Source organism: Marmota flaviventris, chromosome 13 (assembly GCF_047511675.1).
Source record: "Marmota flaviventris isolate mMarFla1 chromosome 13, mMarFla1.hap1, whole genome shotgun sequence".
NCBI lineage: Eukaryota > Metazoa > Chordata > Mammalia > Rodentia > Sciuridae > Marmota > Marmota flaviventris.
In genome coordinates this window covers 45,177,478-45,249,566 of record NC_092510.1, presented here as the reverse complement: position 1 = coordinate 45,249,566, position 72,089 = coordinate 45,177,478, and positions in this window count along the sequence as shown.

The window sequence follows — 72,089 nt, the reverse complement described above, 5'->3', positions numbered from 1 at the left end:
AGTTAATAACGAGAAGAGTATCTTGACTAAAGTTTGCATGTTGGGCATAAAAAGAATGAATCATTCTGATGATCATTTTATTTGGGCCTAAAACAGTGATTCTATTGTTATGAAGTAATTGTTGTCTTAGATCTACTTTGTAAGAACAGCTCTTCTAGTCAAAATTTCAGAAGGTTTTATAGGTCCTATGATATTGGGGTGCATACTTGACCTTTTCCAAATTTGCTCTAAATATAGACCTCTCTTTTAAGTCACAGTAATAGCAAACAAAACTTCTTCAGCCTTCTTCTGTCTCTGTGTCCTAACCTCTTCTTTTAAGGGCTCTAGTCACATGGATTAGGATGTACACTAGTGCCATCATTTTAACTTAATTATCTTTTAAAAGATCTTATTTCCAAATATTGCCTGACCTCCTTTCTCTCTTTCTTTCCTGAATTCACTGCTTTTAGCTATATAAATTTATCTGGAATTAGTTAACTATTTTAAGGAATTAATTTTCCCACAGATATTTGATCTTAGCACAGACCTTTAGAGACAATCAGCAAATAGAACATGGCCTGCCTGTTTTTTTGAGATTGTAAATCCCATTAAATCAATATTAAGAAAGCATTCATATTTCATAGGTTAAATGCTCTTGCATTATAATAGTGTGAAGTTTTCAAATGAGCACAATGTGAACAGTGCAGAACTACACTTGAGGTTACATGAAGTGATAACCACTATACTTACTGTATTTAAGGATTAATTTTAGTTCAAGTCACGGTACATATTTTACCTTTATATAAATTCCCATGGAAATATATCTTAGTTTTGCTTATAGTAGTTGTCACTTTGTTGCAAATTTAAAACAAAACAATAAGATTAAATCATTTTTTAATTTAAAAAGGTTTTTGGTTGTTACCTATTGAATTATGATGTAAAGTAAAATTTCTTATAATGATAAGGCAAATAACCTGTCACTTCATCTTCAAATAGGATAATGTCAGTCTTTGAATTTAGGGATTCTTAAAAAGAATAAAGCTAATATCATATAATCTAATATCTTCTGATGAGGTACAACATTTGAGTAAAAGAACAGAAATTAAGTTGTCTGTCAGATTCAGACTGGCCTAGGGTAAAAGAGTGGTGACTGGTAACTGTACAGCTTGTGTTTAATCCTGACTATAGTAGTAGCTGGTTAATGTTTAGGTAGGTTACTAGCAACTAGAATATCCTCTTGTTAGGATTCTTCCCAGAGGTTAATCCCCTTTCTCCTGGAAGATTCAATCTAAGCAGATGATATGATCCCATAATTTTGGAGGATTTGTGAAGAGTTGAGAAAGAGAGAGGACTCCATGTCCCCTGAAAAATCCGACAGGCATTTTTAAGCACAATGCACTATGGACATTTGGCCCTGCATAACCCTCTATTTTGAGGGGCTGTCCTGTACATTAGAAGATGATTTGCAAGGTCCCTGGCACCTGTCATTCGATGCCAGTAACGCCTCACCTGCAGTTACAAAAAGCCAAAATGTGTCCAGAAACTGTTAAATGTGCATGGTGGTGGGAGGGAGCAGCCAGAAGGCACCCTGGTTGGGAACCACTGAGAAAAACCATGATATGATGTGGGCACTGTCTGCACCCCCATCATCAGGTACCTAGGAGCTTCTAGTCACAGAGTAGTTAACAAGTATTGTCCACCTTTCAGGCTTGACATTTACAACTTTTTCTTCTGAGGGTACAGTTATTTTTTTTCTTTATTTCCTTTGTTTTTACTTCGTTCATTTTTGTTCATTCTTCGGTCTCTTTTCTTCTTAAGTTTAGCCTACATTCAGTTGAACTAAACCAATCTTCAAAAAATAAGGGTGTCTCCTCCTTCCTTTCTATAAAAATATTTGCATGATAGGGTTTATGTGTCTATCAGAAAAATCATACCAAGCAACTTTAATCCAAATTATAATGCACCAACTATTTCTCATGGCCAGAGAAATGTAGATATTCTAAGTTGGTTTACCCATTTCCTCTCTGTTCAGCTGTGGCCTTGTAATGCCATGTGTTTCCATGATGAATTTATTTTAGCCTGGCAGTGATGCTGACTCTCTAGAGTTTTATAGAACCCTTTGCTTCGTACTTGTATCCCCATGGATATTAAACAGTTGGATTCTTGCTTGACCTGTGGAAAACATTAAGTGTTTCCTTGTCATTTGAGGATATTTTCTGTTCCTCTAGTCATGCCAGACCACAAGTAAACCCAGAACATAAAATTACAGCTATTAGGAATCATATTAAATGCCTTATTCCAATAAAATAAAAAGCATTTTTATTTCAATTTCTCTGATGCAAAATTCGTGAATAAAGTTTGTCATCCATACTTGAGTTTCTCAATTATTTTACACATAACCATAATTTAAAAAAAACTTTTTCAACTGACAGATGAATAGCAGTTTAGAAATATCAGTTATGAATAAGGTATATAAATGAATCTAAATCATTTAATGTTTTTGAAGAACTATTTTTACGTTTCAACATTTTGTAGTTTTTAATAGCTGGCATCTTTTGGCCACTTACTATGTTTTGGAAAGTGTTCTAAGCAACTCATTTGTAGAAACCCATTTAACATTCACAACAACTTAATTGGAAGTGAAAATCTGGCTCTCAAGTTTATGTCAATGACTCAAAGTCTGGGCTGGCATAGTCCAAGGAACCAAGGTTCAAATCCAGGACACATGAAATTCTAGTTTTGTCCATAAAACAAAAACATTGGCCTAGACTGTATTTTTTTCTTTATCTGTATACACATATATTTGTGTGTGTACAGAGTTCCTTTTAAGCAATTTGGCTGAACACCATGGACGTGTGTACACGCCCATCCTTCTGGACCACCACCACCTCTATCTAGGACACTTGGTATCTTGATGTCTTAAAAGTGCTTCATTCCATGTAACAATGGAAACCCCTCAGGTGATATTTTGCATTCTATTTACTTGATTATCCACTCAGATACCATCTACAACTAAAATTCTTTGAGGTTTTTAAATGTAAATTGTGGAAGAAAAATAATTTTTTTTTTAAATTTTTGCTTTATAGATTTTACCATTCACCATCAAATTTTACTTGAAAGTACTAATAAAGATCACAAAAAGGAAGTTGACATTTTCTGGTTTGTTTCCCAACATCTGGATATTTTAGGTAGATAAAATGTCAAAAAATATGAACAAAATGAGTGAGATTTCGTTCAACATTTATTTGAAGTTCTTGTGATTAGCGTTACCATTTGCAATGTGAATCTTCAGATCTAGATCTGTGCCTTTACAGAGGTGGTTCTCTGAACACACTTAAAAATTAGGAATCTAATAGAATAATAAAATGGAAATGATGAAAATATTGGGCTTTAGTTCAGCAACTCGTGATTCTATTTCCTTTTGATTTCTAAATTACCCAAGTTCATTTGAACACATTTAAATCTATTATCTGCACTTTCCCTCTAGATTCATTGCCTCCAAGTTTGAAATGTTATTACTGTGCAAATGATTCTCTGTTCATTTTAATTGGTGCTCCACTGCCACTTTTTGATGAGCAAATATTATAAAGCTTTTATTATTGTAAAATCTGTTTAACCTGATTCTTCATCTTCTTATAGCATAATTCATGTAGCATGTTTGAAAAGAGATAATTCTGAGTTTTTGCGTTACACTGACATTTGAGTATCAGAAACAAAATCTGCTTCTATGCTTCTTCCTAGGAATAAAGTTTCTTTTAAGACATAAAAATATAGAGGTGTTTTAGGGGTTCAAATCAAGAAGCATTACAGAATATTTATATCCTGTTCTTTTTGTTAATGAACTTCAGTTAGAAAGATCAAAAATAGGATGTCTTTTTAACGTTCATATGTGGATATACATTATGATCAATGGTTGAGCTTTAAACCATGTTTTAGTTTTATGTACTGGTATTTCCCAGTATTTTTATTACATTAGGTATATTTATAAGAATATATATATTTTTTTCCATTAGGTTCCTGTCCTGAGACCATAGCAGGATGTGCCTTGGACAAAGGTATGTATTTAATATGTTTCAGATTTTCTATGTGAATAAAGTATAAAATTTTATAATAATTATATTACTGTTGCATGCTTAGCTATATGGTATTGTGTTTCATGTTACTGTACAGTATATAATATGTACTCTTACATCAGACAAAAATATTCTAGTGAGAAAATATCAGAATCAGAAATCTAATTATCAAATATATATCATTGCCTGGGTACATAAAGCCTCAATCCTCACAAACTGTGTTCTAAGAACTGTCATCATTAATTCCCTCTCAATTAAAACTATGGGATTATTCCAACTTTGATGGAAGGTGTTTAGCAGTATTTAATGACCATCATGATTTAATTACTGAAATAAGATTATATGTGCCTAGAATTATCAGGAAAGAATTATTTATAAGTGTCTGGATTTTGGGTGAACAAATAGAGAAATCAAGTCAGAATTATAAATCTATTTGGAAAAGGAAATATTATGAAAATAATTAGACCAACAGCTCAGTAAGAAGTATATAAATGTACTACAAGAAAGATACAAGAGTTGTTCAAGGTCAGTACAGGATACCTGTTATTTCAAACTAGAATGTTATTGCCAAAAAAAAAAAAATGGAGGTCAAGAATCATTAAAAAGATATATAAGGAGAACCTATGAGGAAAGAGCAAGGGAATTAAGACTCTGAAGAACAATAGTAGACAGGGATGGAAACTGAAAAATGAATCTCACATGTAGGAGCTATTAATTGCCAATCTTTTTCTAAGAGGAAGTATCAAGAGAGTAATTTCTCAAACTAGAGCATAAAAGATGTAAGTGAGCTCCAGGATAAGGAAGGAAGAGAAGTTTTGGTTTTGTTTTTTTTTTTTCCTAGAGACATTATAAATCAAATATATTCACAATGGCTGATGATAGTTTCTCAAAAGTTTTTCTAGATCATCAACCTAGTTCAGGTTCATTCCAACTTCACAGATGAGCTAGTGAGACAGTGTGCTTTATTTTTCTGTGTGTAGAAGTAAATTTATAGTTAAAATAATTGGGGGCATTGGTTTGGGGTTATGAGACAAATATGGGGAGGGGTGTGCATGTGTGTATACACTATCATTACAAGTAATTGATGCCTATTCTATTTCATACAAACATAATAATTGGGGAAATACACTCATATATCCATCTCTAATTTTATTTGACTCAAACATACGGTTTATGTATTCTACCACATTGCTCTTATATGAAAAAGCACTCTTTAAATGTATATGTAGATAATTTTCTGAGATTTTAAAATCGAAACACACTCCCAGATTTTTCTTGACCCTGTTTTTCACATAATTTTCTTCTGAGTGATTGAGTCCCTGTTCAGAGACTGATGTGACTTTAGAATATCCAAGGAAAATATGCAGCTAATGTGCATTGCCAGACAGAGAATGAATGGCTCCAGGCACAAATCTCCATTGTGTCAGGCTTTGGCATGACTTTTGGCAGAAAACTAAATCGAACTGCACAAGGCAAGTAATCTTGATTTCCCATGGATGTGTGGCCTCAACCTCAAGCCTGCTGTTAATCATTACTATTCTTTTTTTCTGATGTACCAGGGAATGACATTGCTGGTAGTGAATTGAAAACTAGGGTATTTTCTAAGTCTTCTAGAATTGGGAGAGTCTTGGCTCTGAAACTGGACCATCCTGGGTTGGGGTTTGACTGTCACTTACTGGCTGTGGAAATCCTGGGCAAGTTACGTCAGATAGAAAATGAATTTACTTATCATTATCTCTGGGGTTGCATAGGGACTAAAGTGACATAATGGTCCTTAGGTGGTACTTGTATCTGTTACAAAGTAGGCATTTAATAAATGCTATCTTACTGCTTTCCATTTCTGTAATGCATTAGATTTTGTTTTAAACTTTATAATAATCATCTCAATCATTCTATAAATAGAATAAGAATGATTCTAATATATCATAGTAAGTTTTAAGTTACATAAACATGTACAATAATATTTATCTTTGGTTGGTCACCATTTTTGTGTGGGAGAGTTATTGCAAGTTCAATTTTTATTGACATTCCATTTTTTTAAGAGTTACATATAAGGCTAAGTGTGTTTATATTGAATGAGGTTTGTTTCTTTTTCTGGGGGGCTAGTATCTTGATTTAATTTTAGGTTTTGTTAATGCAGTCAAGGAAGGAAATCACATTTTAAAATGTATATGGCTAAGAAAAATTATGCATTCATAGCATACATTTTTTAACTTAGCTTAACAGTTTACTTTAGCTCCTTTATTAAGAAAATACTTTGCATCATATATTGCATTAGGTGCTAAAAATACAAAGATGAGATAGATGCTCTTTACCCTCAAGGGAGTTATAATCTTATATGGAAAGAAACACATAAATACATAATTTTAGTACAATGTGTTACATTGGAGAGGTCCTACTAGAGGGGGGAAACGTAGAAAAGATATCTTAATCAATCTGGTTTCTTGGAAGGTTAAGTTACCCTAGGCATCAATGTAATGATTACTTGGCCATATAACTGTAAAATGTAAAACAAGAGGATGGGCAAATGTCAAAAGTAAAGGCAGAGAAATTACTAGGAATCTATTCTGAGAACTGAAACAATGACTGTACAACATTGGGAAGCTAAATCCTCCCCATTTTTTCCTCTAAGTTATAGATTTAAGATGCATTTAGAGTATTATTTTACAGGTCTAATATTTATGTATAAGGGTGTTTGTCACGGTCTCATAACATAATGGGAAACAAGTATTAAGTAATGAGACTATGCATATTTTAGTATATGTAACAAGATATTTTACAGTTACTAAAATTCAAGATTTTCAAGATCATTTGAGGAAGCGTGTTCTTAAAAACAGGAAAAACTACGAAATTATAGTACCCAACCTCTTTTATACGTATGCTTACATATTTTATATATCAGAAGATATAATCAAACAGATACACATATAATGTACTTTTGTTAGGGGATATAGTTCTAAGAGAACACTTAGAAAAAGACTGGAAAAGCACACCTGGCTGATCATTAAGAGTGATTTTCTCTGTGGTGGGTAGGTGAATTACTTCTATTTTTTCCCAAAATTTTAACATATGGTTTATATTTTACATGAATGTGGTGAATACACTCTCCTATGGCTCCCATGGTTCCTTCCCAAGGTCACACCTCTGGGTAATCCCCTCCTCTTAAGTATGGGCAGGACTTCTGACTTGCTTCTTACCAACAGGCTATGGCTAAGGCGAAAACGCCTCATGCCTGTGATGTTACTATATGTTAAAAGTGATACAATGGCAAACCTATTAGTTTGTTAAATCATACAAGACTACACCTTGTTAGTGTATTCCTTCTTTCACCTTTCATGGACATTAAGAAACAACATGTGGGCTGCGGTTGTGGCTCAGTGGTAGAGTGCTTGCCTCACATGTGTGAAGCACTGGGTTCAATTCTCAGCACCACATATAAATAAATGAATAAAATAAAGGTCCATCAACAACTAAAAAAAATTTAAAAAAAAAAGAAGTAACATGCTCTGTTGCTGGAGGCCGTAGACAGGGCCACATGGAAAGGAATTAAGGCAGTCTTGAGGAACTCAGGTGGTCTCCAGATACTGAGAACGGTCTCTGGCCAACAACCAGCAAAAAATAAAGATCCTTAGTCCTACAGTCAAAAGGAAATAATTTCTGCCAACCACCTGTGTCAAATTGAAAGTAGATTTATTCCTGGATGACTCTCTCCTCAAGAACTCAATCTAGCCATTGTCTTGATGTAGGCTTGCACAGGACTATGCATAGACTTACCCAGGAAAACTATGAGATAATAAATGTGAGTTATTTTAAGACACTAAATTTGTAGTAATCTATTATGCATCAGGGGGAAATGATTTCTATGGACTGAATTGTGTCTTCTTAAAATGTATATGTTAAAACCATAAGTTTCAAGGTGATTATATTTTAAGAAAGAGCTTTTAGGAGACAATTAGGTTAAGTAAATTCATAAAGATGGGATCCTAATCTGATAGGATCCTATTGCAAGGAAGAGAGCAGAGATCTCCTTTTCTCCACTGTCTGTCTACACACACGCACGCGCGCGCACACACACACACACACACACACACACAAAGAGATCATGTAAACATGAAGCAAAATGGCAGCCACTACCAAGCCAAGAGAAGAGCCACAGAATTAGATCCAGTTTTTTGGAAGCTTCCTTTTGGACTTCTGTTCTCCAAAACCATGAGAAACACACTTCTGATGTTTAAACCATCAGGTCTATGGTATTTTGTTATGGTAGCCTGAGCTCTGAGAGAGATTGATACCAAGAAAAGAGGTGCTGCTATGACTGCTACCTAAAAATGTAGAAGTGGCTTTGGAACTTGATAGTGGATAGAGGCTGAAGAAGGTCTGAGGTGCATGCTAGAAATACATGAAATTCTGGTAAAATCTCAGATGGAAAAGAGGAACATGTTATTGGAAACTGGAGGAAAGGGTATTTATATTACAAAGTAGGAAAACACTTGGCTTAATTGTTTGCTAATGTTTTGTGGAAGGTAGAATTTGTGAGTAATGACACTGGATATTTAGATGAGGAGATTTCCAAGCAAAGTTTTGAAAGAGTGCTGGCTACTTATAGTAAAATGTCAGAGGAGAGAGATGATTTGAAGAAGAAATTTTAACACAAAAGAACCAGAATTTAAAGATTTGGGAAAATTTAAGTATATTACAAAGATGAGAAAGACTACTTTAAAGATACCAAGACTTTGTCTACACTTCAGGGAGAATTTATTAAGTTATATAAATAAACTGACAGTTTGAACTGAAGGGGAAAAAAATAAGACAAAATATCTTCAAGGCTGTTGGATTTCTTGGATTTAACAGGATGAGGCAATAGAGCTATTTGGCCGCAAACATGCTAATCTTCCAAAATAAAACAAACACCAGAGTTTATTCAGAAGTCATCCAGGTCAATGTCTGTTTCAACAGACCAAATGGCCTCTGCTCAGAGTCCCTGGGCAGGACTTCTCTGCAGAGCTATTGAGGGCAGAGCCTCTTGGAACCTTGGGTTTGGAACCTTGGCTGATATCTGCAGGAACAATGTGTCTTGGACTTCCAGCCTCCAGAACTATGAGAAAATAAATTTGGTTTTCAGTGCACTCAGTCTGTGTTTGAGCAGATCAATATGCCAATGAAATGAATATAAAAATACTGTTTAGAAAACACAAGTGATCAATATAAAGTCAGAGAAGAGCAGAAGAGTGTGGAATTATTCCAGGTTTAGATTTAGGAAATTAGAAGTAATTGTTAGTTTCTGTAGAAATAAATGATTTTTTTTAAAAAGCAATTTAAGGGAGCAGTAATAGATAATTTTTATATTTTAATGTAATTGAAATTTTTATTGAGATAATTGTATATTAATGTGCAGCTGTGAATTATAAATCAGGGTTCTTGTATTCTATGCCCAGTGTTCCCTAATAGTAACATTTTGCAAAACTCATATCACCACCAGGATATTTAAATTAAGATAAACCACTAATGTTGCTTACTGCTATTTGTAATAACTTAAGTTTTATACAATTTTATCACCTGTGTAGGCTCATGTATCTACCCTCACAGTTAAGATCCTGAAGAGTTCCAACAGTACAAAGATCTTTCATGTTGTCTTTTTATAACCATACTCTGTCCCTTTTATTTCCCCATTTCCACTCTATGCCTGATCTCCATCAGCTACTACTTTGCCCTCTATTTTAAAACATGGTATATAAATGGGATCCTTTAGGAACTGGCTTTGTTGCACAGCATAATTTTCTGGAGACCCACCCAATTTGTTGCATGCGTCATTATTTATTTTTATTATTGAGCAGTATTCAATTATATGTTTGTGCTACAATTTGTTTATCTAATAGAAGATATGTGAGCTGGTTCCAGTTTTTGGCAGTTACTAGTAATGCTGCTATGAATTATTTCCTGTACTTGAAATCTTACATTAGGTCTTATCACTTGTAACTCAGCTTTTTACTTTTCTTTTAAGATATATTAGTTTTCCAGTGGGGAAAAAAAACATAAAAATATATTCTGGCATGTGGCTTTGACACAGGGAAACAGTATAAGCATAGTGGGGCTATAGTCTAGAACTCAGACTACTCATGGAAACAGGGTAGACACTTTGTAGAGAGATACTTCTCAAAACACTAATAAATAAAGTTCAGTTCAGAGTTGGGGATTTAGCTCAATTGGTAGAGTGCTTGCATTCCATGTACAAGGCCATGGGTTCAATCCCCCTCACAGGGTGGACTTAATATTCTAGTTGCTCTAGGTCTATGTGTGTGGAGTGACAGGGTGAAGTATAGAGGCAGACCAAGATGAGGGAAGGAAAGGGAGAGATGCCGAAGTTCTCTGCTTTCTTTTTGGGGGAAGTTGCGATGGGGGTACCAGGGATTGGACTCAGGGGCAGTAGACCACTGAACCACATCCACAGCCATATTTTGTATTTTATTTAGAGACAGGGTCTCACTGAGTTGCTTAGTGTCTCACCATTGCTGATGCTGGCTTTGAACTCGCGATTTTCCTGTCTCAGCCTCCAAGGCTGCTGGGATAATAGGCTTGTGCCACCATGCCTGGCATGCTCTGCTTTCCTACATCCCTTCTTCCCTCCCTGCTGTGATTTGTCTAGGTTTGTACTATGCAGGGGGGAAAGACACCATATTTCCACATGTAACTTTCCATGGCAAATGTCTATCTACCCAGGAGAGTGCTTGGTTGTCACCACTGCTCTGTCTCTTGCCTTCTGTGCTTTCTACAAACCTGGAACCCACATGCTCCAAGGTGGCCTTTCTCACAGTCATCTTTGGCTGCCTTTTCAGATCACCTGTTGAGGTCTAATTCTATATGGTCACCTGGTATGTCAGATGTGGACAAGGTTTACCCTCCTTCTGTTCATCCCACCTCTCAACAGTTTCCATCTCTGGGGAACACAGGTCAGATTTCAAAAAAGAGAAGATGTGTAGTTCTTCAATACAGAGCCTATATTGAATTATGCCCATTTTCTTATGAGGAAAGAAATGAGGCTTTTTATTATGTAAGACACATTAAGTATAATGAGGGAGAGTGTAATTTTCCTCTTTTTTTGTTTTACCACTTTTGCTATTAGGGTAAGAGCTGTGTAGTTAAAATATAGACTAAGGGCCTTAGGTTATATTTACAGTGCATCCAGTTGGGATTTTGTGGGAACATTTACCCAGCAATGCTGGAGGTTCACCAGCAGAAATGGTAGTGAGGATTATCCAAATGCAAGCAATGCCAAATTTTTAATAACCATAAGTTAGAGATCAGAGATTGGAGGGAATGGCTCTGAATGGACTGCAGACTGCATAGAGGGAATTGGAGTCAAATAAGACAGCAAACTGGAGGAAAATAGGAAAGTCAGAATTCTTAGTTCTCATGAGCAGGAAATTGAAATGTTTAAGCCTAGTTTTGGAAGGATTGTTTAGCATGTATATGTTAAGTTCTCCCTGAAAATTCAGATATATCCATATTAAGATAAGGAAATTGAGTCATGAGAATATACGTAAATAGGACTTGTAAACTCAGTTTTAAATTCTAAAACATTTTTTTCTATGATATTATAGTGACTAATTTAGAAAAAGGGAATAGGATTGTGTTATAAACTGGTTTTGATCATGGAGAAAATTATTTTGTACTAGATTATTGCTCTGAATTTTCAACTTCTTTAACTTTCCTTTTCTGAAATCATCTTCCCTACAGAGAAAAATAAGTGAGCAAAAACTGAAACAACAAAATTTACATAAAGCATCAATTATTTTTCAAATTTAGAAAGTTTGTTCTTTCAGTTGCTTATGAAAGACTTGTTTAAATCCAGAAGCTCCTATACTAAAATTGCAGATGCCAAATGTACACTGTCCTACATCTTTGTTTTATTATAAAATTTAAATAGTTTCATGTGTACATAGCAGAACTGCTATTTGCATGAAACTTAACTAAAGAGTAAATACTAATTTTTTTTCAAGTGGAGAATAAAAGATGAAATTATTTAGTTTTCCTTTGTGCTTTTACTCTGTTAAGAACAATTGCTAAGGAAATGATCATAAATTACCCAGTTTTTATTGTAGTGCTTGAATTTTCTGTGAAGCTTTGTTGACATAATTATTAAAATAATTCTTTAGAAAGGGGTCTTTTTGTTGCTTTGTAGAAAAGTGATTCCTTCAATGTATTTTATGGGCATATTCATCTGGAAATTATCCAGATAAAATTATCCCTATAGAAAAAGTGACTTAAGGAACACTACTCACCACTCCCCTATATACCACATCACCCTGTGGAAGATTTAGCATGTTTATCAGTATGACAAAGACACTTGGGATTTCCCTAGTCAAAATTTATTAATGTTATTTAATTTGGAAAAATATAGAGTCAGTATAGCCATGTGTGAAACAGTGTTGTGTAATGGTTAAGTGTGGTCTCTGAAATCAGATTAGATTTAATTCCTTATCCCACTAATTATTTTTATTGAGGTATACTTCCCTTATTATAAAATTAATGGTCTTAAAGTACTAATTCAGCAGCATTTATGCATCAAGATATATTCACAACCTCAATTTCGGAAATACTTTGACTATTTCAAAAAGAAACTGTATCCATTAAAGAGTTCCTCCCCTTTTCCCCACTTCTACTTGCTCCACTATGAATAAATTGTATGGGCATTCTATTTAACCTCCTTGAGATGTAGGCTCCCTCAGCATTTCTATGTAAACAGGAATGACTCTGACCTTATATGGTGGTTGCAAGAATTCAGTAAAGAAATACATATTATATACTTAGAACATTGTGAGCATTCAAATAAATCTTGACTATGATTTAGCACTCATTTGCACTCAAAGGAACTAGTGTTTTGGAAATTACTCTCCAGGAAATGCAGATAGAAGTCATCAAAAAGCAGAAAAGAGAGAAACCACAGGCTGCAGGTTACTTAGATGCTAAGGAGTCTTAAATGACTATTGCACCAGAAAACCCTCAAAACCCTTGTTTATTTGTTAGTCCCTATAATATGTTTGGCTAAAGTGGTTTGAGGTAGAATTTAGAGTTGGGGGTGAAGGAAGGAGGTTCCCAGGTGTCCCTGATTAAAATATGAAATATAGAGGCTTCCTAAGGGGGATACATTTCTTCAAGACAAGTGAAGGAGACAAAACAGCCAACAACAGCTCTAAGCTGGGTCTAATTATTTTCCAGTTGCTAACACAGGTATTTATAATCATAAGAATTTTAAAAGCATCATTGATATGGAAAAACAAATGATAAAACAACATGTAAAATATAATATAAAATTGTGTGTAAGCATATTTTTATATTTATTTATGTAAATATATGTAAATTTAATTATAGTATAATTTTAAATAAATGCAATCACATTCTGTGGTAAGTGTATAGCTCTAGAAAAATATTCACCAAAATGAGAGCAGTAATTGCTATGCTGTATCAGAACTTCAGGTGTTTTGCATTTGTCTCTGTATTCTTTTTTAAAATTGTTGGATTTCTGCATGACTGTGTACTAACTTACAGAAGCAAAACAATAAAGCTGTATAGCTTAATGATAGAGGAGCATTATAACAGTAGTTTGTTTTATATTTTCCCCAGTTTTTCTTGATAGTGACAGGAAGGACAAACCCACAGAAAAATATGGAAATGATCCTGAACCTGAAGCAGATTGGTTCTGGGTAACACAGAGGAAAGAATGAAGGAGCCCTGCCTTCCCTGTAAACAGATTACTTTTGAACCTTGATTGCAAACTAGAAAAGCTGGCAATTCCTATTTTTTGTCCAATTTGCTTCAATTTTCCCAGAATATCTTTTCCCTCACAAAAATCAGGATTAATTTCTTTCACAAACTGTATCAAAACAAAAACAATAGTATGGTGGTTTCTAGAGAAGAAATTTAATCAGCCCTTGCTACGAAAGGAAGTTCTGTTTCCTGCTGTTGATCTTGTAGCCTGTGTGCACTCTCCATTTGCCTCCTGAGCAAGCTCTTATGACAGTTCTCAAACCTGGGTGTCATAGTGGGAATCATCTAAATATGTTGTCTCACACACAATGTTCCTTGTTTTTTAAAAATGTCTCCCCCAAATTTCTTACTCCTTAAATTCAGAACGAATATGTTACTCTACATTTATAATACTCCAAATTATACTGAAGCAGATGATTCATGGATGATTATGGAAAAAAAAATCCTCTAATCATTTTGTTCTAAAAGGATCTGTTATTCTATTTAGCACCTTTTCTTGAAAATGTGTTTGGAAATTCATGTAGAACACAACAGCTTCTCCATCATGATAATCACATGGACCACCCTGAAATTCCAGATGCAAAAACAATTGAACAACCTACTTTTCATTTCCTTTCTTTTTGGAATGGATATTTCCAAGTGTTCATGACAAGTAGAAGTACTAAATCTTCCATTTATATTTTGTGGTTAGGTTAAAATAATTTCAACAAAATAACCTTCTTAGCAATAAGTTTTTATTTAGGATACAGCATGCAATAATAGTATAATATTTAATTGTACAGAACATATGTAGTTCAGCTTTTTCTCTTTAAAATATGTCAGACATGCTAAGACTTTTGCCCCCATATATCTCTGTGAAGTAGGCATGAACAGCTACTATTTATCTCCATTTGCAGAGAGATTGAATCACTGAGCTCTTAAGTAACTTGAAGAGGGTCACAGAGTCAGTAACTAAGTCAGAACAAACACTCCATCTCCTAGCTCTGTGATCAGTAATTTTCTCAACTATATCAAAAGAGAGATTTCCTGTTGCATATATCTGTTCTTGTGAAAGTTTACAAGTCATCAAATTTTCTGAAAGATTCTTCATTATGGGGCATATAAGAATATGTACCCTCTGGAAGATTGAAAACTAGAGAGTGGGAAATCATAGTACAGATATTCTTTATTTTTAAAAAGCTGCTCTTTTGTTTGAGTGTTTTTGTCACTAATCCTATTTCATAGATCATGTATTCCACTCTGTCATTCATTCATGCAACCAATGCTTGTTGAGCATGTATAATATGTCTAGCATTTCGCTAATGAATAGGAGGACTTAGTCCTTAGCCTCAATTGGCACAGCCTACTAAAGAAACACAAAGACAAATGGCATACTATTATTGCTCCCTTGCTATATGAGAGCTAGGTGTTAGATGTTAAATGAACTTAAGAGAAGACTCCCTGAATCTGTTTGGAGGAGTCTGGAAAGTCTTAGAAAATGGGAAAGTTGAGCTAGGTTTTGCAGGAAGAGCAAGAACTTACATGGATTCAGAGTAAGGCTAAGGGCACTGTGAAGGGAAGACAAAGGCAAATCCTAATAATGCACCTAAAAATACATGAAATTTCGGGACATAAAAGTCAGAGTTCTAATAATTACACATGTAATTTTAGAGGACATTGGTAGCCCATTGAAACATTGTTGGTTCACCTTGGAGATTACAAATCTTCAAAATGTGGATTCCACCAGCACTTGTGACCTTTAATACCATGCGCTCACCTCACTAAATCCACCATCTTTCCGGCAGCACCTTGATTTGGAAACCTAAACCTTTATTTTAAAACATGTACAAGCAAACACAAAAGAGAGCAGCTGTTTTTAAAAAGTAAAACTAAACAAAGGAGACAGTCCTTCCTAGATTGGCCTCCCATGCTTCAGCCTGAAGGGTATTTTTGCAGCCAAGTAAGAAACCCTCAAAATATAATGGAAACACTGACAGACACTTAACTATACCAGCTCTGGTGGGTAAAGCCATAATTCACATCATAATACAAATTGATAGGTTGTCCAGAGAGTCCCTGCCCTGGCGTTATTCAGTATCTTTTGAAAAGTTCTGGTTCTGGGCTATGAAGCTGGAAAATGGAATGGAATGATTCTTTCTGGAATAGATTCTAAACTGGATCCTCAATTACAGTAGTGATGTCCTTAGGGAAAGCAACATGGAAATGCCCTATAAAGACTGGAAATATAAAATAATAAACCGAAGTGAATAAAGAAAATGCAATGAAACAAAGTTTGTTCTATTAAAAGCCTAGTATGTCTTCCCACCAGGCCTACTCAAAAGCTGAGCACGACAGAGGTGAAAGGGGATGGCTCGCTTGAATTTAAGTGGGGTTAGTTGTGAAGCAGAGGATGAGTACACTCTGTTTGCAAAAATCATCTAGGGACCAAAGTGCAGCCATCCCAGCGATCCTGCTGGCCACAGTGCCCTGTTTTTTGTTTTTATAATATAATGCAAATGACTTCAATCTGAGGTTGTTGCATTTCCAGACACCATTTAGGGCTTTGATGACTTGTCCTAGAAAGGTCTTGTCAGGTCACATTTAATGGATCTTATAAACAATGTAAAAAGATTTCTCTAAATGTGTTATACAGCTAATAATTTCAGTGTAAAAATAATTGCCCTCTGCCCCACTGCTCTCCCCTTCCCCAAATGCAACTTTTGAGACTTCTTTTTTGAAAATGTTAAACAATGTCACTTTCTTCTCTCTGAACCTAAAACCCCTCAACCTTAGCCTTAAGATTCTATGAGCAGGACTGGGGTTGTGGCTCAGTGGTAGAGCACTTGCCTAGCATGTGTGAGGCACTGGGTTTGATTTTCAGCACCGCATATAAAAAAATAAAGGTCCATTGACAACTAAAAAATATTAAAACAAACAAACAAAAAAATTATGGGCAGCATTGGGGTTGTGATAATAGCAAAAGCTCCACAGAATTCCAAAAGTTATCATTTACAGAATCCTGAAAGGCACACTCAATTATTTTTTTTTTAACAGAAAATTAGGAGACTAGAATTCTAATGTCAGCTTTTCCAATGTAAACTATATGACCTTGAGTTCAATATAACCTCTATGGGCCTCAATTTACTCATCTCTAAAATGAAGGTCAGGACTATCTTTTATGTTATTTAAAGTTTTTCCATGGTACCATTTAAGCCTGCTAATGAGTTACTTAAATATTGAAGTCCACATTAAGCCTTATGGAAAAGCATAACTGGCAAGATTTTCCTCTCAATTACTTGTGCTAATAGGGGCCAAAATGGCATGGATACTTTAAATTCATAGATAATCCCCAAACTTCAATTTAGCTAAGTGTTCCAACCTCCTCTCCTGCCAAACCATTTACAGGGGATTCAAATGATTAGCACACACTGACTGGTATGAGATTTATCTCCTTTATAATTCATGTCTCCACTAATGCCTCACCACCATGATATTTTGGTATCTGAATATCAAAGAAACAGAAATGAGAAATCAATCTAGTGTAGTTGTTACATACTCCATCAACTGTTTGTTTCAAAATGTTCTACCAGTGTTGTTAATAATTTGTTAAGGTTTATGCTATGTCAGGTGTTTCACAAATCATTTTATTTAAACCACACTATTGACTTGTTGGGTGGTGTATTAGTTTCCTAAGGTAAGCATAATAAAGTACCACAAACTGAGTGGCTTAAACAACATAAGTCTCACACTTCTGTAGGTTTGACATTGAAAAATCACGGTCTTGACAGGGCCAGTTCCTTATGAGGCCTGTGAGGATACACCAGTTCTGTGCCTCTTGTCTAGCTTCTGTGTTCTACTAGAAATTTTAGGCATCTTTAAATAGTAGATGCATAGTTCCAGTGTCTGCCTTCATCAACACATGGCATATTGCCCACACATCTGTTCTTCACATGGTGTTCTTTTTCAGTTTTATTGGATCAGAAGCCCATTGTACTTTAATATGACCTCACTTCAACTTGATTACCTCTGTGAAAGTTCCCATTTCCAAATAAGGTCACTTTTAAAGTTACTGGTGGTTAGAACCTCAGACATGTCATTTTGGGGAGAGGGATGTGACACAAATTATTCCATAGTTAGTGGTCCTTATTTCTATTTTATAGATGTGTTAACTAAGGTTGTGATGTTGAATTAATTCACTAAGATCAAAAAGAGTGTCAGGGATGAAACTGAGATTCACATCCACATGTGATGACTTCATGTGTTATTTCACAGATAACCTTGAATCTCAAAAATAAAGTAAGCTCTATCAGCCAACTGGGACTAAGAATATTGAGCATAATCTTTTTTGTGACTTCAGTGGTGGAGTGGATTAGGCAACACTGAACAGCATCCAAGTTTCACTGAAGGTAGCAGAGCTGACTCTGAAGTTGTCAGAATTAATTCTTCAAGTTCTCCCAGCCTTGGCATGGATAAAAAGTTTTCGTGTTTTAAAAAAAGTAAAATCTGGACCCCAAGTCATCTTGGAGGGAACCTGCGTACATAAGATTTACACAAAGTCCAAAAATGGGGTGTTCTTGTATTCAGGATTTTAAATGTTCATTATTTAGTTAATCCAGATTTTAAAAGGAGGACCTATAAGCATTTTTGTTTGTATGGATATGAATGTGTATGTTTTATATTTTCATTCAAAGACTAGTTTATTGTAACAGGAAAGGGGCCAAAACCATTCTGAAATTATATAAGGAGTTGTACTGGAAGATCAAAATTAACCAGTATTTTATTGCTGAGGCTTTTTTCCCTAGTGGTGCTTTAATGTCCTGTAACATCTTTTAAAGCTTGGTGAAAGTAGAGCTAACAGGCTGCTCATCCATCAGGCTGTGCTGTAAGCACCTTTACTTAATCTCCCACATGGAAATGGAAATAGAATAAGTCAAAACTTTAGAACTTTGCAGGAAGCAGATGGGCTTTAGGAACTAGGGGAGGGAATACAAAAGTTTAAAAACAGGTCAATAGGGGCTGGGGTTGTGGCTCAGTGGCAGAGCGCTTGCCTGGAACGTGTGAGGCACTGGGTTCGATCCTCAGCACTACATAAAAATAAAGATACTGTGTTCATCTACATAAGAAATATTAAAAAAAATTTCCAATAGGAAAGTTTCCATGAATCCCTGAGTTCCCAGAGTTCTTACATTTCTCCAACAAATAATCCCTACTTTCCCAATTATTTACCTCCCCTCAAGATTTCTTGTCCTTGGCTGGGAATGTATTATGTACTCAGGATTCCTGATATTTTGTTAAACAGCAATGTACTTAGATTAATAAAGTTTGAAAAAATGCAAGCCTTCGTGTTAAGTTATGAGCATCAACACACTGTTTTATGCGAATCTCTTGTTTTGTTTTGAGATTGCTCACTATGAAACAAATGGAAGCAGGATGCAATACAGGGTATAAGGAAATAGGAAGAATTCTGGGGCTGCGTTTTCTTAACAGAGGTAATTTTTGATTGAGGCATCCTTGATCTGTATATGTTTAAGCTGGGGGAGTATATTAATTTCCCTCTAATAGTATTGTAGACTGGAAGTGTAATCTCTATTTGTAGCTATATTTTTGGTTTACTTGATAATTGAAAAACAGATTTTTTCTTTTGTTTTTCCCTGTGATTATTACATTATTTATTTTGAGCATTTCCATAATAAAGACATGGAGTACATGGTTGTTAGAATAAAATTAAACATCTAAATAATCATCACCTCTGACTGCACTCAGGAAATGAATCGGGGAGAGGAATAAATCAGTTGACATATTGGCAAAAACTTGGAATTTGTATTAATAATGTTTAGTGTACCAATGATAATGTTAAGTAAAACAGATTTGTATTGAATCATATAAAACGTGATTTTTTTTTAGTTATCAATTTAAATCCTCATCTCCAAAATCCCAGAGGTATTTCTTATGAAGAGGTATACAAGGAGTTCCACATATATTAGTTAATATGGGCACCCTTCTTTATTTCACATAGGTAGTGAAAAAGGATGACTGGTTATTTGAAGTGACTTTAGCTGATTGTAATTCCAAATGAATGCAAATTCTTCAAGTTTTTTCCTCCTCCTCTTTCTCCTCCCCCTCTTCATGGATGAAAGGGAATAGAGACAGCATTGCTAAACTGAGAGCTGTTCAAATAATTCTACTCTTAACTTTTGCCTTATGAGGTTTCTAACAAGCTGCCAGATTTTTAATATAAATCTCTTCCTGAGGCCTTTCTTCCTTAAAAAACTGTAGAACACATACAAGTGATTTACTATTAAAAATTTATACCTTTTCCACTGACCCTGGTCTGTGTACATTCTGAATTCTATACAGAATATTGCCTTATTATGGAGTCATGAGAGGAATCAAAACTATTAAACACTGTTTGATCTGATGGTAATAAATACCTGATAATGCCATCCAGTACTTCATTTTTTTTTAATAGACATAAATGGAAAGATTTATTTCTTTCAGATAGCATTATAAAGTCTCAGGTATAAGTATATAAGACTGTAGCCATGCATGATACAAAATAAATAATCCTTCCAAAAATGCTTTGAAATCTTATCACAGCCCAGAACCAGTACTTCATTATAGTCACTGCTTTTAGGGTTTAGAGGATCAATAAGTAATATTCTGTTCTTTTCCTCCTAAACTGGAATCAACACAGAATTAGGACTTAGGATCTAAACAAATGGAGGTCAAATAGCCAGTTTTATCACAAAGATGATTGGAAAAAACGGTTTCAAAGGCATGGGCAAAAAGGCTTAATACCCCACAATTGAATGAAGCAGAGTTTCCTAACTAATCCTTGGTGCATCTGAAAACCCAAGGCTTTGCACCCTTGGGAATCTGGAGGACAGAGTCAGCCTCTCCAGATTTATCAAGTTACATCAGAGGCATTGACAGAGATGTGAGGACTGGAAGCCACTGGCAGAGGCAGAGCCAGAGGGGGCTGAGCTGGATGTGCTAGTATCTTGTGCCAAACCTTGAGATCAGAGCAGAGGAGCAGGGAGAAGGCCAGCTATATTGCTCTTACAGACACTCTTAGGAGAATAAGAGAGAAGGGCAATTATACTCAACCACCTCCACCTAGTACAATGCTTCAGATGTTGAGAGTCCCACATATACACAGTATAATCCATTCATTATCAAATTCCCAGAGGTGGATCAAAATCCCCAAATTAATTCACCTTGCTATGTAAAAATTCATACAAATCAAAGTAAACACTCTCAAGTACCAAGGAAATCAAAGTTTTTTTTTTTTTTTTTTTGATTGGCTTTTCCCCAGCCAGCCAGGTAACTGTTCTGCCACATGAGTAGGGGAGGTAACTTTAGCAGTTGTCATTAAAATCATTTGTGATTTCTTCAGCACCTCCAAAGTGTTTCTTTCTACTGAGGTGATTACATCATAACATTCTCTGTGATTTTTTTAATTACTTAAAATGTATCCCTTGTAATATTCATCTTTCTCTCTCCTTCCTCCATTTCTTAGTTAGAAATTTTATATTTTTAATTATTTTTAAATATACATGACATTAGAGTATATTTTGACATATTATTCATATATGGAGTATAGCTTACCCTAATTAGGTTCCCATTCTTATGGTTATACATGATGCCGAGTTTTACTGGTTCTGTATTCATATATGAAAATAGGAAAGCTATGTCCGATTCATTCTGTCTTTCCTAATCCCATTTCCCCTTCTTTCCCTTCATTCCCCTGATATAATACAATTAACTTCTATTCTTTCCCATCCCCCCCTTATTGTGTGTTAGCATCCACATACCAGAACATTCACCTTTGATTTTGGGGGTACTGGCTTATTGCGCTTAGAATGATAGTCTTCAGTTCTATCTATTTACCTCCAAATGCCCTAATTACATTATTCTTTATGGCTGAGTAATATTCTGTTGTGCATATATACCACATTTTCTTTATCCATTCATTTTCTGAAGGGCACCTAGGTTGGTTCCACAGCTTATCTATTGTGAATTCAGCTGCCATAAACACTGATGTGACTATGTCACTGTAGTATGCTGATTTTCAGTCCTTTGGGTACATACCAAGGACAAGGATAGATAGATCAAATGGTAGTTTCATTCCAAGTTTTCTAAGGAATTTCTATCCTGCTTTCCAGAATGTTTGCACCAATTTGCAGTCCTATCAGCAATGTATGAGTGTACCTTTTTCCCCACACCCTTACCAACACTTATTGTTACTTATATTCTTGATAATTGCCATTCTGACTAGAGTGAAATGGAATCTCAGTATAGTTTTAATTTGCATTTCTCTAATTGCTAGAGATGTTCAACATTTTTTCATATATCTATTAACTGTTCATATTTCTTCTGTGAAGTTCCTGTTCAGTTCAGCTTTGTTACTTTATGAAATAAATTATGCTTCACATGATCATCATTTCTTCCCAGTACTAAGGAATTGAAACCAGGGATACTTTACCATTGAATTACATGCTCAGCCCCAGTTTTCTCTCTCTCTCTCTTTTTAATTTTGAGAACGGTACTTGCTAATTTGCTGAGCCTGGTTTTGAATTTGGGATTCTCCTGCCTCATCCTCCCGAATGGCTAGGTTTATAGGCATGTGCCACTATGTCTGGCTATATATACATGATCTTATGTTCTACTTCTCTTCCTTGTCTTATTTCTTATATTTTTGGTTCTAAAGTATCTATGTTCATGTCTATAGCTATAGTTCACTGATAGAATATGGCACTATTTAACATTTCTAGATCATTGTCCTTTGAAAATCATTCTTGTTAAGAACTGGGGATTTGAGCATTCATGCAAATATGCAATGATACATTTAGTGAGGTGTTTCCAATTTTTTAAGATTACAGAGAGTTACATGGTTATTAGAGCACCTGCCTTATATGCACCAGGTTTAGAAAACACAGCAACGCCAATCCTACAGTGGTGAACTTGTAAAATAAGGCATTCCAGGAAAATCTTGTTTGGATTAACCTAAGATACCACTCAGTCTATGCTAGTTTGCTGGACTCCCAAGAGCAGTGAACTCCTACAAGATCTCTTGTATCATGAACTTCATGGTGACATTTCATGGAGGATGTCTCAGAGGAAATCCACCTGCACATATGCTCCTTTATCAAAGAATGTCTTTGACACTTTGTAGCACAGTTGCTAAACCTAGACACTTGAAAACTGGCAGATGGTCACCAGGTGCTTTCTTTTCTAAAACAGCATATTCAAAACTTTCTGATTTCTTGCCTCTGTGCTACAGCGGATGTGGATTCAGTCTTCAATGCAGTTTACATGTTTGCTTATGAGCAAGCATGTTAGTGTCTTGGTTATGCTAATGGCAGCTAAGAACCCTAGATGGGGAAATGCTTAAGCCTATGAGACATTCCCCTGGGATTATTCCTTGTTGACTCCACATTTGTTTCATCTGAAACTTCATGAGCCTGGATAGAAGTTGTTGATCGTCCTGAGCAAACATCTTCAGATGATGTGGTGAAGCCCCAAATAGGTCTGGAGTGAGTCCCCAGAAAGCTGCCCACCTCTTTTCCTAGTGGACATGAAAACCAGTGTTTCTAAAGTTTCCTTCAGAAACTCGGTTATTTCTCTGAAATCTTTTTTTGTGGCAATGGATATAACACTCCTATTGTATTTCCTGCTGTTGTACCTTTACAGGTTTTGAAGTGGCACCCCCTTTCTCCACAGAAAAGTCTTAACTGAGCTTCTCCAGAAATTTTCACCAGGGCTGATTTTAGGACTCTCAGCAAGAGAGTCTCTGCAAAAGAGTTCAATATAGATAAACTTCCTATTTTCGGGTCACCTGTTTTACTTGGCCACTGGCAGAGAAGATACAAGCACTCCAGGTGCTGGACACCCCCTTACTAGTTTCTCACAAACATATCCAGTATAGTAGTTTGTAGAAATAGCAAACAAGGCCTCTGGCCATGAGCTAGGCTTCACAGAGATGTCTACATTTTTAAGATAAGTTACTGATTGGGCTCCATAGTAACAGCTGGCAGGGGGAGGAAAGAGAGGGGAGAAGAAGCTCTCCCCTTCTCAGGTGTTGTCCTTGAAGGGTTAACTTGCCCAGAACAGTGAAAGACAAAGCTGCTTTTATGTGAACCTCTGCAGATTGTGAACTTCTGAGCCCCTCCCCTTACCTGTTGGGTATAAAACTCTGAAACTACCATAACTTGGGTTTCAGGGGATTAATAGATTACATCAAAAGTTGTACCCTCTGAACCTGGCTGCAGCCTAATAAAACTTTCCTGCTATCTTCAGTGCCTTGCCTTGTTTGTCCCTACAACAGTTTGTAATAGGCCCAGATAAATAAATAACCTGCAAAAATTTCTAGAACATTCAGGACTAGTACAGTTTGCAGGTTTAGACTACTGTTTCCTTTTTTACCCACTTGGCTTTGTGGTCCAGGCAATACTTCTCTAGTTGTTGTCTTATCACAGCTAAAACAAAAATAAATAAATAAATGAGTTCTGCATTTGTTTCAAAAAAAAAAAAAGAAAGAAAGAAAAGAAAGGACTTTTCAAAGATATCTTATCTGAAGTTGAATATTCCTATCCTACAGAGCCTGTAACTCAGGCCTGGATTCAGCGTATCATTGCCTGTTGTACTCTTGTTTACAACATTTAATATTTTTTTGTGTCTTATTCTACTCCTTAGCCAAGTTCTCAAACAGATTCCCTACTGGCTTAGTAATACTCATTCCTCAATATATTATAAATTATAGCAATTTACAAAGCTTGGTACAATTTTAAGAATTCCACATTGGTTTTTCTACTGATTTCATCTCAATCTGTATGGATTTTGAGATGTGATGTGGTCTGATGATCTAAGTCTTGAAGAGGTATTTCCCCACTTGTGCTAATTATTCTATCTGCAGATTTGTCTGCCAATGTATGTGTTTTCTCCAGAATAGTCCAGGCTCTCTGGCTTTGCCTTTTTCCTTTTGCTTTTTTTGGGGGGAGAGGGAGGCAGATGGGCACAAGTAACTTTCTGATCTAGCACTAATTTAAAACTCCTTTTATTCTTTGTATGTCTTCTATTTCATATGTTTAGATAATCCTGTGGAACCAAAATCTCTCTTAAGGACAGTCTCTTCTTCTAGATCAAGAAGTCTTCCTTTTACTTTTTCTTTCATCCTTGCATTTTGATGGCTAGCGTGAAAAGCATTGTGGAGTTTCTCTGAGCAATCCAGAGATTGTTTGGGAAGGCAGATCCAGCCAATATGATCTGCATAGAGATAGTGATTAAGGACAGGAAAATTGTATAGGGTGATGCTCTCCAAATTCCTATTTTATCTTCTGAGTCATTTCAGTGGAAGAAAGAGAAAGGAAATCTTTTCTGCTCTATTGACTTCTCCAGATGGGACTAAAGTCCTCCTTTTACTTCTTGGAAGAAATCAACTTATGAACAAAAGTCTTCAAAATTACTGAACTCTTTCTTGAAAACAAGCTCAGATCTAGCCGAGTGAACTTTAGTGTTAGTTTCCTTTCTTACCAATTTACTTTTCTGTGGAAATTTAAAAAAAAAAAATTCAATCAGCCATTTTTGTGAACTTTGTATTCACTATGTCATGTGCAGTTCTGTTTGGACTAATGAACACTTGCATACTGAACACGTTTTGGAGGTGCTTTACTCCCCTTGTATTTGTGTTGAGGACTTCTCTCAAAACACTTTGCCTCTCTTTCTACTGTTATTCACCTAAATACAGACCTTGGCCACCCAGTGAATTTAAGAACATTGCTGGTGACCATGTAAACACAAAGATATCCTCCAAAGATAAGGCTCCATCTTTCCTGGTCTTACTGGGCAAATGAACTGACTTGTTGACACATGAGTTTCTCCAGCTTTGAATCTTCTCTGACCTAACATCTTTAAGATTAACCTTATTCTTGGTCTGCTTCAGACTGGTAATTTCATATGTGACATTTTTCTGGCTTACCTGGTGATATTCAGTGCTACCATCACTAATCACAGGTTGCCAATTTATCTTGAGCATCACCTGTTGGTAGAAAAAAAATTACTAATTTCTACAATTAATATTACCTCATGAGAAAATATATTTCTTGTATCTATACACTGAGAAATATGACACTGATAAAAGAAAGCAAGAAAATACAACTAAATGGAAAGATATCCTGCATTCATGAATTAGAAGAATCAATATTGTTGAAATCTTCATACTAAATATTTTTAACTATTTTAAAATATTGTTTTTATAAAATGTATAGATTCAATGCAATTGCCATCAAAAGTTTTATTATTTCACAAAAATAGGAAAAATAATCCTGAAATCTGTATAAAGTCACAAAAGGTCCTGAATAGCCAAAGTAATATTAAGCAAGAAGAACAAAGCTATGGGCATCACAATTCCTGGTTTCAAAATCTATGAAATTATGGTAATAAAAAAATTGGTACTAACATTTTTTAAAAAAGCACATAAACCAATGGAATATAATAAAGAACCCAGAAATGAATCAACACATACATGGTTACTTTATACAAGGTAACCAAGAATACACAATGAGGAAAAGGTGGTCTCCTCAACAAATGATGGTGGGAAAACTGATGTTAACATGAAAAGAGATGAAAGTGGACCCTTATCTTGAATCATAAATAAGAAACAGCTCAAAATGGATTCAAGACTTAAACTAGGCCTGAAACTCTAAGATTTCTAGAAGAAAACATAGGGGAAAACTTGTTTTTGGTTTTGGCAATAATTTTTATTTTTGGATATGACCCCAAGTTACAGAAAACAAAAGCAATAATAAGCAAGTAAAAGAAATTTACACTGAAACTTCTTCACATCAAAGGAAACAAGCAACAAAGTAAATAGGCAGTCTATGGAATGGGAGAAAATATTTTCAAATTGCATATTCAGTAAGGCGTTAATACCCAAAATATATAGGAAACTCATAAAACTCAGTAGCAAAACCTAAATACTCTGATTAAAAAAATGGCAAAGGAACTGACCAGAGATTGTTCTAAAGACATGCACATGGTCAAATGGCATATGAAAAGGTACTCAACATCACCAAACTTCAGGAAAATCCAAAATATAACCACAATTAGTCATTACCACACACATGTTAGGAAGACTGTTATCAAAAAGGCAGTAAACTTTTGTGGGGTGTAGAAAAAGAAAACCATTACATGCTATTAGTGGGAACATAAATTGGTGCAGTGGAAAATTAAAGGTAGAATTATATGAACCAGCAAGCCCACTTCCTGGCATATATCCTGAGGAGGTAGAATCAATATCTCAAAAGATACCTTTACTGCCATATTTTTGTGACATTATTGCAAAAATACAGGATATGGCAACAAAATATACATCTACAAATGAATGAATAAGAATTTGTGTGTGTGTGCACACATGCGCTTGTGTATTATCTAATCATTAAAAGAATCTACCATCTGCAAAACAGTTAAAACTAGAAGATATTATTCTATGTGAAATAGACAATGCTCAAAAAGACAAAGAATATTGTGTGATCTCATTTATCTGTGGAACCTACAGAACTTTAATTTACATAAGCAGATGATAGATTAACCTTTTCCAAAAACTGGTCGTTAGGGGGGAAAGTGGAGATATTCTTGAAAGGGTATAATCCTTCAGCTGTGAGGTGGAAAAATTCTGTGGATTAAATATACAACATGGTTACCATATTTAATAGTACTGTTTGTATGCTTGAAATTTACTGTGACAGTTGGTCTTATATCCTTACCATACACACATAGACACAATTTTAACTATATGAATTAATGCATGTTGATTAATCTTATTGCAATAATTTCACACTGTATATTTTAGCATTTCATTGTATATCTTGAATATACACACCTCTTTATTTGTCAATTATACATCAATATAGATGAAAAGAGAAAAAAATACATTCAATCCAAATCAATTACTTTTAGGTCTTTTATTTGGCTTACTGATTATGGAAATAAGCTGCAAGGAAATATTTTCTGTAAATTTTTGAAGTTGCAGTGCTGCTTTGTGACTGCATCAAATGATTTTCAAGAACATGTTTAAAGTTGTAAAATTGTTGATATTTAAGTTGCTGGAATACTCACACAAAAACTATTGATGATGTAGTTTATAATATTACAAAAATAGTATTTATTGAGCACTTAATAACTATAAAGTACACCAGATATGTTGATCCATTTTTTCATTGCTATAATGAAACACCTGAGGGAAGGAGTCTGCTTATAAAGAAAAGAAGTTTATTTAGCTTAGAGTTATAGAGGTTCCAGGGCATGGTGCTAGCATTAGTTCAACTCTGGTAAGGGACTCATGACCCCATAGTAGGAATGCATGCAAGAGTGAAAGATTAGATCATCAGACAGGAAGCCAGCATATGACTCACTGGTGGAGTTTCTGCTTTTAAGAGCACATTCTTGAGAGAACTGACCAAGGGTCCTCCAAAAACTTTCCTAATCCCTTCCTGGTACAGTACACTCTCTCTCCTGCATTGCATGCAGTCATTGGGAATGGGGGTCCCCCTTGGTTGAATGGGCTGGCTGAGAAATAAAAGCTAAGCAAGATAGAATGACGAGCAAACCACAGGACACAGAAAATATTTTCAGAAAGCAGGGGTGGGACAGGCTAGCCCATCAGAGGGATCAAGCTTCTATACTAAAAAGGAAAATGGAGCCCACTTGCTTTATTTATTTCAGGAAGCATCAAAGGCCTTCCATAGAATGTTCTTCACCAAAAAATGTTAAAGGTGGTTTGTACAGTTCCTAACAGGTTACACCCATCTCTGGAGCTACTGTGAGGGATCTTCCTAGTAGCACAGCACAGAGATAAATATATTGTGCCTTGGGCAATCTATTGGTTGAGACAGCATGGGAACAGTTCCCAAGGTTAAACCCAAAATCTCCCTGACTGCCATACAGAGAGAAGACCCTTAAGTAATTCACGAGTGGCTTCCCACAACCTTCAATGACCTAACTTCCCACCACCACACTGAGGACCAAGCCTTCAACACATGAATCCATGGAGATCAAACCACTTTGAAACCATAACACCAGACTAGAAGCTTTATATTTTTGCCCTACCTCCACCTCAATTCATTTACTCTCTATTTAGCACACATGTGCTAAATGACCTGCACGGCAGGCATTATCTTTAGTTGTTGTTATAGGAGTCAAAATAACAATGGCACTGTTTTCTAAACCTTCAATTATAGCTGAAGGGCAAATATTTCATCAAATTTCTTCTTTTTTCTTTGTAGTACTAAAATTTGAATCCAGGGGGCACTTTGTTGCTGAGTTACATTCCTGCTCTTTTCATTTTTCATTTTGATGGTCTTCCTAAGTTGCCAGGCTGATCTCAAACTTGTGATTCGGCTACCTCAGTCTTCTGATTCACTGATATTACAGACATGAAACATCACACCTGGCTTTATTAAATCTCTTCTCAACCAAATAAAGCATTATAAATATTGCAAGTTCTCTACAGAAGATGTGCAAAGACTTCAAATGCAAAATTGACTGAGGGATGCCAAAAAAAGTACCCCTCCTTTAAACCTCAGGATGACTCAATGAGTTTTGTACCGGAGCCAGACCAATAGGATAGGAAATCTGGTGATACCACCATGCCATGTGACCTTGAGCAAGATACTAAACATTCCTGTGACTCAATTTTATCATTTGTAAATGACGATAAGGACAGTACCTTCTTTATTAGGTTGTGAAGTTAATTGTTGAAAGGATTAAGTAACTCACCAAAGGTAACAAGAGAAAGGGCATCCGAAATCCACATTGGCTGACGTCAAATGCAAGCTTTTAAAAAAGTGTTTTTTAATTAGTTATACATGACAGAGAGTGCACTTTCTGAATGCAAGCTTTTAAGCGCTATGTGCTTTTTTTGCCACCTGGTTGAGAGATTCAGATATTTTGTAAGGAAGTTCCATGTTCTGTTTGGTTAACCAGTGGAAAGCACAATCCAGTTGAACATATTGGCCTCTGGTAAGAGGGATCCTAAAGAAATCTGCCTATGCAAGCTTATTCTGATTGTGTTGTTGAAGTTTTCTTTCTTTGTGACATATTTTCATTTGTTGTCATATAGTACAAAGCTTCCTTTGTGATTGTTTATAAAACTACTGGGGAGACTGTATTGTGCAATAGCTAAATTCAGAGACACTGGAGCCAGATTGGTGGGGTTTACACTGTGGTTCTGTTGTTTGTTTCCTGTGTGACCATGAACAGAGTGGTCAACAACTCTATTTAGTTATCCTTTCCGTAAAATAGGGTAATTATAACATGAAACTTCTAAAGTTGTTAAGTACAAAATAAGTTGGGCCTGGCACATACAAACTTTATATGACAAATAAATAAAAATGTACCTCATTCTTTGACTGGATGCAATTATCGTACATTCTAGCTTCTCAAGCTACTTTTTCATTTGATTTACAAAATAACTTGTAACAGGCATTCAAAGCCTTAGGAATAGGATTATATTTCCTTCCTTTCGGCCTACCACCTAATTCTCAGACCTAGGCATGGGAAATGAAAGGACAGTAAGGAAACAAAATGCATTTTTCTTCCCTGATTCAGGATTGATCTGAATTTATATATCATATATATACGATATAGAAATATATATTACATGTATATGTAATATATAATTTATACATATGTATGTATGTATATAATTTTTTAACTCTACTATGTACAAAGAAAAACAAGAGAGAGAACAAGGTCTGTTTACCGTACTACCCCCTTGTTGTTGAAAGCAAGAACTAAACAATTAGCTTCTTAGGAATCGCTCAAGAAAATAGCAGGTTAATGCTGCAAATGTAAAGTGTTCTTTGAAAGAATTTCTGTTTCATCACCTGCAGTCTGAGTCACCAAGGACACCAACTAATTGAAAATCTCTTTGGTGTTTATGAGTCACTTTGTATAACTCTCTAAAGACTTTGAACACCAAAACTTTAGCAATTTTTCTCCATGTGCCTAGTTCCTTCAAATATCTGCATTTATACTTTATGGAAATAAAAATGTTTAAAAGTTTTAAAGAACTTAATCCCATACAGTAGGAAAATATATATATATATATATATATATATATATATATATATATATATATATATATATATATATTTGCAACCCCCCTCCAAAAAATGTAATCTCAACTTAATCTGTAAAACAAATGAACACACCAACAGGCTTTTCCATATTATTTTTCATACAACACAGGTACTGTTTCATAGCAGATGATAAGGAGATGTAGCCCAGTGAAAACATACCCTGAAATCCACATGAGGCTTTGACAGCTCTCAAGGTACAATGCTAGGCATGCAATAGTATTCTGGCTAAACAGCAGAAAGGAAAACTAGCAGATGAATTACCTAGAGGAACTTGCACATAGAATTAAGTTTCCAAGGGATTTATTATGGTGTCTCAAGTAGAAATATATGCAGATATTGCAAGTAAGTGGCCCTGATTACTGGAGTTATTTTATTAGTGAAAACAAGCTGAAGAGATGGTGATTATGATCACTATAAGCAAAAATGACAAAAATCAGAGATTTAGATTCTTTAAAAAAAAATGATGTTTCAGACTTAGATCTCTGGCAGTTTAAATGACCAAGAATCTGTTTATTTGCAGGATTATCAACCTTGGGAGCTTACTTTTTCTGAGAGTTATGGAAATGAACTCCCTTGATATATTTCTAACTTACTCCACTAATCTTTTTAGGTCAGAATGAAGTAATTTGGTTTCCACAGTTGTTAACTCTAGGGGCCTTGTTTGGAGAAATAACATGTCTCCATTACTTGTTCAGGAGTCTCGACCTGAACATGGTACTTGGTTATAGTTGGAACTGTAGGCTATGAGGCACCTGAAGTACCAGACTGACAGGTCCATGAGTAGACATTTCTGCTTCAAATATGAGCCATGAAGACCAAAGATTGAACATGCCCAAAGCGAACAGAGTTTATACTTGTAGACCCAATTCAAGTGGAAACCCAAGCAACTATATTAGAAAGCCCATATTATGTATTTGTGAGAATATAATGGAGAGACAGATACCATGTTCTTATAAGTCTTCCAGTTTTTTCAGCAGTGACAACATGGGTTGGGTTTTTTGAAGACCTCAACATCAAAGCAATAAGCTTCAAATTTCAGCATTTTGTCTAATTGTGTCTTTCTAAATGCAATAATGAATTTCACATTCCTGTATTCATACTCTAAAGAACATGCTGTTGGTCTGTATGAATGTGACTCTGGCTTCCACATCTCTTAAGTTTCTTGGCCAGTTTTGGTTATTGCATTTTTGCTATCTGGTCATGAAATGTTGATGATCCCCTAACTATCCAGTAGACATTATAGTTGAGATATTTCCCCATATGCTATCACTAAAATAATGGTAAATCCTAAATCTGTACCACCAGTATGTAACTTTCTATTGAGCTCAGAATCTGTATCTAGTTGGCTCTTAGCTAATTAGAGAAGCTACACTGTTCTCAAACTCACTCCACCATCTCCTGACAATATTTCCATTTTAATCAAGGACATCATCACCCAATTGTCCAAAATATTCTCTGTCATTTATCTTCAAATTTCTAACTACCAAAGTCTTCCCATTGTTAAGGATTTCAAATTTGTTCTCAACTTTATCATCAGTAGTTAGACACATCAGTTTCCAATATAAACTTCAAATTCCAGTTCCATGAATGTATTGCTATCTATATGGTTTCACACATGATTTTCCCTGTTTCAGATATATATATTCACCTAGTTAAAACCTTCTCTGTAGAAGTTGATAACTTCTACTTGTGAGCTGACAGCCCATGTATGTATTTCTTTCTGCTAAAATTGTTTGCTTTTATAGAGAAATCGATGAAACACTGGTACAGTTCTATTCATTGCACACAAAATCAACTTAGAAACAAAAGTTCTATTAGAGGTAAAATGTAACCACTTTAAAAGACAATAGTTTCCATTGAATAAGAGGTTATAAAAATTCCAAAGTGGTGTGTATTTCTTAACATAGCCTACAAAATATAAAAGATGGAGGTAAAGGTAAGAGAAAAAAGACAAACCCATAATCATGATGAGACATTATAACATGCACCTTCTAATATCCTCTAATGGACAAGATTAGCATATTCAATACAATTTGTGTATAGAGAACAAACCATGCAGGTGCAGATTATATTGTTTCAAGAATGCATTGATCATTTATAAAACTTTACTGGATGCTGAATCATAAGACAAATTTCAATATGTTTTAAAGCTTTGGCATCACCTATAGTAAGTGCTTTGTAAGCAAATTCAGCTGAATTTTTTCCAGATATTAGAACACTTAAAAATATATACATATTTAGAATAAAGAGTAAAACAACCACTTGAAAGTATTTATAAATGGGTAAAATTAAAATGCTAAGTTCAAGCCAATATTAGAGTAAAATCTGTATGTTAAATATGGGTATAAGTAAAGAAAAAGGCAGAAAATCAATACAAGCATCCACCTCAAGAAATTAGGGAAAAAGCACATTTAACCAAAGCTTCCACCTCAAGAAATTAGGGAAAAAACACATTTAACCAAAGTATAGAAAAATAAGATAAATATTGAAACTTACATAATGAAAATATATTGTACATGTATCTACAATAGAATGAACAAAATCAAAATTGGATCTTTGAATAAACTAACAGTGGTGATAAATTAGGATGCAACTGACCACTTGTATTCAATATTACACTGACAATCTTGGTTAGTGCAATAACAAAATACATCATGTATATGTACAAGAGTATATCACACATGCATGCATATACACATATATATAGGCTGATAGGTTTTAAAGTTCAAGAATTTGAGTAGAATATGTAAAAAAACTATCATCCTTCATATATAAAGTGAGAATTCATAAAGTAAACTGAAGAGAATATATAGATAAATTATTCATCTTAATATATGATATTATTCAAGTATCTCAGCATAAGTCAACAGAAAATCAGTTACATCTCTATATACAAGTAATAAACCAAATAAAAATGTTATATCTAGTAACATAAAATAATGAGTATGTATACTAAAAAGTATGAAATCTCTACAAAGAAAATTCTGCAGTATTGCAATAAATAAACTAGTCAATAGAGTGAAAACACAACACAGAGAATAAGAGAGAATATTTGCAAACTATGTGTCTGATAGGGGACTAATATTCAGAGTACATAAAGAACACTTAAAATTAAGCAATATCTATCAACCCAATTAAAAAATGACAATGGAGTTGGGAGCAGAACCTGGTGATATATTATTAGACTAGCATGAGTGAGGCCCTGGGTTCCATGCTCAGTATTGCAAAATAATAATAAAATAACAACAACATATTAACAAAATATTTAAATACTTATTTCTTCAAAGAAGGTATTCAAATATCTAATAATTGCATAAAATACATTCATTTTTCCTTAGGAAAACATAAAATGTAAAAGCTGCACACCACTGTAGAAAACATTTGATTTTTCTTCAAATAGTTAAACCCTCAATTACCATATGATCTAGAAATTCTTCTGAGAATATATCCAAAAGAAGCAAAAGCATAGGTATACACAAGAACTCATAAGGGTATGTTCATAATAGCTTTATTCATAAAACAACTAAAGAATCCCTTGGCTAATGAATGGATAAACAAATATGGTATATCCACACAACAGAATAGTATTTAACCACAAAATAGAATTAAATACTTTTTCATACAACACTGAAAGGTCCTGAAAATATTATGTTAAATAAACCAGACACAAAAGGAAACATAGAGTATGATTCCATTTATATTAAATATGTAGAATAGGTAAACCCATAAAGAACGTAGACCAGGGATTGCCAGGAGAAGATGTTAGGGACTTAAAATTGACTGCTAATATGTGTATTCCCTTTTGAGGTGTTGAAGATATTTTGAAATTAACGATGATGCTCACATAACCTTACAACAACCACCAAAATACACAATTTAAAGCAATGTATTTTATGTTGTATAACTTATATCTCAGTAAAATGAAAATAATACTCAAATCCTCCTTTGAGTAGGAAGATGGGTATGTAAAGTTACATTATATGAGACAGTGTGATAATGGCAAAAAGTTTAATGGGATATATCAAGGCCTAAAAAGAAAAACCAAGCTTCTATGAAAGCTTAGTTTAGGCAGAATTAGCATTGTAGAGAAGTAAGGAAAGTGTAGTATTGGTCTTAAATAATGAAATATTGAAAATATTTGAATATTGAAAATATTCAATATTGAAATAATGAAATTTTACCTCAGAACACTAAAATTATCAGTTTCAGGTAGACTTTTTGGATTATATGTAAAAGGCAAAAGAATCATAATATATAAACAGCCTTTTAGAAATAATAGAGAATTTGATTAATTAATGTAATAAATAGGAGACAAAAATAAACATACAGAACAAGATGATTGTTTGATTACACTAAAGTTAAGAATTAATGTTCAACATTAAGCACCGTAAGTGAGTAAAAGGGTAAACCATGATTAGGACGTGAATTTTTAAAACTTGTCACCAACAAAGAATTCGCATCTAGAATATGCAGTGTGTGTCTGTAGCTGGAGATGTGATCAGTGGCATAGCACTTGACTAGCATGTGTGAGGCACTGAGTTTGATCCCCAGAACTGCAAAGTAAACAATCATGCATACATATAAACTATTAAGTATATGAAAATCTACTAAAACATTAGTAATCAAAAAAATGTAAATTACAAATACAATAATATTCCACTACCCGGTAAACTGATAGCTTAATTTAAGCCAAATAAAAACAATTTCTAGTGAAGTTTGAAACAATGGAAACTCAGCAATGGCAAGTCGTATACACTATTGCATTATTTGCTGATGTAGAGCATATGTACATTTTCTGATCTAATAATTTTACACATAGGAAATGTCCAAAAGAAATATGTACGTGCGCATGTGTGCACACATGTATGAGGATGCTCATTGTAGAATAGTTCATAATAACAAAAAAATGGAAATATCTACATATCTACTATAGTGTATAGAATATAAAATTTTGAAGTATTTATCCAATGAATTGCTAAAAAGTGATGCAAACTAAGTATATATACCAGCAACAAGACTGATGAATCTTATAAATATGATGTTAAGGAAAAGAAACTAGACACACACACAAACACACAGAGGTGCAAATCAAATGATTCTAATCATATAAGTTTTAAGAGTAAGGCAAAATAAAACTATAACAAAAAAGTCTGGAAATTTTGGAAAGTATGTATAATTATTGAATAAAATTACAGGAACAACATGTTCAAGTGGCATTGTGTGTTATTCCTAAGCGTTGTGCCTCCCTGGAAATGCATACTCAGTATGTCATATGAAATTATGATGAACAGGTGGCATTAGTGCAATGTTCCTCCAAATCCCTTCCAATCATCTGAGTCTTACAGACTGTGACAGAGCAAGCCACAGGCTTCTATGTGTCAATCATATTCTAGTTCTTTACCTGGTAGGAGTTTGGTGATGATTTCTTGGACTCTATACATATTTGTTCTTTTGTAGTTTCTAACTCACAACATATAACTAGCTTAAAATATAAAATTAAAAGAAAACTTTCCAAGAGATATTCTATGGCTCATAGGAGCAGACTGAGACTTAAGGAGTCACATCATCCCCTCTACACCTTTGAAGCCAAGCTAGAGAATTCAGAGAGCTCTCTTAAAATACAAGATCCCATTATTTGCTTTTCCCCGGCGAACCATTTGTCCTCTCAAATAATTTTAGGCATTACAGAAGGAATTTTAATAGCTTCATTCCTGGCAATTTGTTACCAATTAGTGGTCCAGCATTATGGAGATTATTCTGGCCAGACAGAAATAACCTTATTTAAACTTTCAGACAATAAGATGCAGACCCACATTCATATGCACATATAAAATCAATATTAACTCCTTCTCACATTTATTTTTCATTCTGTTTCAAAGAATGATATGTGTTTTAATACTCATGCAGTATGTAATTTCAAACTTGATTCCCAAGGCAAAAGGAGAAGGCTACCATCAAATGTTTAAAAAATAATCTCCTTTGTTTTATAATAATAATGGTTAGAAGTTCAATATTTCTGCTCAAACACAGAGGCAGGCAAGTCATATTTACAAAAGGCCTCACAATGTTTGCCATTGCCTTTATACAGGACAACATTTATAAAACCTTTGCATCCCATGGCAGGAGCTGGGCCTTCTCTTGGGAATTTGAGCTGCTCACATATTGCCTTTCATTTGAACTTCAAACACCTTTTAAAAATAGAGGCTGCATTTTAATATCATTTGGAAATTAAAAGCCTTTTATTTTTATCATTATATCTTTCATGAATTTACTTTTCACAAATGCATCAAAGTACAACTAATAACTGTCTGCTATCCAGAAAAGACCTGAAAATAGGAAAAGTTTTTTTTTTTTTTTTTTTTTTTTTTTTGATGAAGCTTTGGTCTACTTAGCTCATAAGAAGATTAAATTTATGTACTAAATATTGGAGAACTTAAATGCATTTAATAATATGCTCCCTAATTCTGAGAATGAGAGAATTAACTGAATAATTTTTATGGTTACCTGAATAATCAGAATAATCCTTTCAGGAGCTAGACTATATTTTCCTTGTTATAATGGCAAACTATGAGCCTAAATATTAAAATACCTTTTAAATGAAAAATACAATTTAGCTAGGAAACTGATTTCCTAAATTATTTCACAACTGTGTGACTTTTATAATGATTAGCAATATAATATTGTCTGCTTTCTTACCCCGACAACTAAAACATGTTGTCTTCTTTGTCTTTGATATGCTTTTTATCAGGCTTGGACTCCTGGATCATCTGGTGACTTCAAATATCTGGTAAGTATTTTTATTTTATCTATGTAAATATTTTATATAATATATGTGTGTGTGTTTGTGTGTGTGTATTTGTATATTTGTAGAGCTGTTAGCCTTTTTATATTTTTTATTCCTTTGCCACTAAAACTTGGAGGATAGCTTTTCTTCCAATCTCAAGACTTAAATCCTTTTTCTTAATTCTTCCCTCATTTTCATCCCCTGAGGTTAAATCTCATAAGGCCAATTACATCTTAACCCAAGTCAGATGATCTAGTAAATCCAGATCTTCTTAAAGATTCAAGTTCATGGATCAAGAGAACACTTTAAACAAGGGTAGCATTTGTTTCTTAAAGAAAAAAACACTCCCTACTTAAAGAGTTAGAGATAGGAAAGAGAACTATGTGGGTATGATGCAGTAAGTATCAATTTGAAATGTTTTCTAATAATCAAATGTAAAAGCAAGATAAAATCATAAAGTGGCAGATATAATAATGTAAAACTTTAAAGTTTTTCAATTTGAATATTACAAATCTAGAAGTGGCTCTTTTACTTCATAAAAGAAACTTCGTAAAATTCTTATAACATTCACCCGGCACCTGCATTTTTGGCATGGCAAAGTTGCATTGTTTGATTAAAGATAGGTGTTGACACATGGATTCTTTCTTGTTTCATATTTGTTTCCATACAGTGTTGTGGTATTCATGATGGACTCTACCCAGTCCTTTTTTTTCCTTCCAAATATTAAAATATTGCTGACATTGAAATTTACAGAATAGGATCTTACTATGTTCTGAATCTCTTCAAATTACGAACCTCATACTTTACCTTAGTCAATATACTAAAGAAGACTCTGGTATAGATTCCTTTTTAGTCTTTCCTGACTGTGGGGTGACCCCATCTATAATATGAACCAGAAATACTATGAATTTCAACCTGATAGATTGCAGGATAGTCTTGCCCCCTCTATCCCCAGTAATATTGGATGTTGCCGGGTTAGAGGGAAAGTAGTGGGAAATTGGCATCTCTTCATGATTGTTCATTTTCTCCTACTCCCAAATGCTTCTCAGGGTCTCTTCATGAACATCTTACAATCATTTTATTATGACTCTCCCATGCTCTTCCCATTCTTGAAAATAGCAGCACATTTGATAGTAGATTGCCATTTTTTACAAATGTTATTAAAGACTTTAGACTTTGTTTACAAAGAAAATTATACTGTGGGGCATGGTAGTGCAAGCTTGTAATCTCAGTAACTTGGGAGGGAGGCTGAGGCAGGAGGAACACAAATTCCAGAAACTTGATGAGACTCTCAGCAAGACCCTGTCTTAAAATATAAAATTAAAATGACTGGGGATATATCTCAGTGGAAAATGAGTAAATGAGCCAGGGTAAATTGCCCCTGGGTTCAATTCCCAGTGAGAGAGAGAGAGGGGGGGGGGGGGAGGGAGAGGGGGAGGGGAGGGAGGGAGGATGGGAGCATGAGAATGAAAATTACAACACATAAAAGGAATTCTTAAATTTATGCATCTGATCTCATTAATCCAAAAAGTCACTGGGCCATGCCTTTCCCATAGGGGATTGTACTTGGTCTCTCTCCTTAACATTATGTACCACTGTATCATTGGGGTCTGCATCCTTCTCAGGGGATCCTCTTTAATATGCTTTTTGGCTGCCTTGCCTCTTCCATTTAAGTCCTGCAAAAGAAATGAAGAATAAGTCAATATTAAAATATTCCTCGTGAAGTTTACCCAGTTCACAGTGGAGACAAAATTCTCTTCATTGTATAGCATAGGTTGTTCCTTCATTCTGCAGAATTTTACTTGTAATGAATATCAGTTTGTATTACCTTGGGTTAGAGTTACACAGAAAAAAAAAAAATCCCCCCAAGGAAACATCTACTAATGATGATGAATTCCATAGTCCACATCTAGCCATAAATAGGGTCAAAACAAACTTGAAATGGTACTTTCCTTAACAATTTCTAAAAATTCTAATCAGATTCCCAGTTTTACTCTCAAGATAAGAATTTGAATTAGCCTTCAATTTCCACCAGCATGTTCTGCAAATGGGAAGTTTTGCTTAAACCTTTACTGGGACAGTAGTATCTTACATGTAGCAGAGATTTTGTCTCTCACATCATTACAAAGTCTAGAGTTACTGTGTACTTCTCCTATCTTAAACCTTTTTCTCAGTTGCTTGAGTTAGATTTGGGCCTTCCTCCTGTAGATGTCCTCCTAAATTTCACCCTCTTTATTTAAATTGTCAGCGTGCTCTTCAGTCTTAGATTAACATAAAAATCTTCTGGATCTTCTTCCATCTCCCAATTTATTTCATTTCTCATCCATGTTTAATAAAACTGGAAGGTGATTGATTCTATGACAGTACTTAATACTTATGCCATGTTTCTTGTAAGCTTCCCTACCATCTCCTATGTAAGGTGTAAGGAAGTATTGCCCCACTTATCCTGAATTCTGAATTATTATGACATGTCTCAGAAAGCTGTTTTATAGTGGAATTCAAAAGAAAATGCATGTTAAAATCAAACCAGAGTAATACGGAAATATAAAAAGATAATATGCAAACTAATATTACAACTTAGATATGTTAAAATATATTCTATTCAGCTATCATATAATTCTCAAGCTAAAAGGTAATATTTACTCTGGAACTAACTGCTAGCAATAAAAATTTATTTCAATAGAAAAAAACTAACATCATCCACATAGAAGGTAAAATATTTACAGAAAAGCTTATTACAGCATTTTTTCACTTATATAAAGTCACATATTTAATGCTTATGATTCACTGAGTTTGTATCTGTGTGTGTAATTGCAAAAATTTGTTCCAATTCATAAATTTCATTTTCTGCACCTGGAATTTGGACCTTTAAAGAGGTCAAAATAATAACATATGTGTAGTGATGTACAGTTGGAGGGAATTCAAAATTTCAAGTATTCCTTGCATCTCAGGTGGAAAGCTAGATGCTTTATCCATATAGTCTCATGTCAGCCTTCTTGTGGCACTTTGAGAGGACATTTTGTACCATCTATGAGAAGAGGAATCTAAGGGTGAGAGAGGTTAATGAATTCGTTTGCAATCATTTGGTTAACCAGTCAAGATGCTTAGATTTCAAGTTAACCCTTGGATTCAACGAGTATACTGAGATGCCATTACTCCAGAAGGTTTTTAATAAAACCCAGTTGTACATATGTTTGAGTAATAACCCCTTTCTATGGTCCTTAGATCTGTTGATACATTAATCTCTTGTATAGTTATTAGAAGAACAAGTCTGCTTATTTTTAAATCTAAGAAAATGTTTGTCACATCCTGGGTTCAAATTTTGAAGATTTGTGTGTATGTGTGTGTGTGTGTGTGTGTGTGTGTGTGTGTGTGTATATTCATATCTTGTATATATGTAAATTAATATCAATAATAAATGAATAAATGAAGGGAAATATACAGAAGCCCATGTACTCCTTCTATAGTTGAAAATGGTGATTAATGGAAATTTCATTTGCTCATTCATGTTCTCAGTTTTTTTTACATACATGACAATAGTGGAATGCATTATGAATGGATTAAAAAATGGGGGCATTTAAATGCAATGGAATATTACTCAGCACTAAAAAGAACAAAATCATGGCATTTGCAGGTAAATGGATGGCATTAGAGAAGATTATGCTAAATGAAGTTAGCCAATCCCAAAAAAAACAAATGTCGAATGTTTTCTCTGATATAAAGGGGGTGACTCAAAGTGGGGTAGGGAGGGGAGAGCATGTTATCAGTTTTTCATTGCAAATTTTATGTAATTTTGCCATCCTGAGTTTTTTATTATAGGTAAATTCCAAATTACCTTCATGTGGCTATCATTAGTTCCAAAATTTCTTTCAGATTATACAGATTATTCACATCTAGCATTGATTGCATTTGTTAAGAATTAAGTGCTATTTCCCACTTATGGAGCTGAAAAAATAGAGTAATGCCAAAATATTCTGATGCTATTAAGTACTCTCCTCTCAAAAACCAAATGTTTGGATGCTGGGATTTGGTCAGTGCCAGAGTATTACTTGATATGCACAGATCCTGGGTCTGATTCACGGCACTGCAAGAATGTATGAATGAATGGATGGATGGATGAATATGTAAATGTTTGGTGTTATGTTATTCTCTCCTTTCTAAGGTTCCTATATTGTGTGAATGAATTAGAGAGAATTAACCCCTCACATATGCCTATATCACGTATCTAAACATAAATATGAAAATACTTTGAAAATGTTAAAGTAATACACAGTGATTAAAGTTATTATCAGTATGTTTTCCTCATGTAAATTGTCATGGTATGAACTTAAATCATGTGTTTAAAGACCAAAGGATGGAATCATATTCTCATGGATTCAGTGTTCATTTTCTCAAAATTTATTAAGTAGTTATTTTGTACAAACATTCGGATAGATGTTGGGTAAAATAAAAGTGACAGGACGTGACCCTGACTTCATAGGCCTTCTTTTTATGTCCTCTGCACAATTTGTTGCTTTTATTTACTTATTATTTTTTTAAAAATTTGCTATTGAATAAAATTATTAGCATTTGCTTAAGGCCATATATCTGGCTGAGATAGCAGGCCATTCGAAATCATAAGGATGTTAGGAGAGAGGCAATCAGTGTGTTATCAAGATATCTAAGTTCCCTTTCTTTGTTGAACTTGCAGGAGATTTTATGTTCCTTCCACCTTGAGTTAGGTGGGGCCGTAGGATTCCTTCTGGCCTTGGAAAAAATGGAAGTGAAGTGTATCATTTCTGTGTAGAGGCAGTAAAAAGCCCCCGTGCACTTCTGTTGGCTCTCTTCCTCATAAGAGGGGGTTGCAGTGGAGTAGACAAGTTGGAGATGCCAGAACCACAATTGTGCAAGACTGAATTATGCAGACTCCCAAGTCTGATGAAATACAGATGCCATGGAATTCCGAATTACATACCCGATTCAAGGCAACAACAGGCAGAGGTTGTTTTGTTACAACAGCAGAGAACCACTGCTACAATGGTGGGTAATCCTGAAGTCTAGAGCTTTGTTTCCAAAGATACATTTTAGAAATTTTATGTTTGCATTGGAAATAATTCCCTTCTGACCCTCACCAAATAATCTGGGGTACTATTTATTTGTTTGGCATAGCAGTTAGGGTATTCCCCCATCTCATAAAGGCCTTGGGAAAATTTATACTAAAATAATATTAATAATATTCAGCTATTAAACATAAAACAAATTTCAGTAGATGAGCCAAGTAATGAATTGGGAAAAAAACACAGAACACATATCAAAATTAAAATAGATCAACTTTCAAGTTGAAAAATGAGTAGTATTCTTATAATACTTTTAGTTCTTTAATCTTAAAAGTCAGTGAGTAACAATCCATGGTAAAGGCCGTCTTACAATCATTTCCTGACTTAAAAAGATTCTATGTCCTAGGTGCTTTTATTTTGATGCATTACTCAGTTAACTATGGTCAACTCTTACAGTGCTTTTTAGACCTGAAACAACATCCACTTCCTGTGTGTTTGGCTCTTTCTGCCTTTTATAGTGGAAGTCTTCCTATGCTGTTTCTTTTTTTACTTTTTAAGAGCTATACTAATTTAAATGCCACCAACAGGCCCAATGAGTGTCATTTCTACAACATCTAATTAGTTAAACATAACCTCTTTTCTTCACACATAGGTCTGGAGATCAAAAATAATTGTATACAATTACCTGGAATTGAAAGGATTTAAATTTATTGCTAAGGAAGGGGGCACAACAAATTATGTCTCATAAACTATTTCATGCCAATCATTAATAGCCTCTAAAATAGTCATGGGACATTAAAGGCTCCCTCTATAATGTTTATTCAGCTTTTAAAAACCAGAATCATGGACGGCACTGGGGATTCAGTCTGACTTGAGATGTTACATCCTCGTGGTAACTTCTGTTCACCAGGTGTCTACTTGCTCCTCTCACCTGATTTCACCTTCAGGATAAAGTTCAAAAACCTTCAAAGACTTGGAAAGACTATTAATACTTAAATATATTTCCCTGGCAAAAAGCAAAAATTCCACACTTGGGAAGACTACTATCATTTAAATATGTTTTCCTGGCATAAAGTAAAAATTGGTTCCTACTAGTAGGTTGCCCTTCAGGGTGGCATAGGACTTTCATACTTGCTAATAACAATCCTTACTTAGACTCTGAGGACTCCATAGAAATGTGTAATTTTTAGTAGAAAAATGATTTATTATTATGTCTTTGCCACTCCCATTTCACATATAATATTAGTAAATGGTTTTATTAAAAGAATTTAAATGATGATTCTGATAAATCTACTACCATCTTATCTAGCACAGTATGACTATATTGAACAAAAGTTTTGTGGTTAATTAAGCAGGGCATTCCCTTTGTGATTTTTTTACATCCTGTCCTAAACCAAGCAGTTTTTCTCCAGGTGTTCACCAAAACAAAAATACTCCCCTAGATGTTTTCTCCTAATTTTTAAATTTCCCTGTTTATTCCTCAGTGTTTGTTCTTGAACTCTACTTCATCTATCTTGAGCACTCTGTAGGTAGACTCAAACAAGTACCATGTGCTCTGGATACCAGTAAATCTACCACTTGCAGCCTACACTCCTCTCTACTTCTCATATGAAGATAAGTTATTAAAGTTATGATCAGTATGTTACCCTGATATAAATTTTCATGGTAAGAACAAAACTTTCTGTTTTGAAGAATGCAACAAGATAGTTGTTTCCACTTAGTCCAAGCTGGAATACCACTCCTGCAATTCAAACAGTGATGTCAAAGACAGATATGTACCTGGAAAAGTTGCTCACAAACATATCAAGACATGTGAACATGTCTTTCCATGTGCCATTTCTGTTCTCTGTTGAATGCTGAAAAGGTTTATGGTTTTATATGTGTGGGAGATACATGGTGGAAGATGTCTCTCACAAGTTCAGAAATAAAAAAGAATAAGGAAATGTAACAAGTAATTGAGATTGAAGAAAGATAGTATTATACAATGTTTATTTAATGTTCCTGAGAAAATTTGAGCATACAGTTAAGTAACCTTATACACTTTTATCATAGTTTTATCATTTATATTAAGAGGGAAAGGGCTGTGGGTGTAGTACAGTGGTAGAGTGAAGGTTTAGCATGTGCAATTCAATCCTTTTCACAACCAAAAATATAAAGGAGAGTTAAAAAAATACAACTTTGTCTAAACTTTCAACATAGGAAGTTCCAATGACCTTACTTCAGTATACAAATTTATATTCAATAAATGATTTTTCTCAGTAGAACATCTACTTTAAGAGATGTATTTGGGGGCATTATACCATTTATTTATCTGTGTAAGGTACTTCAGGCCCAAGACATTCTAATTTGAAGATGGATTCAGCTTGCTGGGGACTGGGAGGGTCCTCCACTTTTCTGAGTATTTTCTAGAGTATCTAAACCCTTACACTCTGGAGTCACAAGTCTGGAGAGAGAAATCCAATGCTTAGTGAAGAAGGCTATAAAAATAAGTCTCACCAAGAGACTTATGTAATTCAATCCTTATTACAAGTGACAAGTAGCCCTAATTTTATTGAAATCTGCTAACATCTTACTGCAGATTTGTTCTTTCAGGTTTTATACTCATTTCTCTGACCCTATTGATGAAAAGAGCATGAATGGAGTAGCTTATATATTTTTATAAATCTTATCATTCTAAGCTGGGGTTATAGCTCAGTGGTAGAATGGTTGCCTTGTACATGTAAAGTCCTGGGTTCCATCCCCAGCACTGCAAATAAGTAAATAATCCATCAATCCAATATTCTTTCAAAGGCCCACTCCATTTTTGTTTTTCTATAGTACCTCAAAATGTTACAAATAAATCCCTCTTGGTCTGAACTATCAATTTATGGCTTGAATCTTATATTTTGTTCTCTGCATAATATAAATTTTTCTGGATGTTGACAATGCTCCTCTCCTACACTCACTGCAAATAATCAAGGACAGAAGTACAGTTCACATTTCTTGCTGCTCTTTATGATGTGCAACATGGAGTCTTGAGATATAAGAAGATGAGTGATATTTTTCATGTATCTTATCTGATCATTTTTGACTGATCAGAACCATGATTGTCTCACCCCACCCTAATTGCTGTGGTCTTTTGTTTCTGCCTTGTTTCAACAAAATACAAGAATTTATGTCTTTAAGATTTGTTTTCAAAAATAGCATGTGATATTTTCCATCTGAATTTGTCTCACAGAAATAAACTGCAAGTCTTTGATGATTTCACTTCTGAAGAACCAAACATAGACATCAGTGCAGCAGCCCACTTATGAAGTAGAAAAATCTTGCTCGTTTACAGTTATTTTAGCTGAAAATTCCTTAAAAGTTACTTAATGAGTGCTGAATATTATAACTGTTTATCAAAGATTAAAGAAAGTCAAGTTGAATAAGATTAGTGGCTAATTCAGCAAGTAAATTTTTTATCAATGTCTTATGTCTTATCCATCTCAGACTTCATCTTTTCAATTCTTTCTGTCAGTAGAGAATTCATATAACTCTTATTAAAAACAATAACTGTCATTAATAAATATTTTATGGACTATATATATATATTAAATCTAGGCTAGGTAATACACCACATTTCAGGCATTTCTTTGGTTTTTCTGGCATATTGTTGGAGTTAAGTTCTCAGAACAGAAAATTTGCATTATTCTGGGGCCAGTAGATGAACTAAGAAAAGCTTTTGCCACCTTAATTTGTGTCAGAATCCATTTTACTGTCTGAAGTATGTTTGTATGTCTAAGGATGGTGATGTGTCAGAGACTAGCTGTATCGAGTCGCAGAGCTCTGCTGTCAACCATGCTAGTATTTTGGAATGCCTTTCTTGACAAGCTGAGGAAGAAACCTTTTCTCATGGGGTAGCGTTTCTTCTTCCCTGCGGGTTTAATTTGTTTCTGACTGAAAGAGAACATCATGCTTTTGGCAGTGTGCAAATTAAAAATATTAATGAACTGAAGTAAAAAGTAAAATAAAATGTTTTTCTTATTAAATTGCAATCAAAGTTTACACTCATATCTCAGACTTGTCAGGCTGTCAGTGTGTCCCTAGGCTCTAAAAATGGGAAAGAAAATCTGATGAGTTTTATTTTTTTGTGTGCTATGGTTATAGCTGATTTATTTAAAAAACAGGAAATGTTTCCCTTCTTAGTCCAAATGGCTAGTATTTTCATGTTCACTAATAAAATCAGAAGTAAGAGGAAAATCTTTCAATGGATATGGTTTTCTGTGATGATTATTTCTCGGTATTTGCTTTCCAATGCCATAGAAACTCAAAATTAAATTTTACAGGTTAAAAATCAATGAAAAGTGTGTTTAAACTTTGTTTTGCTAAGCTGGTGCAAGATCTACAACATGAGGGCTGAATTGTATGCTGAGGAAAAAATTATGTAAATTCTTGCATCAAAATAACAGTGTTTGCATCAAAATAACAGGAATGGTTATTGGTTTATTTCTGTAGTGAATAACCCTTCATACAGTTGAATGTAAGGGATTAGCTTGGAAATCATGCCCTGATTCGGAACCAGACATGCCTAATTATTTACTCTATGTGAATCAATCTCACTTGTAATCCATAATAAGAGAGTTGATCGAATACAGCCAAATTTCTGAATCTTCACACTTGTTGATACTTAAGGCTACCCTGAATATTGTAGGGTGTTTAGCAGCATCCCTTGCTTCTGGCTACTACATGGAATAGAGACACAGCAGTTCTGATCATCAAAAGAGTTTCCAGACATTGCTAATGTCTCCACTTGAAGGGCAAAACTTTTTTATTGTTGAGACTCACTGGAATATAATAGATATAACTCCAACAGAAATCCTTTACTGTCAGTGTGTGGCCCATCACTGAGAGCCCATCATTAAACATAATAATAAGTAGGCTGTTATTATTTGTCATATAATTTTATTTTTTAACTTTTATTGTTTTTGTCAGAATTATGTATTTATTCACTGACAGCTTAAAAAGGAACAAAGTATATGCATTAACTACATACATACATACACATAAATGAATACAATCAGTTTGTACTCATTGGTACCCATTTCTGGTAATATCCAAGTTATTAATGATAATAATTCAGATAGGCAACTTTCTGGGTGTTTTAAGAAAGAATAAGTATAACTTTTCTAACTTACAGAAATTTCAAACTGAAAATACAATTCAATTATTGGTATTTTTTTGTAAAATTTTATAATTAACTTACAAATGTTTTAAATTAACAAATAATTGAAACAAAATAGAAAACTTTATCAGAACTGACAATATACAATCTTTGAATAAATCAGAACAACCTGTAATAAGAAGCTACCCTTCAAATTCTCTGAGTTGCTTTTGAATTCCTGGGGAAAAAACATTTTTAAAGCCCACTTACATTTATATCTATTTATCAAGAATTGAATATTGTTGTTATAGGCCTAAATCTTCAGTAACTTTTCTAATTACCTTTTCCATAAAATTATATTTTAGTTTGAAGAAAAACATAAGTTCTTAGGGTTCTGGGTTCTTGCCCTCTTCCTACTAGTGATTAACTATGTAAATTAGCCAAATTACTTAATCTAATTTAAGCTTTAGTTTCCATAAGGGAAAAAATGTAGAATGACATATCCTTTTATTTACTTTGTATTTTTGTAACAACAATTAAATAAGACTAAGCTCTAAAATATATTTGTTGCACAGGTAAATTCAACTCACTCTATTTTCTACATAGTAGAATGGCCTTCACTAGAGTGATGGGAAAGGTGTGTCCTAAATGTTTTTACACAAGAGGAAAACATATCTATACTAAAAAGCTTGTACTCATTGAATTTGGTCAGCATGATTGCTTTCCAGTGAGCTGTCGTGTCTCCAGAATATAGTTTTACAAATGCATGTAAAATATGGAAAAAGAAAATCTATTAATGGCATTCAATTAAATAGTTTTCCTGACTGAGCATATCCATCTATATGTAAACATGGAGAAATCACCCAATAATAGTGTCTCTAAATCTCCAAAGTATGACTCAATGATTGATACTATATAAATGGTGATTACAGTACTCAGGTCAATAAAACAGAACAAACAGTACTTTTATTTTGCCCCTTTAAAATTTGCTTGAATTTTTATTTCTGGAAAACAGAAATGATCTGCTACATTACCCAAATACTGTCTTTCTCTTTCAGAACAGCCAAATGTGAAATGTACTACTTAATAAAGCAGATGCAAAGCTTTGTAGTATGTATTAAGATAGATTGCTTATGTGAAATGGAAATGAATACCATAAATCAAAATAGCTCATTATACATTTCTTGTTTTATAGTAATTTATCAGCTTTATTTTTAGTTTTTTTTATTGTTCAAGTCTATAGTTTGCTACTTCTGGTTGGTCTTTTTATAAAATTTTGTTCCATGCATGCCTTTATCACAGCAGATGGGGGATAGAAGGGAGGTCATAGGATATCTTGTCATTTCAAATGTGAGATAAAGATTACTGAGAAAATTCGAGAAACTCATGATAGTTGGTGGTGTCTTATCTAGGACATTTAGTAAAATAAATTTTGGTGTTTTCTAAATTATGGAAAATATTTTAGAATAGACAATACTACTTGAAAAGTAAATAGAAATACAACAGAGATCCAGAAAGTTCTAAGAGAATTTCTGTTAAGCTCCATGACTAATTATATTTTTAATATAATTTTGTTTGGTATTTTTACCTCTCAAAAACCATAATAAGTTTTTGCTTTACAACCTTACAACTTATAAGCCATTTTGGTCAGACTAAAGAGGTTTTTTTGTTTTGTTTTGTTTTATCAGGTGTTAATCAATTGACATTCATTCAGACATGGAATTAAGACTACAGACATAAAAAGATATAATTATGGTTCTCTGGAAGCTCACAGTTTAATTGATACTGTGTAATGCAATCTGGAATATCCTCAAAAAAATCCGTGTTTTGCAAAATAGAAAAAAATTGTTCTATTTATTGGAATTATAGATTTACAAATTATGTTAAAATTTACAATGAAGTTTGAGCTAAAAATAAGAATGCAAAAATGTACCATTTTGTTTTTTCAGTGGTATCCTGAATTAGATTTTTGGAAACCTGTGTTTTATGCAAATTTTCAATAATTTTTAAGTGAATTTGCATCAATCAAGGGTTATCTGATAAATATAGGCTTTTTACTTCCAGCATGGGAAGATGATTTGAACAACATAAGTAGGTGAGAAGATTTGCCATTCCAAGGAAAGAGAAAAAGTAAACACATATTTGAATACAGCAATGATAAATGTCCAAAAATTAATAAAATTAAGCTCAGTAATTTCAGAACTTCCTTTGAATATTATTTCCAGAAATATATTTGCCTAAAGTAGGCAGCACTTATAGCTAAATTAATATAGTAATCCCTTCCATTATTGTATCCAGTGTAATAGAGAAATTGTTGAATATCATTTAAAGTCTCCTGCTTATACTTACCAGCAAACTCATATGTATAAGTTTGGTCATATAGTTTTCTCTCATATTACTAAGTAAAACAGATACCTTAGAGGGTGAATAGGAGATGTCTACCTGGTAGGCATGCATCTGTGAGATATAACATCTATCAATGAAAAAGAAAAGGAGAACAAACTCTAATAGGCCTGAGGAATTTCAAAGCCTAGAAAGATCGAACCATTAGTTGTGTAGGCAAATAGTGACAGATTTCAATAGTTTTTTATGTAGCAGAATGCAGTGGAAAGGAATAGTGATACTGCTAACACTATCATAAAAATTGAGATGAACTTGAACAATATTCCTGTAAAAGACTGGAATTAAGCATTTTACATATTTTAGAAGTAGATTGTATTTGAAGAAAAAAATGTAGAGTTCATAAGAAATTCTTTTTTTCCCTGATGACTCAAAAAATGTATCTCATCATATTATTTTAAGACATAGCTTTCTGGAAATGTAGAAGTAAATAATCATAGTGTTGTTCTAATGAGTTAGGCAATACTATATAATAATATTATGGCACATTAAATGCAATTTCTATCAAAACAAGTAACCTCCTCTATTTTACTATATTATTTTATTGTAAATGGATTAAAAATAAAAGATGGAATAGCCTATCCACAGCACACTAATTTTTATCTTAAGTTCAATAGTGAATAGTGAGATTTGCTATCAGAGTATGTGATTTCCAGTATAGATGGGCTGCCAATAAAATATTCATTTTATTTTAACAGTGCAGTGGCTTCAATTAACAATATAAATCATCTTGATTTTTCAGAATACACGTTTATAAATGCCATTAACTATTGTTTTCAAAATATAGTATAAGTATATAATAGCATTAAATATATTATTTACATAAAAATACTTTGTGGTATTCCAAAAATAGCTCTAATGTTCATGTCATTGTTAACAACTGATATTTTTAATTGAAAATTAGATATGTTTATTTTTTATCTATGATCACAGATAATCAGTGGTTTTCTTCAATGGGATTTCTCCCTTCTAGTTCTTTTTTTAAAATTTTTTATTTTATTTATTTATTTTAATTAGTTACACATGACAGTACAATGATCTTGATTTTTCATACATTTGAATCAAATGGGGTATAATTTCTCATTTTTCTGATTGTACAGGTTGCAGAATCACATTGGTCATGTAGTCATGTATATACATACAGTAATAATAATGTCTATTTTATTCTGCTGCCCTTTCTCTCCCCACTTACCCTCCCTCCCCTCCCATCACTTCTCTCTACCCAATCTAATATGACACACTTCTTTTTTTTTTCCCCTCACAACATCATACATGTATTCTGTATAATGATGATGGTCTCCTTCCATCTTCCCTGCAATTCCCCTTCTCCCTCCTTTTCCCTCCCACCTCTCTTCCCTATTTAATGGTAATCTTCTTCTCATGCTCTTCCTCCCTATCCCATTTTGAGTCACCCCCCTTATATCAGAAAAGACATTCAGCATTTATTTTTCAGGGATTGGATAACTTCCCTTAGCATAATCTGCTCTAATGCCATCCATTTCCCTGCAAATGCCATGATCTCCTTATTTTTTAGTGCTGAGTAATATTCCATTGTGTATAAATGCCATATTTTTTTTTATCCATTCATCTGTTGAAGGGCATTTAGGTTGGTTCCACAGTCTAGCTATTGTGAATTGTGCTGCTATAAACATTGATGTGGCTGTGTCCCTGTAGTATGCTCTTTTTAGGTCTTTTGGGTATACTCCGAGAAGGGTAATAGCTGGGTCAAATGGTGGTTCCATTCCCAGCTCTCCATGGAATCTCCATACTGCTTTCCAAATTGACTGCACCAATTTGCAGTCCCACCAGCAATGTATGAGTGTACCTTTCCCCCCCACACCCCATCCTCGCCAGCACTTTTTGTTGTTTGACTTCATAATGGCTGCCATTCTTACTGGAGTGCCATGGTATCTTAGAGTAGTTTTAATTTGCATTTCTCTGATTGCTAGAGATGGTGAGCATTTTTTCATGTATTTGTTGATTGCTTGTATATCATCTTCTGTGAAGTCTCTGTTCAGGTCCTTGGCCCATTTGTTGATTGGGTTATTTATTTTTTTGTTGTTTAACTTTTTGAGTTCTTTGTATACTCTAGAGAGTAGAGCTCTATCTGATGTGTGAGGGGTAAAAATTTGTTCCCAGGATATAGGCTCCCTATTCACCTCACATATTATTTCTCTTGCTGAGAAAAACTTTTTAGTTTGAATTCGTCCCATTTATTGATTCTTGATTTTAACTCTTGTGCTACAGGTGTCTTATTAAGGAATTTGGGGCCTGCCCCCATGTGATGGAGATTAGCGCCAACTTTTTCTTCTAATTCTTTTAACTAGTTTTATCAATTAATCTCTGATGAAATCAAATAATTTTAGTGGGCATGGCCAAATGAAGTTTTGGGTAAAAGATTTTTCTGATTTTTAAATTTGTCAACTTTTAAAATTTTTTTCTATATAATACATGTCTTTCAATAGTATACCTGCCATTCCCACTCCAAAATTGACTTCATTTTTATGCATCTTATATTTTGCTCTGACAGAACAGTACAATTGAGTTAGCAAATGTGTAGTGATGTTTAGTAATATATTATAATAATTTATTAGCAATCTTTACCTGTTTGGGTATCTGATAATATACTGGAAGAAAACTTCTTAAATAAGTTAGTGTTTGTAGGACATTTAGTTGTACCTTTGAAATATTTAGAATAATCAAAATCATTTGAGAGAGCAAGAGTTTTCATCCAAACTAAATAATACTTGATAAAATAAGAGATCTCAAACAGAACAGTTTGGTGTTTTCTTTTGGCACAGCTGTGGTTTCTCCCAAATTAGTGAGAAGTTCAAAACCACTTATAAGTAGTTGTAAGAGAAATAATATTATTCTTAGTAGTAAATAGCTGTCTTTTACTCAGTATTCATGGCCAGTAACTCTGCTATGTGTTTCACTTAGATTATTTAACTTAATTCTCATGGTGAATTTGCAATGAGATGATATTATGCTCGTTTTAAAAATGAAGAAATTATTGCTCAAAGCAATTAAATAATTGGCTCAAGACCTGGGTAGACCACAGTCTATAGCAATTTAAAGTTTAGTATAGTCTCTCTACTAAGGAACACAGCCTCTGCCTTTGTCTTCTCTGACATCATTGTTAAATATACAATAAATTTCAAGGTATTTGAGTAAATATTAGCTGTATAGCTTGCAGTCAGCCTTTCCTCAAAAATAAGGAGGTTGATAAAAATATTTAATTGAAAATTTATCCTACACATATTTAAAAAAGATAAAATTCCTCTGATCTTTTTAAACATTAACATGTACTTTAAAAAACTGGTTATAGTAATTAAATAAACTTAATATTCATAATAGGTATATTTCTCTGGAAGTATATTTTAATATAAAATATGTTCATAAGCAGAGGAAAAGCAATAATTTAATCATCACACACTAGCATTAATGTATTATTATGTGATTATAAGTCCATGGAGAGCAAAGACCTTTAGTACTTGAGAGACCAGTTTCTATTTTAAATATTAAGAGTTATCTCATTTTTGGCAAATGGAAAATAAAATAGAAAAATCCTTTGTTATATTAATGCCACTTGAGAGCATTTTAATATAAAAAGAGAAAATTTAATTTTTGATTTCAACATAATCATATTTCAAAATATTGGATTTCATCTATGCATACTTCCTTGGTTTAATTCTACATATAATTAAACTAATCATAATGGAAAATGTTTAATTCTACATTTCAAAATTCTCCTCAAATCCTAATTCATTTATATAAGCCAGCAGCACAAAACCACCAGCATGAGAATGAAGAAACCATTATGAAATATTAACTGTCATGTGTGATTCTGTGAATATTTACTAAAGAGCACTTGACCAAAGATTCAGCCAAGTATGTAGAATGAATTTCTAGCTCTACATGAGAAGCTTCATGTAGCATTTTAAAAATGCTCACATCAATTCTATTAAAAAAGAAAAAGAAAGAGAAAGAGGATAACATATAAATATGTAACTCAAAGAATCAGAATTAATTTTGCTATTGTTATTTATCAACTACCCATAAACTTCATGGCTTAAAACAACCATTTGCATTTATGTCATGACTTTCAGGGTCAAGAATTTAAAGGAGGCTCAGTTGGGAGATTTTTTTGTTTCAGTGATATCAACAGATATCTCTTCACTTACATGGTATTTGGGTATAACAAGATTCCTGGGTTCAGAGGAACTCAGTTGAGTAACTCCTGCACACTTTTTGTTATAGTTGTCTCAGTAGTTGGACTTTCACAATGGTGGATCAAATTTCCAAAACATGGTCTCTTCTGAAAGACCATACAAGAATCTGTGGCTCCCAAATAGTATTAACATCATAACCATTCTTCTCAATTGGAAAGAAAATATTTGACTGAATTCAAATTTATCCCATTTTTATGCCTAATGGAGTTCTAATTTCTTTAATTTTTCCTCCCCAAGGAATTATACATCTCCATTCTCCATTCTCTCTTTTCTCATTCAAGAAAATGTGAACTGGCAAAAATGCAAATCGGTCATCAATGTCTTCCCAACTACCAAATTCAGTAAGGTCTCCAGATTGACTCCTATGACATTTAAAACCCCTGATATTATGTTCTTTACTCCAACAGGGGGTTACGCATGGTCTCCCCTATGTTTATTCCCTAATCAGCCTCCCTGGATCTGGGTTCTCTGTTTCCCTTCCATTGCACTTAAGTTGTTAGTGTTATTTCTCTAAAATACGAATCTACTTTTGCATTCTATTTTGGAGTATTTAAATAACTCCTGGTTTTTCAGTCTTCATGTTGGATGTTGTCTTTCCTCTTTGTATATTCATTTTTAAACCAGGTTAAACTTCTATACTCCTATCAGAGTGACAGACATGTGCCTTTTGATGTTTGAATGTGAGATGCTTTCTATTCTTTGATGTCCTCTTCCCCTATTCCACCTGGGAAATACCTGCTCATTTTTTTCATATCTCAGCATAAAGTGTTTAGAAAACCACTCTGGGTTTTCTGACTTCTTCTGGGGGAATCATTTCTTGTTCCTCTAAGCTCCTGCAGCTTTTTGTATACATTTGTTTAGCTGTTAACATCCAAATTCATAATATTTGTTTATATCTATAACTTTCTGTTCTATGGTGAGTTATTTAATGGCAGAAACCATGTTTTATTCATCTGTACATTTACCAGCAATTTGGTGACATAGCCTGAGATCTTCTGGAAACACTTATGGGAGATAAAATTAGGAGATAAATTTGGACCCCAAACTTAAGTTCTGAAAAAAAAGGACAGTTTATAATAATGATCATATTTCATATACTATGAGGAATTATTATATATTAGTTATAGTATCAGATATTGAATTAAGTTATTGAAATTTTCTGACATTTCATTTGTTTCATAATTTGGAAGGATATATACTTTTCTGATCCCAACTCACTCTGTACAGGGTTATCTCACAAGAAGTGGAAAAACATTGCAACCCCAGATTAAATGAGCAGCTGGTACAGCGACTCTGATTTGATCATGTTGCTTTTCTAGACAGACTAATTGTTCTGATTTATGGTTATCAACTGTACTTCATGGATTCTTGCTTCCAGTTCTAATTAGTGGATAATTTTCAACTGCAGAAGCTCTAATCGTCCCTCTGATTTCAATGAGCGCAAGAAACAGGTCTGTTAGCAAATAGAAGCCCCACAGTTGTGACCTTTCCAAGTCCCTCAGTTGATCAGAAAACATATATTTTTCCAAGTGAACATTTTCCAAGATGAGATATTTTAAGTAAGTAGCTGGATTTGAAGAAAAAAACACTAGAACAGAAGATTCACTTTAGAGCTCTGATAGGTAAATCATCATAGATACTTAGATCACATTTATTCTCAGGATGTGGCATCAGAGACTCCAATTTTATAGTTCAGTCATTCCATTTCCAAGAAGGAAAATGAACAAAAAGGCATTATAGATTTAACATGAATTTATAAGGTTTTAATTTTTTTTTATTTCTTTGGAAAACAAATGGTGACCAATAATTCAGATTCAAAATAAGAAGAAAATGCTGGGTGCAGTGGTGCAATTTAGGAGGCTGAGGCTGCCACAGTCTGCTGGGCACAAATCAGGAGCCACTGACGCAGCAACAAACTTTATTTCTGAACTCCACCTGCACACTCCACACATGCTCCCCGGGAATAGCAGGTTCCTCTGGGGACACACATCCCAACAGGAAATCCCTCCTCTGGAATTCCCTCCTACCGCACTTCCCCAACCAGTGGGAACTCTCCGGGAGTCCAAGAGCTCCAAAGTAGCAGACCTAGGCAGACAGCAGGGGTCTAATCTCCAATTGAATGCACATCTTAACATAATCATTATCATCTCAGTGGCTTGCTGGGGTCACCTTTCAACCAAAAATGCCATGCATCATTCCTACTTGGCTATGGCTCTCAGCATGAGGCAGGAGACTAACAGGTTCAATGCCAGCCTCAGCTGATTAGTGAGGTCCTAAACAATTTAGAGAGACCCTGTCTCAAAACATTAAAAAGGGCAGGGGATGTGGCTCAGTGGTTGAGTGCCCGTAGGTACAATCTTTGGTACCAAAAATTTAACAAATATGAAAATTATTTGCCTCTTGATTATTAGGATGACTGATAAATTCTTTATGCTACTAAGTTTTAAAAAAACACCTGTCTTACATAGCCAGGTAGAACTTAAGTTTGTCCAGCAGAAATATTACCCTAGGTGATATTTGAGAGAAATAGGTTGACTAGAAAGCAAATATTAGGACTAAACATTACTGCTACCCTGAGAGCACAGTCAAAAGAGAAAACTATGTGGGTTTTTTTCCCCCCAAGTAAAACTAGATTATTTTTAATTGGAGATAATGTTTTGCAGCCATTTTACAGGTAATATGAGAAAGAAATACTGGAAAATTTCATAATAGCAAAAACAAGTTATGCTGTCTTTGCATAAAATTAATTATAAAATAGTAATGAAATACCACATTTCTATCACTTAATTGATTTGTTCTTTTTGATAAACCTGTAGCCAAAGTTAACAAATGGAAAGTTTTATAGTCTTCTGAGAAGAAAGTTAGATTATAAACAATAACATATTTTGAAGCTGGATCTCAAGTTGACTTTCCTTCACTTTTGGCCTCATGTTTTGTTTTTAATTTCTCTTTTCCATCTGTCACTATTTTGTCTTAAGAGTGAACTTATATTTAATTTACATTAACTGCACTTTTTATTCTAGAGATTTATTACCAAAATGTTTTTTAATACAGATTTTTTTATAATATATTTTACTTTATTATCAATGACCAAAAAGGACAGGGATACATGCATACTTTGTAATATTTAAACACAGAGTATGCAATTGAGTTGCTCTTGACTACTTTATATATTTGTGTCCATTTAGCATTTGTAGTTTTATTTGTTTAAACATTTTTTTTTAGTTGTAGGTGGACACAATATCTTTGTTTTATTTATTACTTTATTATTTATTCTACTTTGTTATACATGATGGCAGAATGCAGTTGATTTCATATTACATATACATAGCACAATTTTTCAAGTCACTGATTGTATGTACATAAAGTATTTTCACACCATTGGTGTCTTCATGCATGTACTTAAAGTAATGATGTCCATCTCATTCCACCATCATTCCTACCCTCTAGCCCCCTCCCTTCCTCTGCTTCCCCTTTGCTATCTAAAGTTCCCTCATTCCACCCATGCCCGCCCCCTATCCACCCTATCACCATTATGACTCAGCATCCTCCTATCAAAGGAAACAATAGTCCTTTGGTTTTGGGGGATTGGCTTGCTTCACTTAGCATTATATTCTCTAACTCCATCCATTTACCTGCAAATGCCATGATTTTATTCTCTTTTAATGCTGAGTAATGTTCCATTGTGTATAATGCCAAAGTTTCCCTATCCATTCATCTACTGAAGGGCATCAGGTTTGGTTCCACAGTTTATTGTGAATTGTGCTGCTATAAACATTGATGTGGCTGTGTCCCTGTAGTATGCTGTTTTAAAGTCCTTTGAATATAAAGAGAGGAATGGAATCAAGGACCTAGGAATTAAACCAGAGACCTTGCCCCTAATGAAAGAAAAAGTAGGCCCAAATCTCCATCGTCTTGGATTAGGTTCCAACTTTCTTTATAGGACTCCTATAGTACAAGAATTAAAACCAAGAACCAATAAATGGGATGGATTCAAACTAAAAGGCTTCTTCTCAGCAAAAGAAACAATCAGTGAGATGAATAGAGAGCATACAGAATGGGAGCAAATTTTTACCACTCCTACATCAGATAGAGCACTAATCTCTAGAATATATAAAGCACTCAAAAACCTTAACACCAAAAATAAATAAATAAATAAATAAATAAATAAAACCCAATCATTAAATGGGCCAAGGAACTGAACAGACAATTCTCAGAAGAGGATAGCCAATCAACCAGCAAATATATGAAAAAAATGTTCAACATCTCTAGCAATTATAAAAATGCAAATCAAAACTACTCTAAGATTTCATCTCTCTAGTCAGAATTGCAGCTATCAAGAATACAAACAACAATAAGTGTTGGCGAGGATGTGGGGAAAAAGGCACACTCATAAATTGCTGGTGGGACTGCAAATTGGTAGAATCACTCTGGAAGGCAGTATGGAGATTCCTTGGAAAATTTGTAATGGAATCACTATTATTTTTTACATGGTACTGAGGATGGAACCCAGTGCCTCATGCATACAAGGCAAGCGCTCAGCCACTGAGCTACAAACTCAGCCCAACAGTTTTATTTTTGTATAGTGGAATATGTCTGCATGTATGTGTGTGTATACATATGTATATATTCGTCTATATACTGTTTATCTGGAAGACAACCTATCTCTCAACATTCAGGATACAACAATAGGCACTTTAAAAAACATAGCTCCTTAGCCCAGGTTCCCCTGCCTCCCCTGTAGATGGATATAATCCCTTTATTTTATTCATTTTTATATGTTGCTGAGGTTCAAACCCCATGCCTCACATGTGCTAGGCAAGTGTTCTACAACTGAGCTACAACCCCAGCCCCTTTTTATAAGTATCTCTGTGGAACTGGGAAGGTTTGGAATGTGTGTAAAAGCTGTGGGAGAAGGTTGGTTTTATTAGTGGGAGAGGAGTCCTATCCAAGACTAGAGATACCTCATCACCCTGAAGGAAATAGAGAAGGAAGAGACTACACAAAGTAAGCATGCTAGTGGCCCCACTGGCCTGCTGACCACCATTCATTCACATTCAAATTGGTCTCCTCTTCCTCATTAAAATACAAATGTTGCCCTACTCAAATTTTCTTATCCTCACCCAAGGCTCTACTTTTTAAAGACTTTTGTGTATCCCTTTTTCCTAGAGTTAGCCTTTGATCTTAACCATGGGCTCATTTTACTGGGAACCAAAAAATAAAAGACTGGAAGAGAATGGAACCAAGTTAATTTGGGGGTCAAATTCAGTTCCTATCCTCTCAGTGGCATTAGCATGAAACAAATGAACAAGCAAATAGAAAGCTAAAGCTGTTTCCATTTTAAATGCTTTCTGAAATTGAGATGATGAATTTAGTTGGATTAGTATTTGTATATGGTTCCAGGTTTTTGTTTTTTGAAGTTCAGTTTAATGATGATAATAATAATATTAAGATAATATTGTAAGTAGACCCATGGAGTGTCTACTTAGGCTGCCAACTATTTTTTGTTTTGTTTTTGATTCATTAAGACTAACAAAATAAAAAGAGAATTTCTACTCATTATATTTCTTCTCACTACAGAAGAATCATTTAAAAATTACTTTCTATGCAGCATAATCATAAAATAACAAGTTCTTTGGGTTTTGGCAAAGTACATTTAGCTTTATGGAAATTAGCCTATCCCCCCCAACCCCACCTCACCGGCAGGCCCAGAGAAAGCAGCCATGGTGCCTGCATTTGGGCAACTGCTTTTTCCTGTTGACAGGCTAAAGCTGTTTACCCATCAGGAAGCTCTGAAAACACAGCTCAGGAGGATGAAGCCTTCCTTTTCCAAACCTCCACAAAGATGGTTCCACTTATCCTGTCATCTAAGCAGGTGGTTTCTCCCACCTGTGTGAAGTTTATTTTAGTAGACCACATTTCTTCACTGTGTATTTCTGACATTTAGGTAGACAAGTGTTTCTAGTTTTTAAACAGAGCTTCTCCCAATTTGCTGGTAACTCGTGTATCTGATTGTAGAGTTAATGATTTGCTGCAAAGATCCATGTGTTTGATTTATGTATTTGGCTGGCTCTCCTTCCCCTCTACCAGGTTTATTTTGTATATATTTATCTGATACCTCTTCTGAACACTGCATTGTTACATGTTAGGATACAGAGATTAATAATACACAATCTGAATACAATGAAATCTCAACCTAGTAAATGAAGAAGAAGATCCCAGAAAGCAGGGGCTATGTCTTTTGTAACTGTTTCTTGTGGTGTCAAAGAACCAATCATATTAGAGGAAGTCAACATGTATCTGTTGATTAAGAAACACTGGTCTCAAAAGTTGAATTTTTGTTCTCAGAGTTAAGTGTGATGACTTCTAGGAGAGCATTGTTTTTTATTTCAATGGGGTGTATAATCACTTATTACATGCTACACATTATATGTTACATATTATGTGCAAATGGTTTCTTATAAAGATTTGTTGACACATAACATATTTAAAATACACAAGTTATATAATTTGACAAATATTTACCATTTCAAGATAAAAATCTCACACTACCTCATAAGTCTGTTCTGCCTTCCATTCATTACCCACCCCAAAGGCAACTACCATTGCATAGATTATCTCTGAACAGAGAATATCTACACATAATAGATAATGATCTATAGATTATTTTATAAACTTACATAAATGAATAATATTCTATTACCAAAGACTATCACCACACATCTGACTACACAATCAGAATGACCCTTGAAAAATGTAAATCAGATAAGCATTTGCTTAATTGAACCCTTGAAATGTAATGCAGGATACACAGTATAATAGACAAGTTTTAATATAAAATTTTTAGAAAAAAAATATTCTGTACATGCATACACAAAAATCTCAAAGAAGTGATGGGAGAACATTAAGTCTAGAGTGAGGAATAACATTGGTCACATACACTATTGTACTACTTCCAAAGAAATTTAAAATAAAGGACTTAAAATTGGCATACTATAGTGATGCAGCCACATCAACATTTATAGCAGCTCAACTCACAATAGCTAAATTATAGAACCAACCTAGGTGCCTTTCAATAAATAAATGGATAAAGAAAATGTGGTACGTGCACACAATGGAATATTACTCAGCCTTAAGAAAGAATAAAATTATGGTATTTGCTGGTAAATGGATGGAGCTGAAGAATATGTTGCTAAGTAAAATAAGCCAATCACACAAAAACTACAACAAAGGCTAAATGTTTTCTGCGATATGTGGATACTAACTCACAATAAGGGCAGGGGACCTAGCGAAGAATAGAGTTACTTTACCTTTGGTAGAGGGGTGTGAAAGGAGGGAGGGGATATTGAAGTAGGAAGAATAATAGTATGAATCAGACATTATTACCTTATGTACATATATGACTACATAACTGGTGGGATTATATATCAGATACAACCAGAAAAATGAGAAATTATACTCCATTTATGATGCATCATAGTGCATTCTACTATCATTAGTTTTATCACAATTAAAACTAATTAAAAATGAAAAAAATACATTCTACTCTCATGTACAACTAAAAAGAACAAATACAAATTAAAAAAATAAAATATAAAACTTAAAAATATAAAATGGTAATTTCCACAACTAAAACAAAACAGAGAAAACAGTCCAATAGAAGTTAGTGTATCTACTTCCAAATGAATGTTGCCTGAAAATTTATAAATTAACTTTTTCCTTTAGTTCCCTAGTGCTCTCCTGAAAATGTCCATTTTTTTTCTAGCTATTCCAGATTATCAGCAAATATTTTTAATCATGGATACTTTCAATAAACTTTGGCTTTTTTATTTTTTAAGTGAATTTTTAAATAACTGAGATTAAAAACAAATCTAAATATGTGTTATTTATTTCTGGGAGAGAGGAATGAATCAATGTTGACATGTAATAATGAAGACCTGGAGAGCTTTAACTACTGAAATTTTAAAATAGCATACTTAGGAGGATGATTTACACTATTTGCTCTCTATACAATTTTGCCATTATTCTATTTACTTTCCTCCAATTTTTTCCCAGTAATGAGTTATTACTTGATTTAAGGGTAGCCAATTCTAATCTAAAGCTAAGCCAACTGCCAGTAGATAAGCAGCATATTTTTCCTTATTGCCTTACATCGCATGGGCATCTACATATTTTTATTTGGATTTTATTAGAACTGATTTTTTAAAAAAATTTTTAAAAATTGTGGAACGAAATTTATATATATATATATATATATATATATATATATATATATATATATATATATATATAAAATATATATACTGGTTAATGATAGTTGTACATAATATTAGGTTATATTTTGACATAATTATAAATGCATGGAATATGATTTGCTCCAGTGAAATCCCCAGTACTTAACTTTACCCTTCCCTCTTTCCCTTTTCTCTACTGATATTTCCATTTATTTACTTTTTTTAAAAAATCAGTGTCTTATGGATATACGTAATAATGAGATTCATTGTGGCGTATTCAAGTATGTACACTGGAAAGTTAGAACAGATTCATTCCACTGTTTTTCCCTGATCCCAATCCCCTTCTCCTCAACCCTCTTCTTCTACTCCTCTGATTTTTCTTTTATTTTGATGGAATCCCCTTATATTTGTTTTCTCTTTTTGCTCCCTAATTTTAGAGTAACTTCTGCATGTAAGAAAAAGTATTCAGCTCTTGACTTTTTTGAGTCTGATTTATTTCACTTGTATTATAGTATCTATTTCCATTCATTTGCCAACAAACGCCATAATTTCATTCTTCTTTATGGCTGAGTAATATCCTATTGTGTATATATACCACATTTTCTTCATCCATTTATCTGTTGAAGGGAACCTAGATTGATTCCATAGTCTGACTACTGTGAAGTGTTCTGCTATAAATATTGATATGACTGTATCCCTATAATAGACAGAGTTTAGATATTTGGGATAAGTGTTCTGGAGTGGGATAGCTGGTTCATATAGGGGTTCCATTCCTAGGTTGGAGGTATATCCATACTGCCTTCCAGAGTGGTTGCACTAATTTTTCATCCCATCAACAATGTATGAGTATGCTTTTTCTCCCACTTCCTTGCCAATACTTATATTATTTGTATTCTTAATAATTGCCATTTTGTATATTTGTTGATTGATTGTATATCCTCTTCTGAGAAGTGTCTGTTTAGGTCCTTGGCCCATTTGTTGATTGGGTTATTTTATTTTATTTTTGGTGCTTATCTTTTGGTACTCAAAAAGATAGTGCTCTATCTGATGTGTGAGGGCTAAAGATTTGCTCCAAGATGTAAGCTCTCTGTTCACCTTACAGATTGTTTCTTTTGCTGAGAAGAACCTTTTTTTTAGTTTGTGTCCATCGCATTTACTGATTCTTGGCTTTTATTCTTGTGCTATAGGAGTTTATTAAGGAAGTTGGGGCCTAATCCCACATGATGAAAATTAGAGCCTACTTTTTCTTCTATTAGATGTAGAGTCTCTGGTTTAATTCCCAGGTCCTTGGTCTACTTTGAGTTGAGTTTTGTGCATGGTGAGAGATAGGGGTTTAATTTCATTTTGTTGCATATGGATTTCCAGTTTTCCCAGCACCATTTGTTGAAGATACAACATTTTCTCCAATGCATGTTTTTGGCACCTTTGTCTAATATAAGATAATATCATCTCTAGCAATTAGAGAAATGAGAATCAAAACTACTAAACTACTCTAAGATGTCATCTCACTCCAGTCAGAATGGCAGCTATTATAAAGACAACAATAAGTGTTGACAAGGATGTGGGGGAAAAGGTACACTCATACATTGCTGGTGGGACTGCAAATTGGTGTAGCCAATATGGAAAGCAGTATGGAGATTCCTTGGTAATCTGGGAATGGAACCACCATTTGACCCTGCTATCCCTCTCCTTGGTGTATACCTAAAAGACTTAAAAACAGCATACTACAGGGACATAACCACATTAATGTTTATAGCAACAGAATTCACAATAGCTAAACTTGGAGCCAAACTAGATGCCCTTCAGTGGATGAATGGATTAAAAAACTGTGGCATATATATACAACAGAATTTTACTCAGCAATAAAAGAGAATAAAATCATGTCATTTGCAGGTAAACGGATGGCATCGGAGAAGATAATGCTAAGTGAAGTTAGCCAATCCCCCCAAAAAACAAATGCCAAATGTTTTCTCTGATATAAGGAGGCTGACTCATAGTGTGGTGGGGAAGGTGAGCATGGGAGGAATAGATGAATTCTAGATAGGGCAAAGGATTGGGAGGGAAGGGGAGGAGATTGGGGATTAGCAAGGATGGTGGAATGTGATGGACATCATTATCCAAAGTACATGTATTAAGTCATGAATTGGTGTCAACATACTTTATATACAACCAGAGATATGAAAAATTGTGCTGTATATGTGTAATAAGAATTGTAATGCATTCCGCTGTCATTTATTTTTAAAAAACTCAATTAAAAAAACAATTACAAGAAAAAAAAATCATTGTCATTCTGAATGGAATAAGGTGAAATCTCAATGTAATTTCAATTTGCATCCCCAATTTCTGGAGATGTTGAACATTTTTTTTATGTGTTTGTTGGCCATTTGTATTTCTTCTTTTGAAAAGTGTCTATTTAGTTCTTTTGCCCATTTGTTTATTGGGTTATTTGTGGTTTTTCTGTTTGCTTTTTTAAGTGTGTATTAAGCTTTTTAATTTCTTTATGTGTTCTGGATATTAATGCCCTGAGGACCAGGTGGCAAAAGATCTTCTCCTATTCTGGAGGCGCTCTCTTTACATTCTTAATTGTTTCCTTTTTTTGTGCAGGACCTTTTAAGTTAATGATTTTTAGTTTTATGTTTTGTGCTTTAGGGGTCTTGTTAAGGAAGTTGGTTTCAGTGCCATTATGATGAAATGTTGGGCCTACATTTTCTTCTTGTAGTTGTAGAGTTTCTGGTCTAATTATGTGGGTTTTGATCCATTTCAAGTTGACTTTTGTGCAAGGTAGAGATAGGGGTCCAGCTTTATTCTTCTACAAATGGATTTCCAGTTTTCCCAGCACCACTTGGTAAAAAGACTCTTTTATTTAAAGACACAAAGAAGTGCAGTTGAAAGAATACAAATGATTGGACATAAAATAATAGTGTCTTCTAAAGTAAACATTTCTATTCTCAATTTTAAGTTCAATAAACTTTTATTGAGCTTGCATTTTGGAACTTCTTGTTTTGAATCTGTGTATGGGTGCCTTTGTGTGGATTCCATTTTCATTCTTCTAAAAATGTGAGGTCTATACAATAAACACCAATGCACAGTACAAAAATAACTACATGTTTATGAATCACATGTGCTCAGAAGCTGGAAACTTGTTTCATTTTAATATTTTTTCTTGTTTGTTAGACAGAAGTATAATCAACCTTCTGGAAAAATCCAACTGAAGGTGGAATAATATACCTAAAGTTATGTTTACATATTTCTTTCAAAAATTCATCTTTAAAAATTAAGTTTTATATTGACTATTAATGACATTCTTAAGAGCTTACTATATCCCAGGGACATATGCTACATGTTACCAACTCAAATAAGAGTCTTACCAACACTGTGAGGTTTGGACTATTCTGATTTTACATAGGAAGAAACTGATATACAGACAACTTAAGTAACATGCTGAGGCTCAATAACTAATAAATGATGGACAAAAGATTAGATTTTAAGTAGTGTGACTTAAGATTCCATGGTCATAATCACTCATTTGTGCTCTTCTAGTACCACTATACCTCTCAAATACCCAAATTAGAATAACCTCACTTCAGAAAAAAAGATGATAAAACCACAAAATCAGTCTAATATTTCAATATGCATAAAATAAATTATCTGATTTGTTTCTTATTAAGGAAAAGGACCTAAATATGTATCTATTGAGTAAAGTATAATTTTCTGTTCACATTCTCAGCCATGTCCCAAGCATTCTTACTCAATTACTTGCTAAAACATGGGCTGCCAGGGGCTGGGGCCCAAGCTCACTGTCAAAGGATGTGCTCAGCATGGGGAGGCCCTGGCTTCCATTGCCACCATCAAGAAAAAAACAAAAAGCACCAAAAAAAAAAAAATGTACAATCTTTTCTTTGAGTGAAAAAGTATTATGCAGATGAGGCCATAGAGAATACAGCATTTCACATACTGATGGTTTTGGAGTTAAATTGCTCTGGAAAATTAAATGATGTTTAAAATGCCCTGTCAAATACCTTACTCCTAAAATGTGCCCAGCATTGCTAGGATCTGGGTGAGGAAAAAAGGTGACATCTCATATATTATAGTGTCATGTGTTTAGCCCAGCAAGATGTATTGAGTAAGGTTCATTACATAAAGGCTTAAGTTTTAGATTGTTGCTTGAAAGAGAACTTGATTCTTCAAGAAATACAAAATGTTAAATAGTTTTCTTTTCTTTTTTTTTTTTTTAACCCAGCATCTCTGACATAATCTTGTGTGTTCAGATTGCCTTCCTGTTAATTTGTAAGAGGTTGTAGCATGCTACCTTTTCTGCCGGTAGGATAATAAAAACAGCTTCCTAGAGGTCTATATCATTCCCTTTAAGCTGCAAAGAAGCTCTTCCTCTCACTTCTAGAGCACGCATTTTATACAAGAAAACATTAATGCTGATCATGCTTACTCCAGCAGGGATAGGTTGCAGCAGTCATTGAATAGTCTGTGTCTTAGAACTCAGTATAACCTAGTCTTAAGATGCCCTTGTGATTATAAATATTAATGTGTTAAAATGAGTAATCATCTTTGAATTTTCTATCACTTCTGTTTTGTGATTTTTATGTATATGAGATGATACATTACATAATTAAATCTCACCCTACCATCTTAAAAACAAAAAAACACTAGGAGCATTCATTCTTGTTTAGTGTGTGCCTTTTCATTTTTCATTATGAATTCCTGTTATCATGTGATTATTAAAACCTAATGATAAAAAAGCAGCAAGCAAATAAATCTTATTACATTGGAGTTCAGATTCTCTGTTTTTCTTTAAAAGTCTTATTAGCTTATTTATTCTTTCTAAAAGAAAACCAAGGATGTTGTGTTTTATGTGAGCAAAAAATACATTTTGCTTCATTGTTTTTTGGTTGTTTGTCTCTCCTGGATTATCATGTGTCCTCACTAGTCTGTTTCAATAGGGCTGGTATTTGTCCACATATTTCACCCCTGTGCCATAAATTATGCTATTCGGTTAACAGACATCTGTGGTGCCAACAACCTAGCCATCTAGCATCCAAAGAAAATTTACCCCTGAATTCTTGATAATTTCCTCTTGTTCTCCCTTTATTGGGAAGCACTAACACTTCATGTTCAATTTATCCATTGACACCAGCATGCTTAATTTGTTGAGTATAACTATTATAATTTCATATATTGCCTAATTTAGTTCTCCAAATGTTTCTACCAAATGGTTGAGAAGAGTAATTGGTACCAAAAGGGAATCTAGGACCCTGGCCTGAAGAACTTGCCACAAGCATTATGTTTTTTCCAAGTCTCCTGTGTTATACAATGTCTATAATTTTGTGCTACTCCTTTAATAAATCTGTTGATATTATTATAAAAGTGAATAGGTTGTCACAATGACTGATCATATCTTATTCATCAAACTCCCCAATTGTTGAACACAGTGGTGCACATCTATAATCCTAGCAACTTGGGAGGTCAAGGCAGGAGGATGGTAAGTTTAAAGTCAGGTTCAACAACTTAGCGAGACTTTGTCTCAAAATTTAAAATTTTATAAAAGGGCTGGGGATTGTAACTCAGTGGTGACACATCCTTGGTTCCAATCCCCAGTACTGGGGATGGGTTGGGGAGAGGGGACGTCTTAGTATGCTTAACCCCACCACCTCAGACAATCCAGACCATGCTCTTCCTAGACTTACAAGGTCATAGATTTTTTTGAGACCAAGGAAAGTGTGGTCTGATAAGGGGTATTGATGTTGATTACTGAAGGGGGATGTGATTGTACAGAATTTCTCAATGGGTTTGGGGGCTTCAAGGAATGTTCTTGCTGGAAAGAAAGCCAGGTAGCCTGCAGATGATGTCTTAGGTCCTGCGCATGTTCTGGGACACTCAGCAGTGCCTGGGCTGTCACTTTCTAGGATCAGATCCCGAGCTAGTGGATAAATCCCTTCTCTTCTTCCCTTGATTCAGTTCTCCATAAGGTTTACCTTCACACTCTGAGTGCATACTTATGTGACCTGCCCCAACAGAAATAAAAATAAATAAATAGATATAAGTCTTGAAACTTCTATAAAACCAGAGCTTAGATCATTAGTGAACCACAAAAGAATGTGATCATTTTCAATAAATAGAGAAACAAAAAAAAAGGAGTGTATCATTAGGAATGTGGGGAAGACTGTGCAGTATAGAAACTCAGGTGAAAGGGCCTTAAAAGACCAGCTAATCCTTTCCACCTCCTTTCAAGTTACAGTTTTGTTTCAAGCCAGTGCAGACTTCAAGGAGGCTGACATGCTAGCAGCCTGGCTTATAAAACAAAATTTTCATTAAGATCAGTGCCAGGTTTGTGTTAAACCATCACTTTGCTGTTATCCAGGAGCTGGCGAGTTAGAGCCTCTGCAAATTATGTATTTGGCAGTTTAACGAGATTGTCAAGCTCATCAATTGTCAGAGAGAGAGAGTGGGTAACGATGAGGAAGAAAGTTCAAGGTGATGTCTTTGCTAAGCTCTGGAATGCTAATAACTAGAAATAGACATAAATACAATGTCCCCTATATGAATGGAAATGATTGTACTGCATTATTATTTTCTTACTGTTAACAGCTTCTGTGTTTTGAGTGGTGTCCCTCGGCTGGTTTTTATGTGCCAATTATTTTCTGTTTGTAAGTCAACAGCTAGCTAGGAAATCAACTCTCTAGTGATCACCTTTTAATTAAAGTAACTGCTAATTTCATCCTTCACTTTTCTATTAAGATGAATTGCTTGCTGCACAGGGATAACATAGAACAGATTAATTTTTCTCAAGGAGATAAAAGATGCAAGAAGGGAAGTAGTCTCTTCCAACCTGATACCATGTTTACCTATTTTTCAGATGGTCTGATTTAAAAAGATACCAAAGTGGAGCTAGGTCTCAGAGGGAAGCAGTGGGGACTGACATGTGGTAGCTTCCTGGGTTTTCACAGTATTATTTTCAGTAGGTTATGAATCAAGATGATATCTTTGCATTTGTTTTGATACTACTCAAATATTTTATGAGGACAGTATTTACCCCAGTTTTTAGGAGACTCAAAAGTATAAAACATGGTAGTGAAAAAATGAAAGAGAAAGATATCCATTCAGATATTTTTAATGTCTTAAATTTCAAAATAATAGCTGATTTTGATATACAGATGCAGAGTCTATGAGACAAACAATCTGTTAACCAAAGAAATAGAATGCCACCTCTCAGATCACACTGCAGAAACAACATCATGTTTCGGTTTAAGACACATGGAATCTAAATATTTTTATTACATTATTTTTGAGAATGTAACCCAGATTACAGTGAATGGAAAATCAGATTTGATCATTATTTCCATTTTTAACAAGTATCTATTTCACTCCCTAACGTTTATTTTGGAATTTTTGTTATGATTTGAAAAATTATAATAAATCAATGGTTCATAAATGCTATTGTGTGCCTATATTTTCACCAGTCCCATATAACAACAAAATTGGAATAATATAGTTTATCTTCATGAAGATTTTTCAGTCAGTTGTATGAATTTTTCTTTACTCCCCAAGAGTATATCCTATTAATTTTTTTCTTTTCTCTTTTCTGTTTTTTTCTTTTCAGTGATGAGTTCTCTTTTCTACAAACTTAATGTATTTTATTTATATTTCAATATTTAAAAGATTACTTATATTTTAAAAGTTCTCTTTAATTTACATGATAACTTCATATTCTGTATTGTTACTCAATTTTAATTGCTATTTATGAAATATCAAAGCTGGAATCCATTTTAATAAGCCCAATTCAAAGACATGACTTTTATCTTGTTGTGACTATCCAATTGTTGAAATGGTGGAGAAATAGAACAAAGGGGAAGAGAGATTTAGGGATGGATAGGCCACCCTATGACTGACATGCAGCTCTGTCAGTAACCTAGGGCTTTGAAATGCACCATGGAGAAGATAAATGTACAATCACATGGAAACAAAAAACCCACTCCTTTCAGGTCATTTTCTCATTTTGACTATAAAATATTGAGAAAATAGTGTCTGAGAATCATCAATCTCAGTTAGAAAGTAGCAACATGAAGTTAATAAGAGTGTTTTCATCAGAATGTACTAATTTATAACTATGTGATTGTACAGGGATGTGTCAGAAATTACAGAGATGTTATACAGCTGTTAGTGTAGATCTTGTGCTAATCCTATTTTTTCTAACAACTAAACATATTACAGTTCTCATTTCATAGATGATATTGGGCTCAAAATTAAGCAATCACCCTAGTAGAAAATCTGTGTAATCTTGAGGAGCCCAAATCTAACCAGGGTCATCAACACCCACATTAAAAATGTTTAATCAGTAATAATGAAATGTTTATGATATGTCTGCCACAAAGGTTATGAAGGAAAAAAAGTATATAAAGCCTTATAACAAAAACACTAGAATGCATATTTCTGTCATTTACAGGAAATGTTAAATTTATCACTTTGGAAACCAAATGTAAGATTAGTTCTTGTTAATAGTGGCTCATGAAATGATTAAAATGAAATAATTAGTTATAAATTTAAATCTAGAAGTACTAGCAAGAATTCTAGCAATTTTGGAAAATCATGTTCCTATAATTTCTGGGTTTGGTGCACAAATTGTCTCAAAATGAGCCTTGATATTTATTTTCTAATTTTCCCAAGCAATATATTTAAATATGAATTAGATTAATTGCAGTCCAAATTATGGAACATCTTACTACTACAAATCTAAAAAAAAAAGTATTTATCATTTTGTAGATTACAGAAGATAAAATCTTTTCATTATTTTAAGTGGAAAAGTAGTTGTAATAAAAAATTACTTTGACAGGATTGTTTGATATACAATATCTTTGTAAATTTGAAATGCTATTAGGAGGAGACATATAACTGTCAAATGTAGGTGAATCTTAGTAGTATTCATTGTCTCCCTGAAATCATATTTATTTTGAGAGGAGTTGAAAGGGAAATATTATTTTAAAAATGTTGTTCTTAATGTGATAAACAGATTATTTTATATTCAAAAGCAAGAGATGTATTAAGATATCCTTCTGACAGTTTTGTATATCTTATATCAATTTTGCCATTTATATGGGAACACTATTTCACCCTTGTGTGCTGTTATTTATTCTAATAATTACTGACAGACTCTTCTGATTTCTAGAAAGATTGGCATAAATAAATATTTCTTACACCTTCATTTTGTTTTCAGCCAAGACATCTTTGAGTTACTGAATCATGATTTAATTGGCAAACAAGGCCTTCATTTTTTATAACTATTTTATTGGTACATTATTATACATAATAGGCATTTGTGATCCTTGTTGTTTTAATTT